This window comes from Chelon labrosus (assembly GCF_963514085.1).
Source record: "Chelon labrosus genome assembly, chromosome: 14".
Lineage (NCBI taxonomy): Eukaryota > Metazoa > Chordata > Actinopteri > Mugiliformes > Mugilidae > Chelon > Chelon labrosus.
In genome coordinates this window covers 14,785,395-14,856,820 of record NC_140347.1, presented here as the reverse complement: position 1 = coordinate 14,856,820, position 71,426 = coordinate 14,785,395, and the positions used below count along the sequence as shown (strand labels likewise).

Here is a 71,426-nt window from a genome sequence, read left to right as displayed (position 1 = left end):
AATCTAAGAAGCATATAAGGAAGGAAGGATGGATGTTAGTAATCTATTATTAACTATACTTGCCTATGCTATTGCCTGTGAAGGTTCTCAGTCAAAACGTCTTCTCAAAAAACCCTACAAGTCCAGTTTCCGTTTTTAAACCTTTTTTGGATATCTGCAGATATTAATACAGATTAGTGTAAAAATACTGTATACACCGATCAGGCATAACATTATGACCACCTTCCTAATATTGTCTAGGTTTCTCTTGTGCCTCCAGAACCATTCTGACTCATCAGAGAATGGACATGGGCCTTCTGAGGGTGTCCTGTGGTGTCTGGTAACAGAATGTTGTTAGTGGGGGCCTTTGGGTCCTATGGGTTGAGGGGAGGGGTCTCTGTGGATCATCGCACAGATACTTGATCAGTTTGGGATCTAGTGAATTTGGGGGTCAGGTCAACACCTTGTGCTGGTCTTCATGTTTTTTGAGTTGTTCCTAAACTGTTTTCTTTGGCTGCATCCTGCTGCCATCAAGGAGTGTCATTGCTATGGGGTGGGGGTGCCTGGTTTGGTCTAGGTGGGTGCTACATGTCTAAGTAACATCCACATGCATGCCAGGTCCAAAGGTTTCCCAAAGAACATTGAATAGTCACAAGATGGTCAATGTTATTTACGTCTTCTGTCAGTGGTTTTAATGTTGAGGCTGATCGGTGTATGTCAGTGCATACAGAACTACAAAATGAACAGATGTTTGAAGAATATTTCCATACCATGGTTTAAAAATCTTTAAAGCATCGGTAAATCATTTACAAGCAATTAATAAAACAACCAGATACACACCTTAAAAGGTGACTCCGAACAATCAAACACATATTTTAACATCTAACGAATCTGCTCTGTCTAATAGTTATATGTAGCAATTTAATGGGTGTAAATATTAAGGCCGCGAGGAGGAAGACGGAAAACTCAAGATGGAGTTTACACAAATTTTTCAAGGGTTGAACAAAAACGCAAAAGAAATTCAAATCACAGACAGCCTTGCTGCCGAAGAACCAAATAGTAATGACAACAACCAAGTTCCTTTTAGCAACAATCTTAAACTCTGAGTCCCGAAGTATACTTAAGGAGCAGGACCATTTACACACATTTTCATTTTTGCAAACCTAGCCTCTCAGACTTGCAAACTTTCCATTTCCTGAATACGATTTACGATTTACGAATGAACTTTTATTAGTTCATTGTCGTAGTTAAACTCAGCTTCCACTGTAAAATTAATAATCTATTAAAAATGAGATGGTCAATTTGATCTGTGTTACTGTATAGTAATCGGCAGTCTAGGCTTCTGCGTTAATTTGACGCCGCTTCGGTGACAGCGCAGACCCTACACAGACCATCGCGCCGTAGCTGATGTGCACAAGAGCTGTGATTGGTCCGCTTGGTAGTAGCGTGTTTCCGCTTTAGTATTTCCAGCTACTTCTCCATCTCAGCAGTTTTCAAATAGATTGTTTTGGATCAATAAACATGGAACACGTCGAGGAAAGTTTAACTGAGGAGGTTTGGAGATAAAAACATCTTTATGACTCATCTTCGGCGAAAGTTTCAGTCGCAGTTGTTGAAAGTGAAGCAGGAAGTGGAAACAAATATTAACCCAACTGGCGAAGGCTAGGCTACGTAGGTTACGCAGTCTATGTCTCGCAGTACCTTAAAATAGCCTTATGTGTATCTTTTTATATTCTATTTGTAAGATTTTTTATATATTAGGCATTTGGGTGGACGGCAAAAGAAGAATTTCATTGTACAGTGAAACATGTTTCTAAACTGTGCATCTTAACAATGATGAAACCCTAAGTTGCATATTTTTAATGGCTTCTTCAGAAAGCAGGAATTCTACTGCGTATGTTAGATACTATCATATTTATACTAACATTTTGGTTTAAACGCTTTAAGTACTTTGTGGCTGTAACTGTAATATATTACTGGGTGACTAGATTACCCCGAGCCTTTCTCAGTTCATCACACTTGTACCCTGCTTATGCAAATCATCCGTTCTTGTCAGCATTTGACTTTCATGAAGCTGTTGTTGCTCTTGTCCGTGGGTGCATTTTCCTCATCTGCCTTAGTGTTTACACACAGCTTTAGCCAGGAAAAGCTATTTATGGCTAGCGAGAGCACACACACATTTGTTTTTCGTCTTTACCAGTAAAACTAAAACACAAATCAGTTTATTTTGTGTCTGACAACAGCAATAAAGACGTCGTTAAGCAATAAGCAACATATTTCTACAACAGTAATCCAAATGGATAGGGGTTTAGTTGACGGACCTGATGAGTATTTAATGGTTTAAGAGAAAGAAATAAAAATTCTTTCATCACTACAAAGCTCAGGCTGGGGTTTTTATGATTCCCGGTTTTTGTTTGTTTGACTCTGGATTTAACTGGATCTATTACAGCTTATCTCAGGTTTATCATAATGGGTATGAGCTGAAGGGAGCACACCGTTCCTTTTCAACTCAAAGAAATAACACCTGAAAGCGATGACCAGTAGTAAATGACTCATAACTGTTTTTTTGAATAAAGCTACTTAAGCTGTAACCGCACTGTGTAAACATACAGATGTCAAAACAGAAAAAAATACATATATATATATGTATATATATATATATATATATAGATATATATATATATATATAGAGAGAGAGAGAGAGAGAGAGAGAGAGAGCAGATTTTATGTAGTAACATCAAATCAATTGATTTTTATTATTATTTATTTATTTTAAAGGCCAAAGGAGCATTTTAGTAACATTATGTCCTTAATGATTTGCAAAAGAGGAAGGAAAAGGGAAAAGGCAGAAAAAAGGCTGTAAATCAGCTGAGATGTCCTTCCTGCACTTATTTTTCTGCCCTACCTCTCCTAGGAAGCTCGTTGCTTTTTAGAAACACCATAGAAGGCAGCTCGGTCAGCGTAGATTGAGGCAGGCCTCTATTTAGCTGTTTGGTATCTGTCATTTTCACTAATCACATGTAGCTCATCAATTAGTTAGATAAATGGATCCTCCGTTCCTGTCTGCTGTTTCACTGATTCACGTCCAGAGGCTGTCACCATAGAGACCAAACAATGGAAATTCTTTTGACAACAATCCCACGAAGGAACCGTTCCTTTAATATCTTCGACCCAGATGAAGCGTATTTGTGGCTGTTTTCTCTTTGCTTTATTAACGCACTTGTCCTCCGCGTGGACAGTCAGGTCGGGGGTTTAATTGAATACGTGAAACAGGATAGCAGAAATTCGTGTTTGCTCTGCTGTGATGCAAAGTCTCATCCCTTTATGAGCCTCGCATGACCTTCTTAACATGACGGGAGTGATAGACCACAGAGCCAACCTTATTTCATGTGCAAATCAGGTTGTATCCCAGAATTACAGCACCGCTGTCCCTGCTGCCAGTAGCTACCAAACCCAGATGAAGTGTATTTGTGGCTGTTTTCTCTTTGCCTTATTGACGCACTTGTCCTCCGTGTGGACAGTCTGGTCGGGGGTTTAATTGAATACGTAAAACAGGATAGCATAAATTCCTGTTTGCTCTGCTGTGATGCAAAGTCTCATCCCTTTATGAGCCTTGTATGACCTGCTTAACATGATGGGAGTGACAGACCACAGAGCCAACCTTATTTCATGTGCAAATCAGGTTGTATCCCAGAATTACAGCACCGCTGTCCCTGCCACCAGTGGCTACCAAACTCAGAGTGTCCTCAGAGAGTGTCTGATCTAACTAACCGCATATCTAGGACAAACCACACTCTCCTCTCCTCTCTGTTTAACCTTTCAGAAGGACACCTGATGCCACATGATGGCACCTGTTTGCTGGGAATAGCTTCCACCCACTGTGTGTGTCGAGAAGAGAGCTACATGAGAAGCCCCAGCCAGGCCCCTATGTACATGAACTAATCCCGAACACAATGACTGTTGAATACACTGATGCATGTGAGACAGACTGGGTCTCAGTACCATCTGGTCTGCGAGGCAAAAGAGAGTCAACGCTGTTTCTTCAGTCTGCACTCATTTGTCAGAAACATCTGACAAATTGAAAGCTTGCCGCTGAAATTTTGCACACTTAAAATTGGCCAAGAGTCCCGGACAGGTTTATCTTTTCAGCATCTTCAACTTCAGGATATTATGTCTGCAAAAAGCCTTTGTATTAGTAAATCTAAACATGATCTCCGTGCAGCTACCTTCAGACTCAAAGGCAAATAATGCAAATGTTTAGTCTGTGTCACAGAGACAGAAATTAGCACTGATACTGGTCGTTTTGTCATCGAACTTTCCTTAACCTTACTGAGGTGCTGTGGCACTGTGTGATATCCAGAGCTAGTGACGTCCCTCAAAGAGGAAGCAGAATAAATTCCATAATGACAATTTGGAAAGCAGAGGCCAGCTGGAAATTTTGCTGGCAGAAGAGCTGCTGATTTTGCTGTTGCTGGAGAACCTGATGATGTATGGCTCCCACAAGCCTGTCTTATCTAATATTTGAGCACCAATAAACATATTTTACAGGGATAACCACTTCACCTCTAGCATGTGAGGACACCTGGGTATTTCTATTTGCTGTTAAAAACCTTTTCAAAACCGATCAAGTTGAGTGCAAAATAAATAATCCATCCACGTTAGCTGAATACATTTGATATAACTTGATACGTACTTAAAATAGGTTTTGTGGCTTTAAATAGTTCTTCATGACCTTGTGTTTGTATAAAACTGCAAGTACACGAAGTTCTGTTCAAGCTGAAGCATCAGCCAAACGTCATGAGGACGACACTGCAGGTGGGTCGCTGCCTCTGTTTAGAAGCAACCGAGGCTAACGGCTTAGCAAGAAAAAAGCAGGTGACTTAATGTAGGATATGCAAAAATAAATAAATAAATAATTTCGCACCCACCTCTGCCATTTCTGAAAATGTCAGCAAAAACGTCACTAACTCATAATCTCGGACCTTTCATGATATTTCTTCACACATGGTTGTGAATATCGCAAGAAGGGGCTACTCGAGTGGACGTTTCCTGGGAAATCAATAAATACGACCCCAAAATGAAGGCGTGGCGTTAGATAAATAGATTAATAAATTTGCAAGCCCGTGTGGCTAGCTTAACGGTTAGCTTAGCTTAGCCTAGGTGTTACCAGGCGTTATGCTAGCAAAAGCTAACAAACTGATGCACCCTAAAAAGTTTATTTAATTAAAAGTTTCACACGAATACTAGTTTGAATCATAATAATTAACACAATCACAGCATGCCATGTATGTGTGCTTGGTGGTTTCCCAGTGTTGACCATGTGCCTCATTTCGTATTGTCCGCATTTTCTTTCACACGCGCAGCTTTTGTGTGAATGTTTTTCTACCCAGTTCACATTTCAGTTTTGAATCACAGGTCATATTTACATCAAGATATGTCCACCATTGTGGTTTTTATTGGCGTAAATACTGTCGTGCAGAAAATAGTTCTCCTTTTACTTTACAGTCACCACTGGATATCAGATCGGGCCCTTACAACAATATCTCCCACCCAGTGCAAACAGGAAATACGATAAGTGAAATTAAGCAGAAAGGATAGAAAACTATTTAAACCTCGTTTAAATGTTTGTGTGTTTTTTTAAACGAAGCGTGGAGGCTGAACCTATTCAATGGGAAAATCTGCTGAGGACATGTTTATGCTTCTATAAACCTACAAAATAACACACCAGTGTGTCTCATTATATCATACACCCAACTACTGTGTTAAACTGTGCCTCTCAGATGGACCGAGGAGCCTTTTTCCTTGATGATATCTCATTAGCAGGCTGTCAGCTCGGCTCACAAGCCCCTCCACACCTCCTCCGAGCCCTCTCTTCTTCCTACACTCCACCAGCAGGCACTGACATTTGTATAATGAATGTGGTTCATTTGCAGACGGCTGCCCAATTAGGTGTGAGACACTGAGAGCCGTGGAGAAAGTTCACTCAAATTTGTGTCAAGTGCAGTGTTCTCGGGCGAAAGCTGTGCCGATTACATTTAATCTCTGCAAAAGTAAAGTATGTATTAAAGATAACCAGTTAATCTGTAAACCAGGGTACTTAAATGTGCGTGCAACATGGCGCCGATCAGAGCATCCAGCATGTAGTGATCAAAGCTGTCTGCTTCTATTTTTAAACTGTGGCTTTGGATATTGATATATAACATATTAATGAGCATTTCTTACATTCAAGCACTCATAGAACCCTTAGAAGCACCAGGTGAATCTCTTTTACTGTAGTTTAAAACTGTACAAAACTTCTAAATTTAGTGTCTAAAGCGATATGTCGGCACTTGGGGAGCGATACGAATGAGTAGCTTACAGCAACTAGCAGAGCGGAAGACAAACCTTGGCGCTGAAGAATGGTCTCAGGTGGCAGTGGTCTGCTTGGTATCCTTTGCTGAGTCATGCTGATCTACAGGTTATTCATTCTAGGCGATCATGTTGTTAAATTATTTGTGTTTTGACGTTCAGATGAAATGAAGATGTAAAACAACTTTGTGTAATAGTAGTTGAAGGATGTTATGATGAGACGGCGCTTGTCACTTTAAAAAAAAAAAAAAGAAAAGAATTACTGTATTGATCCCACAAGGGGAAATTATCTCTCTGCTTTTTGACCCATCCAGTCGTTCACAGTGGTGAACAGTCGGGGCAGTGGGCTGCAGCCTCTCAGGGCCGCGCCCGGGGAGCAATTTGGGGGTTAGATGCTTGCTCAGGGCACCTCAGCCATGGACATGGCGGGAGTTGAGCCTCCCAAGCTGCACCTCTAACCCTCCCCCCCCCCCCCCCCCCCCCCCCCTTGTTAGCCTGGAAGCACACCTGAACTTCCAGATTTTTTTGTGGGGGAAAGTTAGTCTGGAGTTGGTCCGTTGGGAAATGATTATGTTCCAGCAAAGATCTGCCAATCCAAGCAAATCATTTGGGCAGGGATAGAAGAGTAATAGTGACAGTCATACACGTCATCTGAGCGCGATGGAGTTGAGTTTGATAACAACAAAATGGCTCAGGTTGGTCGTATGACTATCTAGTTGCGTGCAAAGGTATTTTTTTCCCAGTATCATTTGAAACACGCCCCATAATAAAATCCATTCTTAGAAGAATTAAGTGTGGCTACGCCGGGTCATCATATTAATGTAGTTTTTGTATCCATAACATGACACACACTTGTACTCTAAACTTAGGTTGTAAACACCAAAGAAATGCTCTCTCTGTTTGTGAGCAAACAAAGATTAGTTGTGTTTAGCGTCAGTCGACTAGGTAACGGCCTTGAATTAGAGATGGGGGATGTGCAGGCGGCAGGAATTTAATGAGAAAGACTCGGACGCTGCCAAGGAGAAGTTATTGGCATTTGCCAAGTTTGTGCTGCATTGTGCATCCTAAAAGGGAACAATAGCAGAATGTTGCAGATGCAGATGCAGATGTTTTAGTAATCATTCATGATCTAAATGTAAAACAACTCACTGTGAGACATGTGTTAGGACCATTTTAAGGATCAGACAGTGAGATTTAAAAATTTGACTTTTTGGTAAGAATTAAAATCATCTTAGTTGATGAATTACATGTTGGTTATTGTTAATGTTTAGCATTCGGGGGTCTAATTCGTAAAAACTGACACAAAATGAGACTGAAACTATAATTTTAATAAATTTATGATTTACATTTTGTGCTTTTTATGAACTTTCTCAACAAGAGAACCCGACTTAATGTCATTCTAATTCAGAGTGGGATTAATACTGTCAAAAAAGTTGAAGAACTTGCTCAAAGTATAACATTTTTCCTTTGAATATTTAAATATATTTAAAGATTTTTATGTATCTTGAGCGCTCGAAATTGAATTTGACACATGTAAATATAAAAGAAAGAACAAAGAACCGTCTTGTAATACACACACACACGAAGGCCATTCTGTACTTTTTCTATCAACACCTTCAGTCAGTCGGCAGCTGTAAACGTCGTAGTATGTGGGTGTGCCGGCCAGAGCGTTGAATTGACAGCAATAACTCTGACTTCAGCGTGTATAGTAAAATTCGCTCTAATCCCCAGAATAAACAGGCTCAACGGGGCATTATACTTCCACTGGCATCCTGTCCTGTCCAGTGCGGAGGAAGCTTGCAGATAAGATGCTATCTGTGAGATGAACAGCAGACACTGTGTTTCCTGTGTGACTGCTTTAGACTGGCCATAATGTGAGCGTGTCCAACAACACAAGAATATGTCAATAGAGAATGTCATATCATGTTGTTTCACCTGAAAGTGACGTAGCCATAATTTAACTCCAAAGTGTCCAAAACTGTTTTTGTTTATCAAAAAAAATCTCATTCATTTTAAAAAGCCCACCTTTTTACTATTATCCAAATTCTACATTTGCCTGCCATGCTCCATGCCTCTCTTCAGGAAGAGTATCTCAATACGTGTTTATTTCCTAAGCATAAATAATTTATCCACTTACATCCCGGTAGCTATGAAGAAAACAGCTATGTCAAACTGATTCTGAATGGGACAGCTACGTGCCTCTGCAAGAAATAAACACAGCTCACACTTTTATTAATAGCCTAAGGCTGCACACGTTGGCTGGTTAAAAAGCTGGGATAAATTACACGCTTGAGCCATGCCTCCTCTTTCCAGTTCAGAAAGAAATAAAGCATATTCCCACTGTATTTTCAGTATTCTCTATCAAATATGTGTATCGGTACCAACGTAAGGAACTAACAAAACTGTCTAAAAATCTTAAACTCTTGTCACAGGCATTGAATGTATGAGCTAAATGTGACAGATAAAGGCTCATTTAAGGTACTGCGGGACATAGATGCCGAAACTTACGCACGTAGACTACGCCGGTGCGAGCCAGTTATACTTAAGCCTCGTCAGTCTGGCTCGCTCTGTAAAAACGCCACCCAAACGCTAGTCGGCGCCGCGTCTATTTTGAGAGTCGGGTTGATTTTTGTTTCTACTTCCTACTTCACTTTGAACAATGTCGACTGAAACTTTTGCTGAAATTTCACCGAAATTTACAAATGTTTGTGTCTCCGAGCCTCCTCAGTTACCCTTTTGATGCAAAGCAATCAATTCGAAAATTGCGTAGTTGGAGAAGCAGCCGGAAGAACTAAAGCGGAAACATGCTACTACCAAGCGGAACCAATCACAGCTCTTGTGGTCTGACTTGTCGCTACACGTAGTTACATTTCTGGGGAGGTGCACGTCAACTACCGCGCTAGGGTCTGCGTAGGGTCTGTGCTGTCGCCATAGCTTCTGCATCAGTTTCACGCAGACCTCTAAATTGCCGATCACTCTGCAAACAGACTACCTTTATCTGTAGTTGCACCATAGGAGCCAGAAAACACTGCTAGCACAGCTAACATTCCTTAAATAATGAGGTTGAGTTAAGGGTAAAGTATACATCAACGTGCCTTTTTGACTGATTCAATATTGAACTCTTTTGTATTCATTACTAGTGTATGTTCATGCTGATGCAAATCTTGTAGCTACTATCTCTGTACTATGAGTATGGTGTCGTAAAACCATATTATAAATTCATCCCACAGGCCTACGAGTGAACTACAAACGCATATTCTTCCGTGTCCTCAACAGTATGATTCAGATGTGTTGCTCCTGCCTGTTGTCCATCCCCTGCTATGAACACATGTTCCCTCAAATGCCTCTGAGGGCTACACAAACAAGAAATCCCAGTCCCATGGCACATAATTTGGTCCCCGTAGTGACCACAAAAAAAAAAATCCCCTGTGTCACCTTGTGGTCAAGCTCATTAAACGCATATACTTCTTTAAACAGGCAATAAAATTTTTTTATTTTTTTTTATTCCAGGCGTGGTATAGAATTAATTTCACTTAGATTTAATGTGAAATTAAAATGGATGGTAAAGAAGGATAATGAAATCTTACCTTTTGGGAAGGAATTTTCTTTCCTGGAAGACTGTTTTCACTGTTCTCACACGGGTCATGGGTAATAATCCAGTCACCTGAGTTGTTGTCTCTTCAACTCAGCCTGGTGATGATAGCGTGTGCCAGATCTTTAGGTAAGGACAGCCCTGTAACATACATAATGTCATGTCTTTAGAGAGTTTTATGGAGAGACTGTGAAATGCTCATGTATGTATATATATATATATATATATATATATACATACTCCCTGAAATAAGGAGAGTTATACTGGCATTCAAGGTTGGCCCCCTGTCTTTGGTCCTGTCTATTGATATTATAAACAGGATCTCAAGTCATAGCCAGGGTGAGGAGGTTGTGTAGTATGGGATCCTCAGAAGTTCCTGTCCTGTCTATTGATATTATAAACAGGATCTCAAGTCATAGCCAGGGTGAGGAGGTTGTGTAGTATGGGATCCTCAGAAGTTCCTGTCCTGTCTATTGATGTTATAAACAGGATCTCAAGTCATAGCCAGGGTGAGGAGGTTGTGTAGTATGGGATCCTCAGAATTACGTCTATGCTTTTTATGCATGATGTGGTCTTGTTGACTTCATCAGACCTTAAACCTGAAGCACGCACTGGGACGGTTTGCTCCCAAGTGTGATGCAGCACCTCTGATCTGAGGCCATGGCGCTCAGCCATAAAATGGTGGACTGCTCTTTCCAAGTTTTCCAAGATTCAAATGCTACCCCCAAGCAAAGCAGTTTAAGCATGCTATGGTGTTGTTGAACTGAACTGTACCATCATAATTAAGTGTGAGTTTACGTGTAAAGTAAAGCTTTCAATTGACAGTTGATCCACGTTGCAACCCTCAACTGGTCGTGAACTTCTGGTAGGGGCCGATAGAATGGAATACAAGGATCTGAAATTAATTTCCCCCCTAGGGTGGCTGGTCTCAGCCTCAGAGGGTGAGGAGCTCGGACATCCAAAGGGAGATTGGAGTAGAGCTGCTGCTCCTTCTAGTTGAGGTGGTATCTGGTGAGGATCCCTCCTGGGCGCCTCCCCTTAGTACCTCTACCTAGACCCAGAATCCAAGGGAGTAATTATAATGTATATCTTTTCTAGCCTGGGAACACCTTGGGATTACTCATGAAGAACCAGAATGCGTTGCTAGAGAGAGGGACGGATGCAGGAAGGTTTGCACTAACATGTTTCATTTATCTCTTTGCATGTAGATTGTCCCAAAGGTTTCTATCATACCTTTACCTTCCCATCCATCACAGTTAATATCTGCTATAGTGTCTGACCTATTCAAGAATCCCAGACCCCAGCTAGCAAAAGGTTGTTGTGCAAGGTCCTCTTTTCCTTCTCGGCTCAGAAGAAATTGTTCTGTCACATAATAAACAAGTAGTCTGTGATCATTATCCAAGCAGTGAGTGGCCATTTATGCCCAATCTCACTGCGGGTACACCCTTTAGCCATGATGTGCCAAGCAGCTGGAGATTTGCCTGGTAGCTGGTGCGTTTGACAAGAACTCAAAAGGAGAAGGATGATTGGTGGAAGAAAAAAAAATAAGTGAACGCATGAGAGAACAGGCCAATAAAAACGTCAGATAGGTGGACCGGAGAGAGGATCAGAGTCTCCTTAGTCAAAAAGTGGCAGCCCTGTCTGCATCGTCACTACAAGAAATTAGACCAAAGACATCATTTTTAGAGCCACCGTGTGATTTGGGCCACGGGTCCCAGGATAGATTAAAGGCCTAGAAAAGCTATACGCATGGACTTTCTGTGTAAGAATGACCCTCGTGAAAACACCAATTTAAGGTCGATGGCTGCTCTCAAAGTCTCAGCTCACAGTAGGTAACTGATCATCAGTTTCAATGGTGGCTATTTTTGTCAGGATGCAGCATGGAAGATGACACCCTCAGCACACAAAATTGAAGGTTTTTTTTTTTTTTTTGAGCAGCAGTCAGGGGTATAATTCATTAGACAGACCCTTTGTAATGAGCCAGCATAGACAAAGCACCCAATTTCTAGCGTGTCCTCTTTCCCCTGGGAGCTGCGATCATAATGACAGTGCTGTTTGTTGCCTGGTTTCATACTGAATCATGATGGCACAGCCACAGGCCCTCGTTCCTTCTCTTCTCACCTCTCTCCCTCGCTTCCTGCAAAAAGAAAACATCAGTTCCTCTCGCAGCTTATGTCACCGGCATGAGACGCCAGCGTGATTTGTTTTATTTATGTATTTCACCGGCCGATAATGGGAACAACATGAGGTGACTAAAATACTTTGTTGTCTCATTTTTCTGAGCCCTCCGGATGGGAAGCCATGTGCGTCGCTTGCAGCAGCAGAAACAGTGATATATATGGATAAACGAGAAACAAGACAGCTGGTTTGCTTTAAGCCCTCTTGCCGTTTAAATGGCAACCAGTGGAGTGACTCCTGGTTAAGAATTAAAAGGCATACACTGATGGGCTGTGGTTCATACATCGGTTTTTCTACTTTATGCCCACATTTCCCAAATGAATCTTTAAGACGTATAGACACTAATGCCATAATTATAAGGCCTCATATAAACATTAAAAGGAACCAGCTCATGTCTACTGCTCAAGCATAAACAGTTTACACCATCTGGGCATTGTCCATTAGCCTTAACTACACTGGTGTATATTCCACCCATTTGTCTGCAGCTGAAGAAGCACTCAGGGGTAATTTTAGTGTTGGGGGAAGCTTTTAAGCATATTGGGTTATAATTCTTTCATGTACACTTGCATTTTCATGATAATAGACTATTATTGTTTCATGATGTCATGATGGGTTTTTGTGATTGAGCCTTTATGGAGCCACTGCAAATGACTTCTATCACAAAACAAAAAAACAAACAAACAAACACACCACAACAAAAACAAATGAACCATTTATTGTAACTGGACTGTGGTCATTGCTAATACTATTGTATATTTTTTACACAGCATATATATGTATATTTATATATATAATGGACACCAAATTTCCCACGGTGATAGATCTATCTATCTATCTATCTATCTATCTATCTATCTATCTATCTTATTCTCATTCATATGTATAGACAGAATGAAATACATTATTTGGGCTGTACCAACTGATTACATGGGGTTCAAATGTAAGAAAAACTTTTCAAATTATTCAAACATGTATAAATTAATACAGCTTTAAGAAAATATCTACTTGTAAATAGTGAATTGTAAAACCAATATTAAATTACTCATTATTGCCTTGGCATTAAATAATATACCAAGAATAACGGTGTTACCTTTAAAATTTAAATTAAGATCCCCCCCTCCCAACTGTACAATAAACTGAAAAACGTTATTATTTCGTCAGAGCCTATTCTCTTCCACTATTGGCTAGAATACGTTGCTACTACATTCTGATTGGCTACCGCTGTGAGTTCAGGGGTTAGCTTGTTTGGTAACTTATGTGTAGTTATATACAGAAGAGAGGCGTGATATCTGTTAATTTTCTTTTAACAGTCGTTGCTTTTTCAGCTTAACGAATCACGATAACAGCGCACAGATATTCCGTCGCTTATTTATTCAACCGGTTTCGTGCACCTCCGTGTTTTGAGCGGTGACACAAGCTGGACATGCTAATGTTTGCTAAGTAGCCGCCTAGCTTGGCAGCAAGCTAGCTACTAGCTTGGTGAGAACTGTTTTAAATGTCATACTGTATCGTAAACTGACCTTGCAGGCATTGCCAGCCGGAGCCATGGCATCAATCAGGCTCCTGTGCTCGTTCAACACTAAAACAGCAGCAGCAGCAGCAGCAGCAGGCTCGATAAAAGCTTTAGCAGGGTGCACAGTGTGCTCCAGGAGAAATGTCTGCAGTTCACCTTCAAGGCTGCAGAGCTGCATGTCAGCCTGGGTCATTGATCAGTATGGCACTAATGGGGTTTTAAGGTACACAGAAGAAAGCGCCGTCCCCGTTATTCATTCTGCCAGTGAGGTGATGATTAAAGTCAATGCAGTTAGTCTTAATCCACTTGATGTTTCTATGAGGGGTAAGTGTCAACCATGATTGAATCAAGCAAAGAGGTCATATTAAACATATATATGAAATACATTTGTTTTGGGGGGGGGTTTTACAACATACCTGCTCCCTTTCTCCATTTCAGCCGGCTATGGTGCAAAGTTGCTGAAGTTGAGAAGAGATCCATTATCTGTGATGGACAGCGACAGTGAGTTTCCTCTCATTCTGGGTCGTGATGTGTCTGGTGTAGTGGTGGACTGTGGATCACAGGTTACCCATTTTGCTCCGGGAGATGAGGTAGGTGCTGCACTTCACACCGATCTTTAAGAAGATCTCAGGATAAAACGGTGCTGCTTTGTTATTGCTGCTTTATTAAAATACAGCCTTAACACCAGTGTTTTTAAACCTTTCTTGAGCCAAGGTACATTTTTTTTCATTGAAAAACACCACCAACCGAAAATGTTAAAAAAAAATTAAACTCTGTAGCCTATATTAACAATATAAAGTCATTCTTGTCAAAGTGTCTTGAATAGGAATCAAATAAACACACTTGACAATGGCATATTATTTGCAGATAATAATTAATTCGTTTTCAAAAGATGTTTTTTAGACCAATTAGGTGAAATTGGATAATTTCCCACGGCACACCTGACGATCTCTCACGGCACGCTAGTGTGCCGCGGCACAGTGGTTGAAAAACACTGCTTAACACAGTTCAGAATAGAATAGAATCAGAATCAGAGTACTTTATAAATCCTTCAAGGAAATTGTTTTGTTGCTGTTGCTCCTGTAAGGTGACAGTTGCTAGTTAACAGAGCAGATACAATTGAATAAAAGTAGTGCAAAAATATATAAAAAAATAAAGTCAGAATCAGAATCAGCTTTAATGACCAAGTATGTGCACATACAGGGAATTTGACTCCGGTAACTTTACTCTCTTGTACATAAAATCGTTATGTATATCTTGCTCATTAACCTGTATATATGGCCTCACCTGTACATAGGTTCTGATCTGTAAATATTGTCCATACGCTGTAAAAACAACCTGTACCATACTTATTTACCATAATATTTATGCCACGTGCACTTACTGCCTATTGCACTTCTGGTTAGATGCTAAACTGCATTTTGTTGCTCTGTACATGTACATGTGTAATGACAATAAAGTTGAATCTAATCTAATCTAATAAACACACAAACTTAAATAAGTGAAAGAAAATTAAAAATAAAAATAAAATAAAATAAATCTCAATCTATACACATAAAATATAGAATAAGAGCAGATATATACACCAAACCATTTGTAAGATGCGATTAAAGTAAAAGAAACAACATTGCACAAATATTCACAATATACAGAGGTAAGAGGGTTGCAAATAAATTAACAGCGTCTGAAGTGTTAAGAGTGTTAATAGTGACCAACACTCAGTTATAAAGTTTGATGGCCACAGGCGGGAATGACCTCCTGTGGCGTTCTGTGGTGCATTTGGGTAGAATGAGTCTGTTACTAAAGGTGCTCCTTAGACTGGCCAGTGTGTTGTGGAGTGGGTGAGATGAGTTGTCCAGGATGGTCCCCACTCTTGCCAACATCCTCCTCTCTGACACTGTGTTCAAATAGTCCAGCTCCACCCCTACAACATCAGTGGCCTTGCGGATCAGTTTGATGAGTCTATTCGCGTCTGCCGCTCGCAGCCTGCTGCCCCAGCATGCACTGGCCACCCCATACTCATAGGTCCTCCTCAACATTGTCCGTCAGATGTTGAAGGACCTCAGTCTCCTCAAAAAGTAGAGTCGACTCTGGCCCTTCTTGTAGAGTGCCTCAGTGTTCTTTGACCAGTCCGGTTCATCGTCGATGTGCACTCCCAGATATTTGTAGTCCTCCACAATGTCCACCTGCCCCCCCCCCCCCCCCCCCCCCCCGGATGGTAACAGGGGTCACCGGAGCCTTTTTTCTCCGCATGTCCACAACCAGTTCCTTTGTCTTTGTCACATTCAGCTGAAGGAAGTTGTCCTCGCACCATGTGACAAAGTTTCCCACCGCAGTTCTGTACTCAGCCTCCTCACTATCACTGATACATCAGAAAACGTCTGAAGGTTGCACGACTCTGTCTGGTAGTTGAAGTCTGTGGTGTAGACAGTGAAGAGGATAGAACAGAATGCCTTTATTGTCATTGTTCAAACGAAATTAGGTTGACCAGAGGTCCCCCCCTTAGGTGCAGTAGAAGTATTGGAATAAAAAATAAATAAAAAAAGTAAAGGAAATGTAAAAAACTAGAGTAAAAAATATGTACAAAACTATAAACACTAACCTGACATAACAACCCCATTCACACAAAAGAAGAAGTCCCTGTTATTGCACATCACATGAAATTATTGCACTTGTTTGTGAGAAATTATTGCACGGGTGTATTGCACATTATGAGAATTATTGTATGAATTATTGCACAATTCACATTATTTTTCCTTTAATATGTTCGAGTTCTTCAGTGTGTTTATGGCTCTCGCATAGAAGCCATTCCTCGGTCTGTTAGTACTGGCCTTCACTACCGGATGGTGGGAGTCGTATAGTTCCTCATGAAGATAATAATGTTCATGAAGATGATAATGTTCCAATTTGAACTGAAAGTATCAAGTTTAACTTCGTTATCAGTGGGGTTGTACTGTGCAGGGCATTCAGTTGGCACGTGTTTCTAACATCTTGCCCATTTGCAAGCATGAAAAAGTTGAATTAACAACTTTCTGATGGCAAAAGCAAAACATCATAATCTACATGAATGTGAAATTTGCGGCACATCTGCTTTTATTGTTGTTATTACTTATATAATATTACCACATGCATTGAAAAACTGTAAACCATGTCTATTCACAGACATTCACAGAAAGGTCAAGCTCTCTCTGCTCGGTCGCCTCTTCAGTTTGACTCATAACAGCGCGAGACGTCTACCGTGCCGTCTCCCTCGTATTCACATTACTGTCTTCCCACGGACAGAAATGCAATTATGCAAGGACAGCTTAAAGCGAATGTTATTAAATAAGAGAACAATACACCGGTAAACGTTTCCTTGCGTTATATGTACTATTCTAGTATTTGACCGGTTCAGGAAAAATCTATGGTAACGTCTGATGATGAGAAACGACAAGAACAGTTGTCTGGGGGCTTAATAGCCGATTAACTGGATTCGGAGAGTGCGAGTAGGCGGTTAATTTGAGCTGTGTTCACCGTGTTAAATGTCATTTCTATCTACCAGGTGTGGGCTGCTGTTCCCCCGTGGAAACAAGGCAGTCTGGCAGAATATGTGAAGCTGACAGAGTATGAGGTGAGTTACAGGGTCTGTTTTATCAATGCAGGAAATTGTTATACTAACTTTACAGTATATAACTGAATGCTTGTCTATACTAAAGTCCTGTTCACGTGGGATTAGTATTACCTGGGGACAGCATGTGCTCCTTTGTGCTTCCACTGCACTATATTCCACTTGAAAACCCCAATGACGTGCTGCATACTGCTGTTGACTAGGCCAGGTATCTGATGTCTTCATGTTGGTTGGTAGCGATTATTCTTTGTTTGGTTAGCTGCTGAGCGGGCCATGCAAGCCAGCAGCATTTGATTAGCTTATATTAATGTTTGAATTTATCCTCTGCTGCTGCTCTGTGGGCATACAAGCCAGCAGCATTTACTTAGTTCATTTAGATTGTAGTTTAATCGTCATATCACATGACTGTTGGTTTGGTAGGGTTTCTCAGTTGGACAGGGCCTCTAAATGTGTTTTGCACAAGGCACAAGGGATTGTAACATCTAATCCTGTGTAACTTTTGCACCACAACGCTTTTTGACAGATTTATTCAGTACTCATTAAAATGAGCTGCTATAATTGCCAGGACAGCCTCAGTAACTCTTGAGCAAGAAGATGCAACCTATAGAGCAGTGAAGGAAGCAAAATCCAAACAGAAAACACAGGCACAAAATTACAAAGATTCCTACGGGATTGGGAATCTGTGTTTGGATAAATATGGCGGGTAATGTGCTGTGTAATTTTTGCTTTACCAGTTACAGACATGGCCAATTTGCACGGGATTAAACTTGCAGTCAGTCTCTGTAATTAATACAAATTACCAGAGATCCCCAGGTAACACTAGCCCTATAACTTTTCTGCCAGTACGTTTTCAAACAAATGGGAAACACTTCATAGAGAACCCCTGATTAAACTAAAAAGAATATATTGAACAAATGTGTAGATGAAGTGCACTCTGTCATCCTGCAGTGTAAAAGGTAATTAGGATTAAGTTTGTTTGGTTTCCTGCAGCAGTTAAAGGGACACACACAGGTTGCCTTGTGTTTTTCTTGCTGCGTCGTGCTTCCTTTATTCAGCTAGCTTCCCCTAGCTGTGACTCTGCTAAATTATAGAATACATCTGTAACTACTGACATTATGGTCACTGACATTGTTTGTCTGGCTGTTTTTGGCAGGTTTCCCATAAGCCGAAATCCCTGAGTCACACAGAGGCGGCGTCCATCCCTTACGTAGCCGGCACTGCTCTGTCAGCACTTGCCAACGCCGGTGGGCTCTGCAGAGACAGCTCTTCAAATAAAAGGCAAGCATCAGATTGATCCTGGAAAACATTGTAGTGGAGCTCTTTGACAAGGTTGCCATTAACCCATTTAGGCCTAAAGACTCTTCTGTAAACCCCCTCTCAAAACCTGAGGTTTTTCAAAATATGTCAACGCTTACTAAAACCTTAATTTCTCAGGCTCTGTAGCAGATAAAAACATGAGATAAAAAGCATTTGACAGCTTACTTCTTTGGCTTTCAACTTGACTGACTTGCTAGGGCATAATCTTCAAATGCATTTTTTTTAAAAATCAATAAACACCAAACATTTTTAAAATTTTGAAAATCAGTAAAGATCTATTTTTCCAATTACTTCGTCAATATCACTTCCTTCACTTGAGTCAGCCATGACGGATCGCTAGCACGGTGTTTAAAATTTTCGACCAATTGAGAGCAGACTTTGTGCAGTAAGGACACTGTATGGCAGATTACTGATCCCCTTGGTTCAGGCTACGAATTTGTTAATTGTTGTTCATATGTTTATTATGTTTACCCTCCACCAGGAGTAAAGGGACGATGTAAGAGAGATGTGAAAATAAGGACAGGAGTGAAAAAGTGTTTTTTTTTTTTTTTATTTATTTATTTTTTTTCAAACTTACTATACGGTAACTCTCTTTCAGATTATGTGTTTATCCTTGTATCTGCTCCCTGGTGGAGAAGTATAGGAATGTTTTATACTGTTGAAAAATTGTATATGTAAAATGCTGAATATTGATATGTGGAATCAATAAAAAAAAACGTTAATTAAAAAAAAAAAAATTTTTTCGACCAAAACATACTGCACGTGTAGGCTTATTTCGACCAATCACAAAGCGTTTTATTAGTCACATGAGTTTAAAAAAAATCCCTAAGCATCTCTGTCACTCACCCCAAGAATATTTCAGCCAATCACAGTGCATATAATTGGCCATGTGCCTCGAAAAAGACGACAACGCTCAAAATGACACAGACGCGTCTGCCGGCCTTAATGGTAACTACGCACAGATGCGTGATCCGGTCTGAATGGGTTAATACACAGAGCATGTGAGATGTGAATCAAAGAACTGCTGGGAAAAGTCAGAAGTCCCTGAATATTGTTACACATTTTAGCCCTTGCATTAATTCTTCTTTCAGTGTGGCATTTCCTGTTGAGAAATTAGTTCAGTCCTTTTAAACTACTTCACTCCAGTAGTAGTTGAACTGGAGCACTGTTTCATTCTAATTGGCATCAGAAGGACTTTAAATCTAATGGAACTCCCACTCCTCATCCTCCAGAGTAATTGCCTCCAGTGCTGCAAATCCCCCCCCCTTTTTTTTTTTTTTTTACCCCCTGAGGCTTCTACTTCTTTTTGCAGCTTGGCTCACACAGTAATTGAATGACCTTCTGGGTTGGTGGGCTTTCTTCTCCTAGAGTTTTGATCACCGGAGGATCCGGAGGTGTCGGAACATTCGCCATTCAGGTAAGTGAACGCGTACCCGCGCGGCCGTGCCCGCGTTTGCATTCGGCTCTTTATGAACCCTGTACGAGTGTAAGGCCCCTCGCTGTGTGTATATATATATATATTCCTGTTTTCTTTCTCTGTGTTCCGCCAGCTATTGAAGGCTTGGGGCGCACACGTAACTGTTACCTGCTCCCACAACGCCGAAGGCCTTGTGCGAGGGCTGGGGGCAGACGAGGTGGTGGACTACACGGCGGGAGACGCGGCCGAACAGCTACGACTGATGGAGAAGTGAGTGTTTTTTATTTTTTTAGGAATAGGGAGGCTATGAAATTGTGTGTAGAGTGGTTACCTTATATTGGAGCATAATGTTCTTTACTAGCGTCAGAGTGTAATGACGTATCATTAGAGTCAGTGAAACTCCAGGGAAGGTGCTAATAGAAAGAAATCATCTAGATTCAGCGTGCTCCTATCCCCCTTAAACACCCAAAATGTGGTAAACATCTTCCTGTCAGCGCGGCACACCTGCTCACTGACTCACTTTCCAGTTTCCATGGAAACCGGGGGGTCTGAGTGGATGCTGGTTCACCTATTTCAAAACTGGGAACCCTTTGCTTTAGCACGAAGACGTAACAATTAACATTCCCCTGCGTTTAAATGCTGCACGCACCGCACTCGCGTAATATCACGACAAATTTAAAGCTTTTTCTTTGTCACCTTTTCTCTAGGTTTGACGTCGTTCTGGACAACGTGGGCGGGGAAACGGAGCAGTGGGCGACGGACCTGCTGAAGCCCTGGTCTGGGGCAAAGTATGTCACGCTGGTCACGCCTTTACTCCTCAACACTGACTCCATGGGCGTCTTAGACGGGGCGTTTCAGGCCGGCTTCACCCTGCACAACAAGGCCTTTCAGGTAAAACGGGAGCGGACGGAGCTGATGTGAAAGATGAGTATCTGTCTTCGAAAACAGAACCGGCTCTGCCTGGTTGTTTATTTTTATGAAATGCACAGAGACTTGTATTTCTTATGAAGCCATTAGCGTGGGTGTGGACTCCAGATGCTCCCAAACTGAAAAGGCATACTTGATCCTCTGTGGCATGGGAAAGACAACATTGTGTAATGTGTCTACGCCTGTTCCAGCCAGCAGAGACTTCAGCTGCGATTCATTTCCATTCAGTTGATCAAATGAGGTGAAATTGGGAGGAAGGAATCATGTTATTACATGACTTAGCTTCGTAGCATCATATTCTACCTTCAGCACAGTTCTGCTTGACGCTTCGGGGCGTAATAAATCTGACCATTCGTAGGCGATGAGGGAATTTTAGCGTCATGGGTTCGCGTTCCTGCATTTGAATGAGCTTCATACGGTCGTGTGTACGCGCTGCCCCTTCCAGCTGCTACGTTTCATGGGTACATGTCGTGAGTGTGCGTAGGGGATGAACAGGGGAGGACAGGGTGGAGCTGTTTTTGGGACTGAGTCAAGCTGTCCTGGGCAGCGCAGGCTCTGGTGACAGCACAGCTGGCAGTGTTAGAACTGGGTGTGCGTGGATGAGACGGCGTGTGAGAGTGTGGGCATCAAACCAGATACGGTGTGTGTGTGTGTGTGGGTGTGGGTGTGTGGGTGTGTGTGCGCGCTCACACGAGTTTGCCGCTGAACCAGCAGTATTTCGTGTTTGTACAGATTGAGGTCGACTGTCTCCCCCCCCGGCAAATACCAGTGTTTGTGTGTTTCTTGCCAAACCTCCGCGCCCCTTTGTCCACGGGAGCAGCCAGCTGGTCAGCTTCGGCCGCAGCAGTCACACCCTCAATGCCCAGCTCTGGACGGCATTCATCTGGGACGTGACAGCGCGACTGAGCCCTCTAGTGTTCAACGTCTTATCAGCGTCGGTCACCAAACCAAACCAGCAAGTGTGTAGTTTTACACACACTGATGTCACTGATAGTATCAAATATCATGTAAATATCAAGCAGCTGGCTTTTCAGATTAGTAAGCGGAGGGTTATTCATTCCTTTCTAAATGAGTTTCGGATGTTTGCACCTGCTGCTTCTTTTACCTTCTCTATTGCAGGAAAGGAATAGATGAAGCTACCAGTTCCGGTTCCATTTAGGTGTCCTCGTAAGCCGGTGTGCAGACATGCTTTATGTTTTTGACTGCACCTGTGCTCATCCTGGTATGCTGGATTAAAAATAAAAGCTATGAGAAAGGTTCAATGGGAGTTTTTCCTTTGTAATAATGATTAAGTGGGCGAAACTTTGTACCAGTTTTCAGTAGATGTATAAGATTTTAGGAACCATTAGCTACCATATACGTTTATTCCAGTGAGACACTAAGCTGGTGGTTAGTGGTAACACATGTTTCTGACAGAATAATGAGAAACTTTAAACTTTTGACTAATGTATAGAGATCTACAGAACTTTGAATGCTGGCCTCCATGTATTTTCTTACCCAATAGCCATCTTCTGTGCCCTATTTATGCAATCTACTCTAATTATGCCTCTACTCTGTTTGCCTCTTAGAGCATAATATCAGGTGGAGTCTTCTACAGGTGGGCATTCTACGCTCCAGATGGGCCCGCCCTGGATGAGGTCAGCAAGCTTGTGGATGCGGGGAAGGTACTGCGTCACCTTATTATTCATATCATGCATGCTTGCCATTCAGAGAAGCCTTTATACTGACAGAATGGGGAAGGTGGAAATTATCTCATTTGCACTTCAGTCAGAGTCTGAAATTCGTGCAGGGCTGGAGATCATACGGCACCGGTGACTACGAGCGCACATGCCTCCCGTCAAGGCTCCCCCGTGGCTTTGTTAAGGAGCGTAGCGTCGCATTCTTGCCACGCCGGTCGGTCGTTTAGCCACTGGGCGACCGAGTCGGGCACCAGGAGACGGGTGAATGGATTTTTTCAAACAGTGCTGAGCAGCCATTCGCGAAAGCGCGCGGGACCTCTGCCCCTTTGTCCGGGGGCTTACAGCAAGCGGCACGCTCAGACCAGTGGCGGGAAGCTACAGACACGCCACCTCACAAACACACACACGCACACACACACACGCTCTCTCGACACGTCCCATTCGCGGTCAGGAGTGTGGACGGTTTCCAGTGACGCCACCGCGCTCCCTAATTCATTGTTAGCGGGGAAGAGATGCTGACCAGAATAACAAGCCCCGGGCCGCTTGTGTGGCGGGACTAGCGCAGGATTGTCCAGCCTCATCACATTCTGAACCCCTCCCTCGCGTTGTCACATTTGCAGCTATGAAAGCAGAGATGATGAAGCATTAGGAGCTTATGGGCCTGGAGTGGTTAAACATCTCTATAAATTTTGCATTGAGGGAAAAAAAAAAACTCTTAGACCTGAGTCCAGTGCTCTGGTATAGAGCTCCTAATGCATCGGCACTATTGGCTTCAGCTTTGTAATTATGTTGTCAAATAAAGCAGATTCCAAACACATCTTTAACCTGCGCCTGATAAGCTAATCGTTTAAATTCGTCCTCTTAATTGCTTCCCGTCACACCTCTTAACGTTACGCTAACACTTCTAATTCTGGCTCATCCCAGATCCTGCCCGTCGTGGAGGCGCAGTTCCCGTTCAACCAGGTGCCTCAGGCCTTCCAGAAGCTGGAGCAGGGCCACGCCAGAGGGAAGACGGTAGTCAGGGTGGCTGAGGAGGAGGAGGACGGCAACGGACGGGCCGAGGAGTCGGCGCAAGAGGTGCGAGAAACAGCCGAGCTGAATTAAAGAGGGGTGTCGAGATTCCCTCTCGCGTTTACGAGGTTTGTGCTCGACCGCAGCGGACTGTATTATCTAAAGGGTCGTGCAGCCAACTACAAGCATCGCCTGAACTTGTACTGGGGGCATGCCAAAGGTTGTTGTTCTTGCTTATGCTGCATTCATGCCATGCTGAAGATGTTTTATGAATTACCGACTGCTGATGAATGAATTATCGGCTAGACGGTAACGGCTTCTTTCGGGGGAAACTTGTCGAGTAGTTTGGCAGAATATGTGTTAAGCCTCTTCTACAAAGTGAAACACAAGCAAGTCGGGTAACTTTTAGTTTTCTTTTGTATTTATCCAGTGTCCCTGTTGAGTAAATTTACATGGTGACGACAACGAGGATGTGTCTCAGTTGAACTTCTGGCGAACAGATATACTCCAAATTATTACATTATTTTCCACAACCATGTACAGCTCAGTCTACAGTACTGTGTGATGTATTTAAGACATTCATTGACAAAAATAATTTTATTATTCTGAAAGAAAAAAACAAAAAAGCCTTTTTTTTGTGTTGTATAGTTTGGATTAAACAAAAATAAAAAGACACAAGCGGTGCAGTATTTTTCCTTTTTTTTGGTTTCAGTGTCGCATGCAGCTGCAGTGTAAAGCAGCATCTACTGTATAACATAATAATACTGTTTAAATTAATTAATAATCAGGCAGAAACAAATTTATTCCACGAAAGGACAAAATATAAACCTCAAGGGGGGGGGGGGGGAATATTAGAGGAGGTTCAGAGCACACCGCTCTTATGTTCTGTGGGTATTAATACATTCTCATGAAACCACTCGTCGCTCTGCAGGTTGACCTCTTCATCGGGCATTTTATAAACTCCCCCACGCAGCACAAGGCCGAACATCTCCGATGACGTACCCGTGCAGGAGCACTTGTCATTGAGCGCCCGGTAGAGCCGCGGCTCCGACAATATCGGTGATCCAGTTCAGCAGTTCACGTGTTCATAAAATCTCCACGTTCCACCGTTGTTGGGGCTTATGTGGATCGAGGACGTTCAGAATCACTTGGTTTTTGTCGTAGTGGTGGCCGCCTGGAAGAGACAGATGTTTAATTTGTGTGTTTAATTTGCACGTTTTAGACGATATTCATATGCAGTCACTTGTATACATTTAAAATCCTTTGTACCGTTCCTTATTGGGTCTGAAAACTAATCCAGAAAATTATGCAGCACTGTACTGAAGGGTTCTTGGTGTTTGTGCACTTGCATACTCTGTCCACTAGGTGTCAGTAATTGACAGTGATGCAAAATCTCTATACACAAATACCCAGCTTCTCAATGTTCAGGGATGTCCTCATAGGAGGTTAGATAAAAAGTGGCTACTACGATCCTGTTGGTAATACGGGCTTGTTTTGACCTAAATATACTTATTAACACCGAGGCGTTGCATTCCAAGCAGAAAGTCAACAACTCTAATGCCAGCAGCGTGTGACACCGGCATGACTTCAGCTGCTCAACTGTATTATTGTTGCATAACACTGCGAATGTTTTCATCTACAGTGACAGCTGGCCGGTTTAGTAACAGCACCGTCTTATTACTTAGCAATGCTGTTGTTACGCTTAACAGAATGTGGTTTGGTATGGGGCTCACTGAAATAAGAAGAGACTTCTCTGTAAAACGCGTCACCTGGGTTGCAGAACGTGTTGCTCGGAAAACCAGCGCGCACTGCTCCGCAATGTCAGATGTGCAAGTAACCCGTGCCACCTGAACTAATGCGCTCACATACGCCGTGCGTCTGGGATGATATCTTTTGAACTGGGTGCCAGATGGTTCCTCCAGGAGGACACAACCATGACAGTCCTCTTTTTCATGTTGGAGATTTAGCTAGCTTTTGTGAACCGTGTTCGCCGGCTGTGGTTTACAAAGGTATTCCTGAGCCCAGGCCGTAATCGTGACTGTTGTGCGGTGCCGGCTGAAGGCTCAAAGATCGTAGCCACTCACTACTGGTTTCCAGCTTTGTCCTTTTAGGCACAGAGACAACACAGTCTTTCACAGAGCGGTGCACTTCTGAAACACTCGCCGATCAGGCTGCATCCCGCTGGGGATGGCTGCTGCCATCAAGGAGTGTCATTGCTATGGGGTTGGGGGTGTCTGGTCTGGTCTAGGTGGGTGCTACATGTCTAAGTAACATCCACAGGAATGAATGCCAGGTCCAAAGTTTTTCCCAGCAGAACATTGTATTGTCACAAGATCGCCAAAGTTGTTTACTTCTCCTGTCAGTGGTTGTAATGTTGTGGCTGATCGGTGCGGATTTTCTAATGATTGGCAGATTTTTGCATTGAATTTTTAATTTACGAACTTTCTGGGGATGGGGTCGTAGAGGCTAAATAATGCCTGTTAAGTGAGGAACATGGAAACATAGAATATTTGGCTGACCCTGAAGTATTATATATACATGACTTATTGCAGCATGCGTTACTGATGCTAAATATCCAGGTTGCAAATCATAATTATCATGTGTATTTTGATATTGAAGAGAAATAGTTTTATGTAAACATCACTCCAGATACGGACGCTCACCTTTGACTTCCAGGACGAGATCAGAGTTGAGCGTGTACCGAATAAAGCCCTCAGGCGTGATACTCCACAGGACCTCGTCGTTGGGCTCTGGGCTGACACCCACTCGGCTCCCCGCTATCGTGACGCTGCCACTGGGACTCAGGCGGCATTCCTCCAACAGCTGGAAACGGGGAGAGATGTACAAAGATCAAAAACAAGTTGAGAAGAGGAAGAAAGACTAAACCCAGTCCGTCTCCACTCTTAGCCTTGACCTGGGTTAACCCCTCCGTAACTCAGTGTTGATTCTGGTCTAATATTGCAGGAGATGAAGTATAATAATGGTACCTTGCAGTGCAGGTGTCCATTCTGGTAGAACCAAATCTGCTCAAAACCGTCCGTCTCCTCCGTCTCTTGTATCCGCATCAGCTTGATGTCGTCCAAATCCCCGGTCACTGACATCATGAGCCCCGTCTGTCTGTTCCTCAAACGGAAGTGCACTTGCTTCTGCTCGGAAAACACATGCAAAGAACTGATGTTTCTGTTTTTCTAAAGCACGGATCAAGTTGGTTTCAAACACTTGAGCCACTGCGGCGCAGAGCTGCCGTATTCCTAGTGGAGCATCAGCGTATACCTGTATCAGGGGGCGGAGGGATCCGATTTTCTGCCAGCTGCTGAACTTGCGCCAGTCTGGCACCTCACCAGGTTTCAGCAAAATCTGAGCTCCCCGGTAGTTGATTCCCTCATAAAGCACCCACCTGATGTGAAGGGAAAAACACAGTCAAGTCTCATGTGTGTTAAACAACAACAATAAAACCAGAGACACTTCCTTATCAGCTGTTCTGTTTGCACTTTGGGCCGAGTTTATAAAAAGATAAACAGTCTTTCTCTTTTGTTTTCATGTGATATTTCCGCATCTCACATCTGTCTGCGTGGACACGGAAGTTAACCTCTTGACAACAAGCTTGGCATAAAAATATATTATCATATTTTTCACCTCATTTAAAAATAAGAAAGTGAAATTTAGTTATTAGATTATGAGATGCTCAAAAGAGACCAATAAGAGAGCTGAGATAAACAAAAATGAACCCATTACCCCTGGATACGCCATATGGGTGTACACCGATCAGGCATAACATTATAACCACCTTCCTAACTTTGTGTAGGTCTGCATTGTGCCTCCAACACATTTGTGACCCATCAGAGAAAGGACATGGGTCTTCTGAGGGTGTCCTGTGGTGTGTGGTAACACAGTGTTGTTAGTGGGGGGCCTTTGGGTCCTATGGGTTGAGGCGAGGGGCCTCTCACAGATACTTTGGTATCTAGTGAATGTTGAGCCCAGGTCAACACTTGCTGTTCTTTATGTTTCTTGAGTTGTTCCTAAAGCGGTTTTTGTGTGTGTTCCCATGTCAGGCTGCATCCTGCCATCCTTCCATTGCTATGGGGTGGGGGTCCCTGGTCTGGTCTGGTCTAGGTGGGTGCTACATGTCTAAGTAACATCCACATGAATGAATGCCAGGTGCAAACGTTTCCCAGCAGAACATTGTATTGTCAAGATGGTCAATGCTATTCACTTAAGTGGTTTTAATGTTGTGGCTGATCGGTGTATATCGCTCTAAGAAGGGAGAAGAATTTTGTTGTTTTAAAAATTCTGTAATGATTTTTTTAGAGGGCCCATCTTTCTGTGATTTCTAAAACATATTTAAATCTAAATATTGATTGTTCCGGTGGATAAACTAAAACTACCAGGCCGCTGATGCTCGTCGATAAAAAGTTATTCTTTGCAAAACAGTTGTAGTTCTAAATCTTCCCTACAGCACCTGCCATCCTCTAAAAAGTGCTGAGCTTCACTCCTGTCCATTTTTTTTCCCCCCTTGGTGCTAGATGCTGCTTCTTAACTCTGGTCTCAAAGGCCTGTCTCTCCGGCTGCAGGAATGTGTCACTCCCGAGGCAGCTCTGCCTCACTGTGAGCCCTTTATTTCCTCAACACGGACTCGCACCTACGGTCTGAATCTCGCACATCAGCAGCAGGTTTCCATCGCCGGCTCGTCCGTCACTTCTGCCGCGCTGTAGCGTAAGACGTGCTGACCGTGCGGTATTTCCGAATCTACAAAACATCGTGCCCGAGCGTAGGGGCCAAAACTGCTTCGCCTCGCGAAAATAATCACATTACACTCACCACTTCCTCGTCACGTGCTGATTTGTCACGTTAAAATCCACACACAGACAGTTTATCAGACAGCCACTTATTTTGTCAGACATCCTTATTGTTGCCTTCTTTTGTCACCTCCAAGTCTCACATCTTTGATTTTACGCACCTTGCTTTGTCTATTGACATTTATCTGCTTTGTTGTTACAGCAGCGAGACACCAAGAGGGTGTGGCAAGCCACACGCAATGGCAAGGGTGCCAGAAAAAATGCCTCAGAAAATATTCAGCACAACAGAGGATAATGTCTGAGTGTGAATTTGGAAGTGACTCAAAAATAGATCAAAAACTACAGGGATTTGGGGCGAGGAGCAGCTGAGAATCGACTGAAGGACGTGACAGAGCATAATAGAGAATATGCTTCTGTGTTGGCTTTCAGAAAAGAAAGAAAAACAGCACAGTGGGTCCAGGCCGTCACACAGAGACTGTCACGCATGAACCCGTCACGCAGACACTTTCGAGGAGAGCGCGTTGACGGCCGGCTGGCTGTGCGCCGCAAGATGTAAAATGTACTCACATCCCCCCTTCCACCAGCAGGGACTGGACCCGTCCGCAGCCTCCAGCCAGCTGAAGGTTGACGCATCCATCCGTCAGAACCACCCTCTTCCCCCGCAGACCGCTCCGCTCAAAAAGAGTGATGGACGGCAGCGAGAACTCCTGCCAAGGGGGGGGGGGGGGGGAGAGAAAGGACAAGTACATTAGCAAACGCCGAGAGCTGCAGGTCACGCAGGTGGAAATGAGGGCTATTTTGAAGTTGCCCTGGAAACGGAGCACACTCACACCTTTCTGATTCATGCCATTTCTGCTGTCTGTTGAGTGTCTGTGTTGAGTCTGAACCGACATGTCGCAGGTCCGCCGTGGACAGCGGTGATAATAATGGATTTTATGTAGAAGGGCGAGGGAGGGAGGACTTTCCCTAGCAGATGGTGTACTGTGGTTTGGGATGAGGCGACTCAGATCCACGAAATAAGTTCTGTCTCGCTGCTTCTATAATTAAACCTGTTAATGTGACTTTCATTCAGAACGCAGCGTCAACATCTGTTTTCAAAAGGTTACAAGCCCTTTCACACCCCGAGACTGGAGTCTGACTGGCTAATAACGGCTCGTACCATTTATTGAAGGAAGGGAACATGATCAAAACAGATTCCTCCGACTGCAGGTGAGCATCCGGTCATTACAGGCCCAGACATGCGAGTTTCAGGTGAGCACCGACTCTAGATGTTCCTAAGAAGAAGCCTTAACTCTCCACCAGTCATTTGATGAGCGGTGAGTCCGACTGCCTTTTTGTTTTTTGGCTATGTAATTGAGTTTTACTTTACGACTTTATTTAGTTGCTGGTGCTTGATCATAAGCATAACATTATGACCACCTTCCTAATATTGTGAAGGTCTCCCTTGTGCCTCCAAAACAGTTGTGACTCATCAGAGAACGGACATGGGTCTTCTGAGGGTGTCCTGTGGTGTCTGGCAACAAAATGTTGTTAGTGGGGGCCTTAAGGTCCTATGGGTTGAGGGGAGGGGCCTCTGTGGATCATCCCACAGATACTTGATCAGTTTGGGATCTAGTGAATTTGGAGGCCAGTTCAACACCTTGTGCTGTTCTTCATGTTTGTTTGAGTTGTTCCTAAAGCGTTTTTGTGTGTGTGCCCGTGTCAGGCTGCATCCTGCCATCCTCCCATTGCTATGGGGTGGGGGTGTCTGGTCTGGTCTAGGTGGGTGGCACATGTCTGAGTAACATCTACATGAATGCCAGGTCCAAAGGTTTCCCAGCAGAACATAGTATTGTCACAAGATGTTATTCACTTCTCCTTTCAGTGGTTTTAATGTTGTGGCTGACATTTATGGACATGGCAGAAGCGTTTACCACAAGTGATCTATAAATCTGACACAATACAAGCCACAGTAGATTACACTGTTCTTACTGAGAGCTTTGAGAAGCACCTCACAAAAGATACTACAAATCTCTGTAGGATCAAGGATCAAGCCGCACAGACTGACTGTTAATCTCTTCAAGACAAATGACGGCTTTCACAATGAAAACACATTTTGTCCCTTCCTCCTTAAACAGTCGTCTCTTCCAGCTGCGTATGAAATCTCTGAATACAGTCTGGATCAAAAAATAAACCTCTTTTAGCAAAAGCGGGGCGTGGGTGTGTTTAGGTGCCGGGGGAATTAAAAATGAAGACTCACAAAGCCGGCGGTCTGCAGCGACAGGATGGAGGGGCTCGCGCTGGCACAGCCCATCGCTCTCAGGTCCGGGTAGCTCCCCACTTCCAACACGTACATCTTGCCAGAGAAGTCCCGGCCCTCGAATGCCATCCAGCTGAAGGCAATTTGCATAAATAAACAGACACAAGGAGCACACAATGAAGCCGACGTTCTGGATTGATTGAAAACCGTCCACATGATCTGGGCTTTAGATCTTAGTATGCGCATCACATTACGTGCTAGCAAACAGAAAGCTATAACATGCATGATAGGCTAGATTATACATGCTTGAGGATGATAGCCTGCAGTTCTTACCTATTGAAAGGGCTCAAATTGAATATGGAGGCTTCATTATAACAATATAATACGTGTAGTATATCACTACTGCTGCCACATGGGTTTTAGAAAGTGGAGCAGTGACAGCCTGTAGCAGAGTCTGAGTCATAGATATATTTTAGTAACGTGAGCAGCATGCAGCTACGACTGTAGCAGATCACCTTGGGAAAATCTACTCCTAAAGGTTGCTGCAAAGTGTTTCCAAACCAGCGGCGATTCAGCTTAACGCACATTAATAACCCGCCGTGTGACATTTTCCCCCTCACCTGCCAGCCAGGACCTTGCAGGAAGCCACGGAGAATCCGTCCTGCAGGGAGGCCACGCCGTCCTCCAGAGCGACGGAAGAACCCTGAAAGCCTGGATCAGAGAAAAGCTGCACCTGAGGCACACGCGGAAAGGACAATATGAATGAGTCACCCCTTCGTCCAGGTAAGACGGTGCGGTCTCACAGCAAGGTTATTGTTTTTTCATCTTTTTTTCATACCTTGAACTTGGCGGCGTTCTCAAAATCATCCTGAAATGACACAAAGGGATTAATCAGACTTATCTGCATGCACTTAATCACAAGAGGGTCGTTTAAAATGTGCCTAATTATACATTATATAACTCCACAGCCAGCGTGGGGCACCGGTGTGACAAACTTTGCTTTATAATGGAAGCCAAATTACTACCTGTAAAAACGTCTAATAAAAATACTTAATGACTTCTGAGCGCAGCTGCGACAGAGGACTTCCACTGAAACGTCTCTTTTTCCTCATGTTTGTTTGAAACCAAAACAACTCGGTGATGAGTCACCTCCGTGATCTAAGATGCTTTCACTTCCAGTCTTGTGACAAGTATTTTCCCCCTCTCTCTCTCTCTCTCTCTCTCTCTCTTGCACTGGGCAGATTGAATTATTCTCGTTACGCCTGTGCCTCATGCTCCCAAAGATAATCTGCCGCGTGGAGGGTGCGCCTGTCACCCTGGAGATTCCTCCGCTCCGGCTGAAGTTTGGGACGCAGTCACGAGTGCGAGCGTTCACGTGCCGGGGGAAGTGAAAATCTGGTTTCCAAATGCGCGTCTATTAATCACTGATCAAGCTAAACATGAGACTACCTGAAAGTAATTGCTCGAGCAAACCCGCAGACCGCTGTGGTGATTGAAAGTTAAATATCAGTGGAACATACTGCATATTAACCGGGCAATTGTCTCGCCCAGGCAAAACCGCGGGATGCCTTTCTCTGAGTCACTGCTCGCTCTTACCATCACGACAGGCATTACTGAGCCAATGGAGGGCTGCAGGGCGCCCCAGTCCTCCGGGCTTCCGTACAGGCCTTTCTCCAGGAGGTAGGACTCGCCACAGAAGCCTGGTTCTTCAAACACAACCCAGCTGAGAGAATGAGGAAAAAGAAAAAAACACAGGAACACAATCCCCCTTTTAGTTATGCAATGACATTTCATAATTGAATGTTTTTTTTGCATTCTATTTTAATTGGTAAGGAAACACGGCCTTTGACGCGCCGCACTCGCTAACAAAGACAACAACAGAATTGCTTTGAAGAGGCCTCTCGTTCAACCGTGTGTGCCAGCTATTTCCTGGTCCCGGTCCAAGTTGATAATGGCCTCCCACGTGGTAGCATCTCAAACAGTTTCCCTCTCGGCAAATGCGGCATTCACTGTCTTGCGCGGCTCAGCTTAGGGAGCCTTTGTGGACCCGTGTTGCGTCCTAACACGGAAGTCGACTAACAAGCCTCTCTCAGAGGTTCAAAATCAAAACGGCGAGACAGCCAGGAGGCTCGGAGGGGCAGCAGCGTAACATGGGCGAGGCCGCGCTGACTAATAACAGGATAGCGCCGCGGCAAGAATAACCTTGCAGTGTTGTGAGGATCCGGTTTCATAAGAAAAACATTAAATTAAAACAAAAAAAAAAAGAGGACCTAATGTTCCACTCTACATTATTCACCACTGTTAACCTCTCCCTTGGGTGGCAGTAATCACCATTGCATGTCCTGCATTTTGTTATTCTCATTTGCTCCTGGTTTGTTTACTCCTGCATTTCTTTCTGCTGATCACAGCACAGCAAAACGCAGCATAAACAGACCCAAATCTTTTACTTTTTCCTGCTCTGTGTAGTAATACAGGCTAATGAGGCGAGACATATGCAAATCTAAACTGCATTCTTGGCTAACGATGCTCAGGCGTCTGGTTTCCAGCCTCCTCCACGCATGAGTTCACGGCGCACTGTGCTCTAAAGTCAACTTGGAGTGACAGGAAAAAAGAGGTGTGGCAGACTAAACATTAGCGCAAAGAGCAATCTGTCTCGGCCTGTCAGAGTGGGCGTGGCTGCCTTTCCGCTACGCACCTGAGCAACTCAGAACGGCAACAGACCACAAGAATTTGCAGGGACCGTGGCCTCAGCTAATGATCTGGTTCAGAGGCAAGCATCTGAACGCACCGAGGCGAGCGTTACCCTGCGTCAAAAGCGTTATTCATTAGAAACACAGCGCATGCATTTTATCCGAACAACCCCAGGAGAATAATAATGATGTATTCTGCTGGATTTTGGATTTACAGATGACTAGATAATGAAGGTCGTATGTCACTTACACGCCGCCGGTGACGTCCACAGACTGCGTCTTCATGCCGTAGCCCGTGTCCATGTCCATGTTGCTAACGGGCACCGTGAGGTCAATGTTGGGTCCCAGGTTGCCAAAATCTCTGTCGCTGAACAATTTCAGGTGTGGCGTCATGAAATCCTGGAGCAGTAAAATAAAAAATAAAAAGAAAAAAAGAAACATACTAGTGAAGTGAAAGCCATGTTGTTGTTCTTTGAAATCATAATCACCGTTACATAAGTGGTTGTCGGTAAACACTGACATCTTTTTTTACTCCTACGGACGGTTATGCCAGATGCAGCTTGTTAAATCATCAGCACTGTATTGTGCCACCTGCATGTGGCTGGCATCCAACGGGCGCGCTGAACAATGGCTCGCCTCAGAAGCGTCTCTGCAGCGAATAGTAATCCTCCGCCTAAGTCACGGCGTTGCAGACTTTCAGCGCAAGTCAGCAAAGCCAGCTGCTCATATTGTTCGTTCCTTTCATAAAAACAAAACCTTGATCCTTTAAGACTCAGGTTTAGTCTCCCTGCTTGCTAACACTGTCTCTGTTTTTGGTCTCTCGTGGTTTAAATGACATTCGAACTTGACAAGAACGCACTTTTTTTTGGTTTTTAGACTGAGGCACTGCCTTGGTGGTAAAAGCTACGATTTAAAACGTCACTCCGCCCGTACTGCCGTTAAGCACCAAGCTGTTTTTGTTCACACAGTGGCGTAAGGCGTGTTTGTGCAGTGCGGCACTCACAGAAAGCACTGGCCTCAGCGATAGGAGCTCTGAGCCTCCCCACTCAGCGCAGTCCAGATACTCTCCTTCCTCCAGGATGTGCTGCTGACCCTCAAACCCGGGCTGGTTGTAGCCCACCCATCTGGAAGAAAATGAAAAGTGCTGCACATTAGAGTAGAATTTTTGACCTTCAGAAATCCCTCTGTGGCGGTAGGGTTAGTCCTGAGCAAATTTTGCTTCGGGCCAAGATTACCACAGCACTTGATTCTGTTTAAGCAGCGGGAATAAACCGCACGAGGAGGAGAAGAGGAAGACTCACAGGCCTCCGATGATCCTCAAAGAACCAGCGGAATTCAGTTTATTATCGCCGAGGTGTCCTTCATCCGCGACGACGTATCCCTCGTCGTCGCAGAAGCTGTACACGTCACTGTCGATTTCCAGACAGGAGCCCTCAAATCCAGGTTTCTCATACACCACCGCCTGTAACAGAAGAAAGAAGAGGGCCTGTAGCGACTCGTCGACACTCGATCCAAGACAGTTGATTGCTGCATTTACAATCAAGTGTAAGTTCTAATACTACGTTTCAATGTAATGAATATCTTACTTTGTGCGAGCCAAGCAATGAACTGAAATACAACCATTTGCGAGGACAGCAGCAGGAATGTGCGCACGTGATTTTTACGATTGCTGAATGACTGTGTTTATCTCACAGCCTTAGCTAAGGAAAAGCCTGCTCGCAAAACACGCTGCGGTCACGCTGGAAAATCCTTGACACTGCGTCTATTTTTGGCTCGAAATAAGATAAACACGACTAAAAAAAAATAAAACTGGCCAAAGAATGTAACGCGCAGTGCCAGGAGGCCTTTTATAGAACATGTTTACCCCACATAAGGGGCTCTTTTTAATTTTAATTTTTAACTTACATTGCTTCGTTTTCTCAGACACGACTTAAAAATACACAAGTGGGGTAAAACCACATTCTTCAGTGTGGAAAGAACTGCGCATACCTTGACTTCACTGGGATTCTCCACTTTGAAACCACCCTGGAACACAGACATCATCATCATCAACAACAACAACGAATGTACATCGTAAAAGGACTGCGAGCAATTAGTTCCATTTACTCAGAAATTATAGCTCTTCTGAGCAGTTACAGGAGGAAAAAAAGAAAAAGAAAAGAAAGAACAGAATAATACACAGAACATTTTGACCTGAACTTCTGTCCCTACCGGTATTTAATTACTGTTAATTCTCACTCTGTTGTGCAGAGTCCACGGGAATGTTAATCTATAGAGGTTAATTTAAACTGCAGACACGCTAACCGCACAATCACAACGTTGCCATGCCGATGATTAGCGGGAAATGTTCACCGTGTTAGCCATATTAGCCTAGTGTGTGAACATGGCAGCGTTGAACAATTACCACTAAATAAAGTGTACAGGGGGAAGGGGATGCCATTAGACGGACCAATTAAAGAATGTGAACTTTTGCCGAAATGTCAGGGTCATTACTTCATCCTGGAGGGAGCGTTCGAGCATTCAAACAAGGTCGTGTGTACCATGTTCATGAGAAGAGCCTTGTGACTGAACATTTGCAATACGTACACGGGCCGTGGCGTGTTTGCGGACGTTTCCAGAAATGCCAGAGGTAGATGGTTGTTAATCCATGTAGAGTTTTATTTGTAATCTTATTACATGCCTGAGGAAAATGGTAATATTCCCAACAGACTCATCCTCTTAGTCTTATTACACTTTCGCATTTCCTAACTGTTAGCCTCTGTGACAATGGTGTCGCTTGTTGTTTACCTGGATACTTCTGGTATAATGTCTATCCTCCCAATAGATGTTTGCACGGTTCAAACGGAGCACAAACGTCAACCTCATGGTGACACCACAGACACAGTCATTACGATTCATCCTCTTAGAATTATATACACCAATCAGCCACAACATTAAAACCACTGACAGGAGAAGTAAATAACATTCACCATCTTGTGACAATTCAATGTTCTGCTGGGAAACTTTTAGACCTGGCATTCGTGTGGATGTTACTTAGATACATGTAGCATCCACCTAGACCAGACCAGGCACCCCCACCCCATAGCAATGACACTCCTTGATGGCAGCAGCCATCCCCAGCAGGATGCAGTCTGACACAGGTACACACACACGAAAACGCTTTAGGAACAACTCAAAAAACATGAAAAGCAGTTGAAAAGGAGTTGACCTGGCCTCCAAATTCACTAGATCCCAAACTGATCAAGTATCTGTGGGATGATCCACAGAGACCCCTCCCCCCACCCCACATGACCCAAAGGCCCATTCTGTTGCCAGACACCACAGGATACCCTCAGGATACCCTCATGTTATGCCTCATCGGCGTATTATCCAGTTCACTAAATATCTGCAGAAATATCTGAAATATTTTACTAAAAACATTTTGGTTTCAAATGGAAATGGAAGTCAGTAGGTTTCACCAAATACCAAATTAAAATACCTTCTGCAAGTGCAGCACATACTCACCATTTTAAGCGGTCGGAGAGAGCCCACGAAGGGTGATGGAAATCCCCAGGTCTCGGGGAAGGGATACACTCCTGTTTCCAACACAGCTATCATGCCCTGGTATCCAGGGTCACTGAATACCAGCCACCTGAATGAAGGAGGAACACCCGCGCTGCATGTTAATTAATCATTATGTCGAAAGCTCCCGCCACATAAAGCCGACAATGCTTCTAATATAACTGTGACACATGACCTTGTTTTCTTGTGTGTGTTTTCTTTTATAACACAGAGGCCGGAAGTCATTGTCATCGTTATAAGGAACAATCCTACTGTACTTGTTTCCCACATAACAAATCAGCAGCGTCTGTTTGGATGATTTCATAGCGTTACGTTAAGTATTAAGTGAACGCAGTGCTTTATTTGAGTTTAATTCTACGTCTACCGCCGATGTGAGTCATGCAAATGGAGCCGAGAAGAAGAGTAATTTGCTGGAGAATAAAATATCTTGGAAATGCCACGCTTCGGCTCAGAGCATTTTTAGTGTGGGCGGCCGTCGTTGGAACTGTGCCCCCTACGCTGGCATTTTGAGCCATTGTCTAGCGTCTAGCACAATGCCTCGTCACCACATGTGGGCCTCTGGCAGGAAAAATAAACCTTTCAGTCGGTGCTGAGATACCAAGATGAAGGATGCCAAGCCTTATTGTGCAAAAAAAAGATATGTCGAAACAGGAGCCAATGAGTCGTGGCAAGATGGGCGTTAAAAGTAAATTTACAGGAACCAGCATCTGCTCTACAGGTGTCTCCTTTTGGCGCAGAGTAAACACCGAAAGCTGTCGAGGCAAAATTATTTATCTGTTCAGCAGAGATGAGCAGGCATCTGGCGGTAATTAGTTTAGTCGTTGAGAAATCCTGCAACAATCTCTGACGCGTAAGGTTTCCAGCAAAGGTGCCAAAGGTAAAACGGCTAAAGAGAGCTGTGAGGAAACTGGTCTAATGTCATTCACTTCCTTCAGGGCACAAAATGTCCTGAATGCCTGCGCTTCTCATGTGGAAAAACATCCTCCCTGTTGCCAAATCCTTCTCCACACCTTTTGTCAGGTCCTCACTCTCCGCCGGCTTCCCAAATGCCCCCACACCCACTCTGCCTCGGCTCCCAACATGCAACAGCAAGACAGACATTCCTCAGAAGTGAAATGAGCGAGAGTCCGACCGAAGAGAAAGATAAACACAGCGGCACGAAGTAATGATTATTATCCCTCAGCTATTTGTCAAAGCCAAACACAGAGCACATCCCATTAAAAAAAAAAAAAAAAAAAAAAAGGCAGCTCTGCGCTCGGCACAGCGGGTGAGATTTCCCCTGTTCATTACACCTCTGATGGATCTGCCAGTCAGTAGCGGGAAAAATAAAATCACTGAGGAGAACTTGGATCGTCTCATTACCTACAAGGCGCAGCTTCTTCGTTCATTAGCGCCTAATATCGCAAATACAATCTAATTCTGCAGAAACAATCATACTTACACCCCAGAGTGCACTTGGATGGAAGCGGTGCTCAGCGGGATGCCGAACGAGCCTGTCTCTATTGTATCATCGTGGTACGGCGTTACCCTGCCGTGGCCCTCCGGTTCAGTAAACAGATCAATACGGGGGATGCTGTAATCCTACAGAGAGGGTGAAACAAGCACAGCAATTATCAGCAGTGGCAGCCCAAACTGGTGCTTCAATAACTCCTCCGAGCAAAATCAAGTAAGGGCTTAACTTCCCGATTATTTTCTGTCCTGGAGCCCGGGCTGAATATCAATAAAGCAATGTGGGGCTGCTGGATATGTTTCAAAGCCAAACTGGAATCGAAGCGGCTCCGATGAAGGCAGTTAACCAGAGCACTCACCATGACAGCGAGTCGAATGGAGCCGATCAGCACCGGCGGGCTGCTGTGCGGCTCTGCCCCCGGCTCGGCATCAGCCCACACGTTCACCAGTTCGGTGACCCCTTCCTCCAAGGCGATGGTGCGCCCCTGAAAGTCGGGCTTCTCGTAGAGCACCCAGCTGTAGTGTGAACACAACCACGCATGATCAGGCGGCAGAAGCATACGAGTAGATGAAGGATTGGGATAAATATAAAAAGGCAATCTAAAAAGTCTTTCATCCAGACTGACATTTGTGGAAATATAGCAGATTGGTATCACTCTCTTATCTGTGGAAAGTAATATAAGGCTGCAGCCGGTCAGCTTAGCTTGGCTGGCTGCACCTGCACCTCTACAGCTCATAATCTGTCATCCTAATAAAACGCACTGCAGTTAATCTTTTGCTAAGCGGACGTGTAAAGATAACTCGGTGCGTCTTTAAAGCACTGCAGCGGCCCACTTACCCCAGCTGCAATGCATATCAGAGAATAAACAAGACGGAGTATAATTGAACTAAATGAACTAAAAATAGACCATAAATGTCAACCGCAGATAACGCATTTACAGTGCATTAATGAATGGCGGGCAGGCACAAAAGCAACAAAGGAATTAAAAGCGCATTAGGGAAAACCAATTAGTCAAGGCCACGGGAGAAGAGCGGGGGGTTTTTCATTTAAATCTGAAAGTGGGTTAGAGTCGGGAGCACATCTGAGATAATCAGGAAGTTGTTTTTTCATTTGTGTGCAGCGTAAATGTAGTTAAACGCAGCTTCACCCTGTTTGGATAGTAGTACAAGGTGCTGTCGGTTAGCTGGTTTTCTCAAGGCCCTACTGGGTCTGTTTTCATCTGTCTGGCAGCCGCGTTGCGAATCACATGAAGGCATCTGACGTTGTTTTTGAGAAGACGGCACAACAACTGCATAACAACCCGTCCAGCTCGCACTGAGGCCAGGAATTGAGTTTCTGTACGTCTTAACTGGCCACGTGACCCCTTCTGTTTCTCTGAGATGCTAAAATAACTGAGTCCGCCTCGATGATGATTGAAGGTCTGATCCGAGCTGAGTAGTAACTTCCATTTTTTCCCATTCTTTCTCGCTGCCGATGGCTTTTGCCTTGACGGACATGTAATTGCACGCACCAATTTATTTGTTCTGCGTCGCCGCAAGAATGAATTTGGCAATCAATTCAGCTACCTGGGGGGAGAGAGAGCTATTTCTTAAGAGCGCATCCTGGTTTGTCTTGCGTTTGTGCGGAAGACACACAAGGCGGGGAAGAAGGGGATTGATGGCGAGGAAAACACAAAAGCCTCTTCAAATCTTGCAAAGTGAGCGATACATTAAATAAATGAATTATCCTGATTGTGAGCAGAATCTTATTTTTGATTGGAAGTAAAGTGCAAAGTATGGGACTCTCAATGCTCAATCAACCTCTAAAAAACTAATTCCAACTACACTTCACGTCATGTTTTTCTTCTATCGCTCAAAAACTCCTGCTTTGAAAGCCCTGCTACTTACCATCCCCTAACAACCTTCACAGATGAGAGCGGCGAGAGCTGTAGAGACGTAGCATCTGCCACATCTCTGTGAATCTCGTACGCTTGGCCGCCGAACTGAGCCTTTTCAAACAACACCATCTGCATGGAGAGACACGGAGGGCAGCTTCAAAAGTATATCAACACATTATTAACATATTAACACATAAAGAGGAATAATGGCAAAATGCATTACTGGCTCGGTCTATCACCTCAAATCAAGATTCAATGAGCGCTGAGAACAGCCTAACAGCACAACACCTATTCTCCCTTTCATTCCGTAATAAGCGCGTATTCATGTTTCATTTACACCTAAATGCACACACAGGCACACAATGACTTGAACTGCCATGGCGTGCTGTTAATGCAGCGCATTGCTTTAATATAAAAGTTGTATTTTTAGTTCAGAATATTGAAATTTGTGCATAATGAGGCAAAGAAACTCTGGATGCTGCAGAGACTGTGAAGTAGGTTCTCATTAAAAACTATAAATTTCAATGGTTTTCTTTTGTTAATGCCAGTCGTGACGGTGGATCCCCCAGCACGGCTTAGGCGGGACTTAATGAAAAGCTAATGTGTGGGCAAGAGGCTGAAAATACTGAGCGCCATGGGGGAACATCTCGCTTTTGTTGCAACAACTACTAATGAAGTTCTACAATAATTAAGAACCACTGCATTGCGTTAGCGGCGTTTGAGTTCCACGATTGTAATCGCACACAGCTGAGCATCTGCACCATTTTTTTTTTTTAATACTCTGTTTACCCCCAAGAACACCATATGAAAAGCAGATGTTTTCACAGAACAGAGAGGTGCCTGTGTGCCCAGATTCCTCTCGTTTCACATCTCGTTTCTCTCTTTGTGTGCTGTGCGGGGCGATGCTGAGCGTGTACTGTACCTTTCCAGGGCGTCTGTGAAATCCCTTGACGGTTCTTATCTGGAATGCGAACACACACATAATTAGGATTGCGACAAACACCGCGGAGAGTGGCATAAAACGAAAAAAAGAAGTCGATCCGCGACTCGCTTGTGCAGCCGCTCTGAGCCTGCCGAATATCCTGACCTTTCAGTTTACTTCCAGGGAGTACACTGAGAAGCAACCCAGCAAAAAAAAAACAAACAAACAAAAAAAACCTTTCTTAACCCTCTTACAAGTCTGGCAGCTCCAAATGGCAGAGAAGTAGAACTGAGGCACGGTTTAAGGGCAGACACTGCATCCAAATAGAGTCAAATTTGACCTAACTCAAAACATATGATGACAGTCAGCAGTGTTATGTTTAAACACAGAAAGGAGGTATTATCTGGTTATCTGGATATTAGGTAGTATGAGCACATTTGTGTTCCCAGAGCAGAAATCCTGACACTATATAAAATTCTTGTGTCATTTTGTTGACATGTCGCGTCAAAGGTTTTTACAGATGGCATTTTTTGATATATCACTCCGCCAATCAAAAGGAAACTGTCAAATTATATCCATTTACGCTCTGTTTTTAGCAATAAAATGCTAGAAAACATTGGGCTACAAATGATACGTCAACATACCCATCTGCAAAAACCTTCAAAATAATGAAAGGAATACAAAAGAAGCATTACCGTTCTTGAGAAAATCATACTTTTAAGAACGTATCCTATGAAAAAATGTGCCGTAAAACTGGTTTTAACTGGAAAGCACTATTTGTCGTAAAGAGCAACAATTTATAGATATCACCGTGAAACGTCTGTAGTTAACCACTTAGGCCAGGGGTGTCAAACTCATTTCAGTTCAGGGGCCACACACAGCCTCAATCTGATCTCAAGGGGGTCGGACCAGTTACACAATAGTGTATTAACCTATACATAACGACAAATGTTTCCCTTTGTTTAAGTGCAATGAAGTACATTATGAAAGTGTTTACATTTATTGACCTGCACTATTGTGTTTCTTTTTTTGGAAAAATTACACTTAATGTCTTCAATGTATTTTTTGCACTTTGAAAAATTCATCCCATGGGCCAGATTTGACCCTCTGGCGGGCCATTTTTGGCCCGCGGGCCATATGTTTGACACCAGTGACTTAGGCAGTCCTTCTTTGTCTTAAAAGTTTTTAGAAACTTTGAGGCTTTATATCTTAAACCAAGCTATTTTCTCATCGTAAAATGTGAAGCTTTGATTCGACGGTTGAACGAAACCATCAGTTTAAACATTCCAGCTGGGGCTTCAAGAAACGGCAAAGACCATTTCTGACTCACTTCTGACATGGAGTTAGGCAGTAAACGTCCGCTTAAGTTGCTCAAACCACCAGCTTGCGTTTGGAACATGCAAATATGCGAACTTAGTCTTGACATGAACAAGAATTCCCCGTCGTGAGCAACTACCGACCGCACATCTGCACGGGCTCCAGTGGTGGTATTGTTTTCCTTCCAACAATTAGTATCTAACTACATAACTATTTGCAGGAGGTCGTCCAAGGAAATCATTTGCAAATGCTCGTAACTATATGCTCTAAAACAACCACGGTCCCTTTTACGCACTGCAATGTCAACAAAGGGAGAGGAGAGACAAAAAGTACAGTGTTAGTTTGGATAAGCGAGCCTCCGTACCAATGGCAACCATTTTTTTTCTTCTTCCACGTAATGTGGTGCAGCTCTAAGGCGAATTAAGTACATAAATAGTCTCCCACTCACTTTCCAGCTCACAGGCAGCAGCCATGTTTGCCAGGAAGTCTAAGCTGATCCAGCGTCTGTACAGCACTAAGCTGTGCTACTAAACTATTAAGAATGCATTTGTGGTGTTTACAGCACACTTACATAATTCCTGAGTATCTCCTTTGGCTCTGCTGGAGGCTGTTTAGTCTGAGGGGGGGAGGGGTGTAGAACAGCTGGAGGAATCCCAGGGAAACATGGAGCTGCAGTGTCAGGAAGCACCACACCTGGTTTCACAGCTACGTCTGCTTCACCTCCAGCAAGAGTGCTCATTTTCCCGGCAAACTGATGCATTGACACAAAACGATCACATGAAGCATTAAAAGTTGTTTGAGGTGCATAAAACACGCTGCAGTTACTTTTTATACTCTTCAACAGCTCTATTTCAAAACGCCACATGTAATTTACACAGTGAAACTAACCTCTGGTCTGACTTGCTCTTGTCCTTGCACGCTCTGGACTGGTTTTGCCTGATCCGGTGGGAGGTACTTCTCTAAATAGTCAGGCAGCTTGATGTCGTTAAAAGAAGGAAGTGGAGGGCCTGAGTCACTGACCACAGACTCTGCAGCCCGGGTTTCCTCTTCATCCTGCTTGTCCTTTGTGTCTTTGATTGGAGCTGAGGCTGTTGGGCTCGGCGGGGGTGGATGGGTAGACGGCGGCGGGCTGGTCTGGGGGGCTTCGGAGGGCGACACGTTCCCAGAGGCTGTGTCCTCCGCCTGTGTTTGAAGTCCGTTCCTCTTCGCTCTGAAGCTGGAGGACGTGAGACTGTTGAGGATGCAGCTCCCCTCCAAGCGAGACTTCACCTTGATCTGATCGTCCTTCTCCTCCTTGACATCCTCCTCATCCTTGACAGGGTTCTTGTCCTTGAGACGAGAGTGAGTGTCCAGGGTACTGAGCAGCATGCTCCTGTCTGTCAGACTGGCCCTGGCAGGCTTCAGGCCTGATTTTACCTCCGTGTTCTGGCGCTTGCCGAAAAGGCTCGGGGTGCTTTCAAAGCTGAACTGAGTGTTTTTCCTCAAGCCAAACGTAAACTCCTCAGGGTCGAACACCTTCTCGAAGCGGTCCTCTCTGATGGCCGGCAGCGCAAAGGGTGGCTGAGGTGGCCGAATGTGGTTGTGTTTACGTGGAGGGAGTGAAAATGGTGCACAAAGGTTCTTGATTTTCTGAATAAAATCATCATCATCCAGCTCACCGGAAGTATCCAAAAGATTGCTCTCGCTTCCCGAAGAAGTCAGTTTTTGCTCTTGGACTTTAAGTTTCCTTTTGGGGAAGTCCACATCCAGCCAGCTCGAGGGCGCGTCTTGCCGTTTTGAAGTATCGTCTTTGCTCAGTCCTCGCGGCAAATGGAGCTTCTTCATGGACGAGAGCGGGGTCGAGGCTGAGGTTGGTTTATTAGCCTCGGGGGAAGCTGGTGCTATTTGACTCTGCTTCTCATGGACTGGCTCCTTTTTGAGAGCGTGGAGCTGTGAATGTTTGGAAACATCACCGTTAGCAACGGGTGAAGGTTCACTCTCAGAAGGCGGAGTGAAGTTCTTCTCAGCTGACTTTCCTATGGCATTAACCGTGGAGCTGAGAGCTGACAGGCCCTGTGTTATTCTCTCTGCGTCCTTGAGTGAAGTGGTATCACTCTCTTTACTCTTTGAGTCCTCAGACCGTGGCTGGGTAGCAGCTGGTTTCATTACACTGCCTGAGTTTTTGACTTCTGAGGGCACTGATTCGACAGTGGAACTATTTCCCCCATCATCCTGCCCTGCTTCCTCTCTGCTGCTTTCAGATTTGCAGACAGAAACAGGAGAAGCCTCTTTAGCAGCTGATTCTTTCTTTGCCTCATGTGTCATGTCAGCCTGGGCCGTTACAGATAGCGCTGGAGTGTCATTAGCGACTTCCTTGACTTCTGTTGTTGCTTTTGTAATAGGTTTTGAGCTGGAGAACTTGGCATCATTAGATCCATGTGCGCATGAGTCATCAAGCGAATTCTCCAGTTTTTCCGTGGATACTGAATTAGGCTGTGGTTCTGCTGCAATCACCACTGGCCCCGTTTCCGTCGCAGGGCTTTCTGTGCGCTGCGCCTGAGGCACATTTGCAGCCGGCTCTACGTTTGCAGGCTCTTTCTCGCCCTTGGTGCCACTCGCGGCCTCATTAGTCTGGGTGATGGTACAAACAACGGCTTTTTCAGGGTGTGTAGTCACGGTCTGACTGACGTGTTGTGTTTGAACAGGGACGTCTGGTGATCCGCTGGTCTCGTGTGATGAGCTTGAAGCTGGTTCTGCTCGGCTGCCCTCTGTGTTTTTTGTGCCTTTAACCGACTCCTCATTTGTTTCAGTTCTTCTCCTTTCATCTTCTCTTGCAACACTCCCCCCTTTCCCCGAGACCCCCTGTTCACTCTGTGCAACTTTGCCCTTTGCGGCACTTCTATCCACGGGCTGCTGTGTTTTTGTTTCTCTGTCTTTCCCCTCAGCCTGATTTGTTTTTTCACTCTCCGCCTTTTCTGATTTCTCCACATCTTTGGCTCCAGCCTGATTTAACAGCTCTGCGTCCTTGTTTCGAGATTGCTGCGTTTGCCCTGGTTCTGTTTCACCAGGCTGCTGTGCTTTCCCTTTGCTTTTTGATTCGGGCTGCACAGATAATTCTTTATCTAAACTGGGACGTGCAACAGGTGGCTCCCGCTCCGCCGCAGGAGACTCCTCAAAGGGTCGTTCAGTTTGAGGCGAGCCAGAGGAGGCTGAAGTTTCTCTGCTGTCCTCAGAGGCTTTTTCACCTTCCAGTGTGAATGCAAGGCTGTGTCCATCTGTTTTTTCCTCCTTTTGGGGTAAAATAGCGGGCTCCTTGTCAATGGGCTGCTTTGTTCCGTCGCTGCTACAAGCGGCGGTATCAGGTTCATCTGGGCTGACAGATGGTTCAGGTAATTCCTCCTGTTTGGTGACCAGTTTCTCGACAGTCTTCTCTTTAGATGGAGCATCCAACGGCTTCTCCTGTTTCTCTGATTCTTCCACTTCCTTTTTAAATGCTTTCTGTTTGCTTTCACTCACTGGCTGTTCATTTGATGTCTTTCCTTGGACTTTGTCAGGCACTTTCTCTGCAGGTTGTTTAGAGGAAGAAGCCGTCTCTTTTATATCATCCACCTGCTCTGGTTTTATAACAGTGTCATTTGACGTACTTGTAGAGCACTCTGGTTTGTTTTGACTATTTGAGCTGATAGGACTTGTTGGTTCTCTGCTTTTCTTTTTTTTAGAGTGGGTGCCTGTTCTGCTCGGGTCCTTGGAGTGTGGGCTAACGCTACTCGCCATTTCTGCAGAATCGCCTTGCTCTTGCTCTGGAGGATCTGCTTTAACATTGTTAGGTTTCGTACCCTGATCTGAGGTCTTAGAGACCACTGCTTCCTCTGTTACTTGTACCTTATCCAGTTCTTCTGGTTTTAATGCTTTGTCTGACGGAGTTTTCGTCTGTATCTTATCTCTAGTATCCAGTTTACCCTGACCATCCAGTTTTAGCGTCTTTGAGGCAGCAGCTGCAGAAGATGAGGAGGATTTCTGAGACATTCCTTTCGTGGCTGGCGATTGACGCTTAGCCTTGGACGCTTCTGCGAATATCTTCGCTCGCTCCCTGATCGACATGGGCTTCTCCCTTACAGGTGACGCAGAGCTGGACCTAACTCTAGCCCTAACCCTCCGTTCAGACGAAGTAAAGTCCTCATTCTGCAACTCGGTGACTTTTCTGACCGGGGAGACGTCAGCACTCCTCGGGGTCCGGATCATCTGCCGCTCAAAGAGGCTGATTCTGTCTGCGATCCGGCCGACAACCGGCTTGGGCTCCTCGTCAGACTTCTTTTGGTCATGTGCTCTGCGTACAACGGGAGGTAAATTAGAGGTTGGAAACAAAAGTTAACAGTGATTAACTCATTAGCCTGTCAGCACCACATTGTCTGTATAACTGTTAGTCTAATCTGGCTAATTTCTTAATGACCCAGAGTTAAACCCAATCTAACCTGGATTTTGATCTGATAAGACCAATCCTAAGCACAGGCCTGAACTTTGTGTTATGACTCACGCCATTGCTACACTGTGCATACACCTGTATTTATTCCACCCATAGCAGTTAAAACACATTCCCCGTTTTGACAGCAGACAAAAGCAACAGGTAGGTTCAATGTTCACAAGTCCATTCAAATATTTAACCCTAACCTGGAACGTGTTTTAGATCTATGGCATTCCTGGAAGACAGAAATGTGATAAGTTATTATTTTGTTAATTTCTTAAACGAAACACTTTCCTGTTTCTAACTTTAACTCACCTTGAGTCAGTCTCTGTCTCGGCAAGATTCTCCGCTTCATCTTTGATGCTGTTTAAAGCTGCATTAAGATCCTGCTTGTCTCCCTCTGAGCTTTGCTTCAAAGGCACATGCTTCGTGAAAAGTTTCACCTCGCTCCGAGAAACCTTAATACTCCTGCGTTTGGACTCCGGTGTCTCTGTCTTTCTTTCTACTTGGTAAAAGCTGTCATCGTCCTCCATGTCCGCACCTCCATCCACCACACATGCCTGTGTGGCTGCACTGACTGGGGCCCGGAAGTTCACTGAGTGCTTGGCCGAGACAGGGCCGGAAGTCTTACTTTTCCCTCCTTCAGGTGAGGTGGGCGCGTGCTTGGAGGAGGAGCCTGCAGACGCCTTAGTCTTGTGAGTCTTTGGACTTTTGCCCTGGGGACTGGTCAATGAGTTATCTGATGCAGGGACACCTTGCGGGACAGGTTGGGCCTTTGTTGGCATTTTGTCCTGAGGGCTGCTCCCTCCATCTCCCTGAGAGTTCTTCCTAACTTTCTTCCTTGCTGAGTTTTTACGCCCCATGCTGTCTGCCTCTGTTCCCTCTTTGTCAAGCTTCGGCTCTGACTGTGAGTCTTTGTGTGATTTTAGTGACACTCCCACTTGAGCTCTGTAATAGTTCTGTGCCTCACCACCAGGCCTCACATTTGTCCTTTTGCTCTCTGCACTTGTTGAGCTGTTCGATAAATCAAAGCTCGGTGATGACTTTGCCTTTGGGAGAACCTGTAGGCTTTTTGTGACTTTGACGACTTGCTTCCCAACACCAGAATCTCGGCCACACTGAATCACACTGGTCTCCTCCAGGTACACATGGAGCCTCTTACCTGCCTGGGCCTGTGCCTGTCTGCGGGGCAGAGGTTGGGTGTGGCCCTGGTCAGAGTCACGTGCCACTCCCTCTTTAGAAGAGTTGGAGAGATGTGTCAGATGAGTGGCATTCCCACTCACTGCAGCGCCGAAGCCGCTCTCCTCCCTCTTCTTCTTGCCCTGCCCTGCTCTCTCCTTCCTGAACTCTGCAGACTCCTCCTCTTTTGGAACTCCCTCTCCTGCCTCAGTGCTGCTCACACCAGAGCCGTGTCTGCGGGCAGACTGCGTGGCGTCCTCCTCTTCACAAGGGAAAATGTCTCTTAGGAGACGCACTGGATTGGGGCTCTCCTCCTCCTCCCACCGTTGTTCCCCCGCCTGGGGTCTCACAAACTCCTCACTCTCCTCCTCTCCCTCTGACTTGTGATCACTAGTTGGGGAGGCATTTTCAGTCTCACTCTTTGGAGCTTTTCCCCTCCACGGAGAGAACCAGTTGCCAATACGACCCAAGACTCCAGTACTCGGCTGCTCTTCTGGGCTCTCAGACTAAAGTAAAGCAGAGAAATAACTCACATAAATGTCTGCTTGGACATGAAGCCGCGCTTTAATAAACATGCATATTTAAGAGAGTAGTTACACCTGGTAGTGCAAATATCATAAACCGTCTATGAACAAAGAAGGGAGTGCAGGCTTGGGATCTAAATGTAAATGTAATGTAATAAGTAAGGGTTGTTTGTTCATAGACATTTGTTTTTTTTAGTACGGCCATGCATCTCTGAGCATAGCAAGGACATGCAGAGGTGCTTATAACCTGTCCGCTTACCGTAGTAAATACCATATCATTCAGACTCTTTATGTAGGCTGTGAACATGATTTTGGTTTAGAACAAAAACTCCTACAGAGCATAGAACAAACAGAAAATCATTCCACCAGGATAAACAATAGCAGTGTGAAAGAGCAGAAAAATATCATTTAAGAAAAAAAAAAAAGAAAAGATACTCTGCCTCCGAAAAGTGACACATCCAAATATAACTTAGAGATCAACTCACCCCTTAGTTACACACAGAAGAAAACTTTTCTCTCCCCTCCAACATGTGAACCGCGGTCAGTTTGTGTTTTTCCTCTAAGTTGCATGTCTGACTGATGGACACGCTGGGTTTTAGTCCTTCACGCCTCCAGTAAAGCATCCACAACTGCAGGAGTGCGGGAGACTGTGGGATCTTGAACTATGCCTGATGTTGAAGTTCAGCCCCTCCAGCGGAGCGCGCTTTGCCCAGTGGTAGAACGATGCCTTCAAGTGCCGCTCGTAAAGTTCTCACACGAGCGTGAAGCCGGTTCGTCAACAATTTGTTATTATTATTTTTTCTCCTCACGTCAAACGCCCAACCGCAGTTTCATTTTCGTGGATGTTTGCTGTGGCTGATTGCCAGCTTTTGCTTTTAGATATACGGCAGGTCTGCTTGTGTGACTGGCTGCTATCAGCATTTTTAAAATGGTTTAAATACTCGTGTGAAATGGGAATCTAGTTTGTACTGTATTGAATTGAACTTAAAATTCAAATGAGATGTTTGTATGCATGATAATTGTCTGCCTTGTAATTATTATGATTGATTTTGGGTGTACCTGTTCTATTATGGTAAACATTTAAGGTGGAGATTGACAGTCACATTTTCCTTTCTGTCGCATCAGGTGTCGCCTTTGTCATTTCAGTTAGAAGATTATAGCTTAGTCCGGATTGCTTGTCCATTCACCGCCATATCATGACTTGTATTTTTACATTTTTGTCACATTACTGTACATGCTTAAAGGAGAACTACAGTTTTTTACAACCTGGACCTTATTTCTGGCGTAAAATATGATCATTTACTCACCCATATAACTTTTGTGTCATTTATAGTCGTTCTGGAGATATTTCAATCTGCGTATATCCATATAGTGGGAGTGACTGGGGCACCGAAACGCAGCCTCTAAATAACACATTATCTGCCGCGAAACTCGTTCATTTCACCAATATTTTGTCATGATACGCTAGTGCTATTCCCCATTGAGTCCGGAGTTACCTGTTATCATCATGTTTTCTGACCTGGATGATATCTCCTCTGAGCGCCACGCGCACCCGCAATGGTTGGCTTGTTTACCTATAATTTTTCTACTGCTAGTATTTTGCAACATGGCTGAATATTTTTTCCGATTCTGAGGTTGTGGACGAACCATAGCACGTATGATAACAAAATATTGCGGAAATGAACAAGTTTCGCGGCAGATAATGTCTTATTTAGAGGCTGCGTCCCGGTGCCCCATTCACTCCCTTTATATGGATATACACAGATCTAAATATCTCCCAAATGACTACAAATGAAAAAACAGTAGTTCCCTTTTAAAGGAGCTATTTGAATTTATACACTGGCAACGTAATGAAGCCATTCTCACGACTTTTCAAACCCACCAGTTCACTGTTTGTAATTGCCTCAGATGTCGCACATGTACATGCAGTATACAGATAGATACATATACAAACTCCATCCTGGGTACATGTACTGTATATACACACAAATTTCAATTTTTCTGCAGTTCTTTCCACAAATATTGCAAACAATTGCATTTATTTTGTGTACAATGCCACATATGCTGCACATGCACACGTTTTTATATATGTATAAATATTTGTAGATGTACAAACTGCATCCCGCCCCATGCACATGTTCCAGTGTCCCTAACGCCTTTTGACACCTTTAAATTTCCCCAGTGGTGGAATCAATAGAGGTGCATCTTATCTTACCTTACCTGGTGGTTCATGTGAAATCCTCATATTGTAAGTTTTTATCCATCCATGGAGTCCAAATTGTATTTATGTGAACAGTTGCACGGTTTGGTTTTTCAGGCTTTGTGCTTCTTTCAGTTTCAAATCAAATAATAAAGTTCCAAGTCTCAGCTTTAATCACATCGACGTAGGGAGTTGCAGCGTGGGAGTTCATATTGAAAACTCAATACAGCAGCTTCAGTGGCTGCGTGTCCATTTTTACCTGCGCTGCATAATTAATTTAACACAACGGCACTGAGGTAAGATGACTAAACACACTAAATATGGGAAGTGAATAGCAAACACTGACGTGCATGCGAGGTGTGTAGCCTAAGTGTTGGCACGACATCTTTTCACAGGGAGTAGCAAAGTAGTGTTTGATAGTCAAATATGAGACGTGTGCTAGAGGTTAAGATGGGTTTGCTTGTGTAAATTAAATCATAACACTGACCGACTTTAAAGTGAAGTAAAAGGATAAGATAAGAAGTTAAGAAAGAATCTGATTAATCTCGAAGGACATTCTTGTGCCAGAGGATGCATAAAGAGATAAATACATGGCACAGCCAGTTCAGGACAAAGCCTCCTTCTAAGGTTTTCACAACTGGACCTAAAATAGAGCTATAATGATAAAATTATATATGTGAAGTGCAAAATTCCGACACTTATTTTAACAAGTGAAGGCAGCAAAGAGGCCGTGCCCAAACAAAGTTTTCCAGGGGAAATGACGCACACATGAATTCAGTTAGGTTTTTTTTTTTTTTTTACTGGTTGGGTTTCCAAGTCTGCCTGCCCTGGTTTCATTTGGCGAGCGGCTCCACTCAGTGTTTCCATGCGGCTTTAGTCGAGGAACTTAACTCTTAAACTACCCCTTGCCGGGGAAACGCTTCTCTTTTATTTGATTCAAATTAAAATAAACGGACTTTAAACCACGCAACTGCACGACAAGTTTTAACTAAAGCCTTTAATTTTTACTTTTCAGTGCGTTACACAACCCACTCTGCCTGCAGGTGTGGGAGTGGCCGTGGTGAGCATCGGTTAAACGTAGCGCTGCACAAATTGTTGTGGGTTTTCTTAAATTAACGGTCCTATTTAGACAGTTATATCAAGGTTAATATTTTTCCTTTTCATATTGCCAACTGCTATTTACCATCCTGTTTGGGAAGTATATCCTGAAGTGTTTACACTCGGAATAAAACGGTATGGATCATAAAAAAAAACAAAAAAAAAAACACTGTTATGTCTTGAAAAACAGTTTTGACAGCTCTCCATGAAGGTCAAGCTGTCTCTCCGTGACAAACAGTGGCCCTGAAGCTGAAGCAGTGTTGCGCAGGCAGCTCAGTCCTCAACAAACAGCCAGGTCTATCGACCGAAAAAGCCCTCAGCCAGACCCATTTCTTTCCAAGCACAGACAGAGAGTGAGATCTTACCATGATTACCGCGTTTCTCTCAGCTGTCTAGGGAATCAGCCGGTGACTTGCAGCCCACTGCAACAAAAAGCCCGCCTTTCAGCGCGCCACCGCTCCTCTGAGGTAACCTGCTCCTCCACGGTGCAGAAAAAAGGGACGCCTTATTAATATTTAGTGCAGTTTACGAATGAGAGGGAAAAAAATATTAAATCCAACCCTTGTGCAAGGCTGTCCAAGCTACATGCTGCTGAATGCTTCCTTGGATGTGTTATTTTGTCCAATATTGTGAAGAGTGCAGAGATACAGGTGGAATCTGCCCCGGCCAGGTAGCACACCCCGGGGCTGTGTGAACCATGACACAGCAAACAGCTATGTCGGTGCGTTGTGCAATTGTGTCAGGACGCTCACACAGGACAGGTACAGACTATGACTTTTGGCTCATGCATGCACCTAAGTTCAAAGACTCAAAAAGAATCAGCCTATACGTGCCTTTGTTTTCGACTGTTATAGTTAATTAGGAATAAATCCGTTGGTTTAGAGTAATGGAAGATAACAATATAATGTATTTAGCAGCTGGTGTTGCTCTAGTTTAACTCTTCTTTATGGGAACACCTCTGCAGGAGCATTGTCTGACCATAGACATTAAAATCAGGTCTAAAGGCTACATGGCAGCGCCCTTTTATTTAAGCTAAAGCAACAGGGTGCACACAAAACCCACTAATGGCACACACCACACTCACAAGCACATGCAAATGCATTCCTCCCCTCTGTCTTTGTCTGTTTCCCATGACTTATTGATGAGGCACAGAAGCTGAAACCCGTCTCGTTCTCCGCCCTATGAAAAATGTATACCTTGCCTCTGACAGGTCTCTCTAACGCTGAAAGCGAAACAAGCGGGGAGCCAAACACGGCTGGCATTTAGCAGAGGTTCCCGTTCCCAGAGGAGCCTGCTCAGACGTTTACCTTCCACTCTAAGACTGGGTTTCTTCGATCTCAACACGTTTCCGGTTTAACAAGTGGCCGGGCTATTTTGGTCTGCTGCTCAGTCGTGTCAGTGTTTGAAGCAAAAGTATGAAAATGATTATCGCCATTCACATCACAGGGAGTGGAAGCCCAGTTGTACTGGAATGGAACTAAGTAAACACATAGCACATGAAAAGACGGCAGCCTTCTCAAAACACTGAAACGAAAAAAAATAAAATAAAAATGCTGCATTCAACATCACACTGGACTGAAAGGATTACCTCAAGGGCTTGTTCTACACTGACAATGCAAACACTTTCTGTTTACTGAGCAATTTGTCCACTTCTAAGACGTGGTGCAGAAAGAAGTTAAGTATTGTTTTTCAGGGACTGCTTCATCCAGGGAACAGATTCACAGCTTGTGTCTTTTTCAGCACACCCCCCTGCGTCATGTTCGTACAGTTACAGACATGTGTACCTGGCAGCTGCTCACTAAGTGGCCTCATTTTGTTTTCGGCAAGCAGCTCTACAGGAGGTGGTGCACGACGGCTTCTCATTGTGTTCACCCAGACTTGTCAGGTTCCTGGAGTCAGACTGACGGTCACAGTTAGAATCAGATCACAGTTGGGGTTATTAGTGGAACCGTGGAAAGGCTCCAAAGAGAAGGAGACTTGTACAGTGGCTTTTATGTTAGACTTGATTGAATTGCTTGGGATGGCTATAAAAATTAAATTCGGCTTCAACTCAATTTTGTTCAATAACAATCAAAAATGTCGCTTCACAAAACCCAGAGCCTGAAAAGACCAGAGAAAGCACCGAGGCGATGGTGGTGGTGAGGAAAAGCTCCTTTTTAACAGGAAGAAACCTTGAACAGAATGCAGCTTAAATTGGGAGACACATCTGCTTGAGGAACCTGGTAGGGAGACAGAAAAAGAAGGGAGGTGGGGCACGAAAAAGAAGAAGAGAGAAGCAGCATACATTATACACCCATCGGGCATAACATTATGACCACTGACAGGAGAAGTAAATAACACTGACCATCTTGTGACAAGACAATGTTCTGCTGGGAAATTTTTGGACCTGGCATTCATGTGGATGTTACTTAGACATGTACCACCCACCTAGACCAGACCAGACACCCCCACCCCATAGCAATGACACTCATTGATGGCAGCAGCCATCCCCAGCAGGATGCAGCCACAAAAACGCTTTAGGAACAACTCAAAAAACCAAAACAATCAATTTGAAAATTGCAGAGATGGAGAAGCAGCCGGAAATGATAAAGTGGAAACACGCTACTACCAAGCGGACCAATCACAGCTCTTGCGGTCTGCATGTCAGACTACGGCGCTAGGGTCTGCACATGCTAATGGGTCGTTGCTGTAGCTTCCGCATCAACTTCAGTAGCCTAAACTGCCTATTAGGCTCAGAAAAGGCTTTGCGAACATCGGTGGATTGTTTACAGGTTAGACATGGATAGATAAATGTTTACCAAAGACCAACAACTCAACTGCAACACACAGAGAGGGAGACCTTGGCGTCTATGTATAATGCAGGGATTAGTGCAGTGAGTCACCGGCAGTCCCAATCAGAGCATATTTACATTACATGTCAGACATTTTTCACCACCACATATGTAGAGGAGAAGAAGTGTGCTCCTATCCCCACACAACAGACAATACAGCACCGACAGTATGTCCATTGTTCACATACAGTCTTTTAAAGAATGTCTTGACTTCAATTAAATACATCTGAGTCACATACTTGGCATTTTGGTACGCAATAAACAGCTAATGCAAGATCAGAGTTCAGCCACGGAGGCCGAGGGACTGTTTAAGAGCCGAGTGGGCTTAGAGTCAGCTGGCAGATGCCCTTGCTCATATCATCTTCATGGATGCCATAAAACACGACTTGTTTTGTCGCGCGCAAACATATAATTTCCGTTTGACTGGCATTTCCTTTTAACGCCAAGAAATACCAGGGAATTTTCGGTGTCAACAAAATCGGTTTCTATTTTTCGGCCCCCGCTTCCCCCTCCCCGTCACTCCTCCGAAGCCGCTTCATTTTTTGAATAGTCGCCGAAGCCCAGAAAGCTGTCAACCACAACATCCAAAGAGGAGGACGCCATGAGTGTTTTTTAAGCCGCGTCGGAACTGACATAACTCCATTGCCCCACCAACTGGTTGCTGATGCTCACTGCGCGGAGCTGAACTGCTAAAGCATAGGAGATCCTGGAGTTGAAAGCAAGACATACCGTGAATACATAATTATACGAGGCCACAATGAATGAGAGCAAGGACTGCTGACGAGAGACAAAAGGGGAAAACTGAACCCTTGACCCCTGTTTGATGGGATTCTGTGCCTCTGTATTGCTGGCATCCACTTAGGTCCCATTAAAGGGGAGAGTCACGTCAAATCAATATAAAGTTGAGAGTTCTCTTTCATCCTACGACGAAGCATCTTTTTCTTGTTGGACGTTTTCCAGGATGACCGTGCCCTCATCCAAAGGGCATGAGGGATCATTTGAAACTTTTCAGGCAACATAACTCAACAAAACGGACTGCACTCTCCACTGTCGTAGTCAAAACACCAAATGAGGGAACATTTTTCGGGGGAAATAATGGTCTTTCACTCCAGTAGAGTTCTGGACACCTGTAGAATCAATGCCAACGCCTCACTAAGAAACTTACTGTTTTTTCTTTTTTTCATTTCCCTGAATTCGTCACCCGTCTGTAAACGCAAAATGAGCAAATTCTCACAGATTTGCTTTCCCATTAAAATAGCCCGCCAGCCTTTTTGCCTTTGGGATCACACAGTTTGACTGAACACCCCCTCAGGGAGAAGAGAAATAAAAAAAATGTGATTCGCTGCTGCTCTCTATCTCTCTTTCTCTCTCTTTTACTGCCAAGCTATTTAGCCTTAAATCTCCACAGCGACCGCCGCCAGTGATGGGTAGATGATGTCCGTTTGAAGTTTGTCCCTTCAAAAACAATTGGGAGCGTTACACATTTAATGTGATTCCAAAACAGCAATTAGTGCACGAATTGCGACAGGTTTCTTTGTCGTTTGAGGTGAACAACAACAAAACCTGCTTCAGGATCGACCATAGCATTTGCTCGTGTTTCCTTTACTTAACCTAAAGCGCTGGCCTCCTTTAAATCCATGCGATGCCGAACACACTGAACTCTTCTGCCCCTTGATTCAGTGCAAACAGCAACCTGAAGCTTTAAGATCGTCTCTAATGACTTTATTTTTAAATCCTCCGCCGTTGTCAAGGGTCAAAGTGAACGCAGCAGTTCTGGGAACGGCTTGATTGTCCCACTGTGCACAGTTAATCATTGACCATCATTGTATCCACTTTCCTCTGCTCAGACACAGAGGCATGAATTCATGGATGTTGCTGCAGTGCTGTGCTGTGCATGGTATTCTTGACTAAGAGGAAAGAAAGAAAATTTGTGCTGATCTGTATTCCCCATGAAATCTGTATTTAATTAGAGGGTAAACAGTGGGTTGCAACTTACGTAATAATGTAATTATGGAGCAAAATAATCAAAGAATACCATGTTCCTTCTGGAGAGCTCGGCGCAGAAAAAACAGCACATTGATTGAAGCCTTCTTCACAAATTGTTCTAGGCAAGAGATTTGTTCAGCACGGTCCAAACCGCCTTACCGTCAGCAGAGGTCAGAGATCGTTCTTTTAATATTTATTTTCCTTGGCGCGTCCCAAAAAGGATTAATGGGCCGCCTGCCAAAATCTGAAAGGCTGATTTGGTGGAGTCAGTGTCGCCGTCATGTTGATAGACTCTCTGGCATTCCTAGCACATCCTCCCATCAGACAAACGTAGCGTGAAACTCATGCATTTCCCATTTCCTGATAAGGGGCAACGATAACCCGCCTTCGCATAATCACAACCCGACGTTGCTCTAAACAGTGTTAATTTGTTGTGAATGCAAAAGATGTTTCTAATTAAAATGAAGACAGGCAGGAGTGCGTCTTCTGTTTCTTGGGGGTGAGGTTAATTGTCAAATCTCCCAAACACTTAAAAAGAAGGATAACTTTAACCTGCATTCCCTTTTTTGACAAAATGTTTGAGTCAAAGTTTGCAAATTTACATATTCACTTTACTGTTAGCTCAGTTTTGGTCTCCACCAACTCCTCTGGGAAGAATCTGACTCCCTAGGTAGCTAAGGGCTAACGTTGTCGGTTTGCTGTGTGTGACAACCTGTGAAAACGAATAGCTTTAATCCAAAATGTGCATAGGGAAAAATCAAAATACACTTTTTTCGCAGAAATATCCGCGTTTCCAAATTGCGAGGGTGTGCGCAACACAGATCTATTAACAAGTTGAATCTTCTCGTGATTTGTGTGTTTGAAAAATGCCACGTAGGCTAAGCAGCAGAGTGTTTTCAAACTAATCTTTAAATCTGGAGTCAGTGTTTGCACATTCAATATTCATTTTACTTTTAGCTCAGTTTTGGTCTCCACCAATTCTTCCGGAAGTATCCGGGTCTTTAGTTAGCTAAGAGCTGATGTTGTCGGTCTGCTGTGTGGTCCTAGCAGGCAGTGTATGATGAGTTTTACAGTGGGTTAGTGAAGGTTGTGAAAGTGGTGAAAACAATTAAACTGATGGCTACAAAATGAAAAAAGGAAAACTAGATGATCGCAAGTGATCATAAAGCGGTCCATGCCGTGGCGAAGTCATCCCCGAGCGGGACGCAGAGGCATGAGTCACCAGTAGCGCCCCCTATAGACCGTATTGCACAAAACTTGGTGGGCTTGTAAGGAGTCATCCACAGATTATTATTGTCAAATTTCAAGCAGTTTACTGTGGTGGTTTGTGAGATATAAACATGTAGTCGTTGTAGCGCCCCCTACAGCCCAAATTTCACGAAACTTGGCATGAGTGTACGCAAGCATATTATAATGGAGGATTGGGTGAATACTTCAAAAGTTATATGCCTTGAAGTCATATTAAATGTTTCCGTGTCACCTGTAGCGCCCCCTGTACACATAATGTCACGCAACTTCATGGACGTCTACACAATATGTTACAGATTGTGTATGCCAAATTTCATGAAGTTAGCTATTGCAGTTTTTTTTAGATATATGTTGCTTTTGTAGCGCCCCCTAGAGACTAAGGGTCACACAAGTTGGGGTGCTTGTACAGAATCATATTATTATCAATGATATGAGATATGAGGCAAAACGTAAATTGGCTTATTATAGCGCCACCTAGCTGTAGGCATGTGTATTGACACCTTGGCAAAGTGACATGCTAGGACTTCTACCAAGTTACCAGGTCTGATGCCTTTCACCCTTGCAGTTTGTCCTGGACACTTTAGCTACGCAGAAAAAGATAAAATCATTATTATAAGAATAAAAATCGCAACTAAATCAACAGGGATCCTGCAACGTCGTTTGCATGGACCCCTAATGATCTTAAAAACACTAAAATGCTCCTTTTAGTTGAGGGGAGCTGCAGAGTTTGAGAATAATTTCTCAACTAGCGAAAGCTTTCACGTCTCAAGCACTCATTTGATTTACTGAAATATGTAAAAATAACAAGCGCAGCTCAGTTCTTCGTTGCTATGGCCTCTGAAGCAGCTCGAATGAATTGTTTGGAATCGTGATCTTATTTGTTTAGAACAAAATGTTAAAAAAAAATGCTTCACACCAATGTCAAGTTGATTTCAAAATAACATTTAGGCTTTATTTGTGCAATCCACATTCAGCACTTGTAAGATTAACAGGAGTAAGATAATGATCCCTGGTCTCTTCTTCTCAGAGCTCTTGTTAAAGAACAATGATGTGTTTTGAGTTTGTGCTACTAATTACACAGCTAACGTACACTTTGCCTTTTCTACCAGAGAGCGTTGAGAAACAAACATCATTAAACCCGATGCTTTTAATCTCGCCGAGCCATCCGGCGGTTGTGTGTTGTTGGAGCAATAACGGCGGAATGAATTCAACAAACGATCTCCCCCTGCTGACCTCGCTGCTCTTTTATTTTTCTCTGTTCCTGCACAGACAGCCGTCTATTTCAGGTGCGACACAGCAGCATCCAATTCTCCTCCAAGAATCCAAGTGCAGGGGCTTTATAGGAAAAATGTTAGGTGGATAGCAGGTGAGTATACAGTATTTCCCCATAAATGTCAGTCTGAATACATGGAACGCCTTAGTGCATGTAACAGTTAGCATCGTGAGACTGACGCTCCAGTACGACAGATGGCTCATACACCAGATCATCCTCTCCAAGGGTGGAGTTGTGATCCAAGTTCACAAAGTTGGGGATGTTGAAGTGAGACAAGAAGGCGCACTCTCTGTCAGTCTTGCTGTCCTCTATTAATCCAGCGAGAGCTTGGTGTCCCACAGCTTCCTCGGCGTCCTCTTCCATCACGTCCATGCCAGAGGTGCCGTTGCCCGTGGACCGGCTGCAGGTCCCGTGCTGGGGTCGGAGCCCGCTCTGCTTCCCCGCCCGGCCGTCGTCGTCCGTCTTCTGCTTCCCCTGGTCCTCCTCGTTGATGTAAAAATTAAAGTATGAACGGGACCCCGCCAGCAAGGGGCGGGAGAAGGCTTTGTCGCTTTCGTCCTGGTGACCGTTGATGTCTACCAGGCAGCTCCCTGGGCGATGATGCTTTTCAGCAGTGTCTGGGTTTCTGTTGAGAGTCGAAAAAAAAAAAAATGGCAGCAAGTGAGAATGCAGCAGCAAGAAAGGGAAAACATGAGAGGCTTTTAATGTCATCGTTACTGGGCTGGAGACTTAAAATGCTCATCTCAGAAGTCTTTTCTAAAAAAAAAAAATAATAATAACACTAAAAATGGACTGTACTTTTAGAGCAGTGACAGTAAACTCCCTCTCTCAAGGCTGCTGTCTGACCTTATTCAAGTGATTTCTCACCTATTTCCACTGCTGGGCTTTGCTCGAGAGGTAAATGTGCCAATAGGTAACAAGCTCACCACCAACCAATACAGACATGAGCAATATAAAGCCACACAGAGGCATCCAGTCACATCCTAGATCCAAATTACAACGGTTTGCAATATAATATCCTGTCACAATAGCTAAATTACCCCTGACACTCATCACATCCCTGTCTCCCTCTGCCTTTGCGCACACCAGGAGTTAACACACACACAGCTCTGAGACGAGCACGGGCTCTCCCCCTGCGCTGAAACGGTCCCGGTGCAGGGCCAGACGTGAAGGTGAGAGCAAAAATGATCCTACTCACTCTTGATGGGGCGCTCCTGTCTTGGTGAGCAGCGTGAGAACAAAGAACATGAAAATGACGAACACGGCGAGTCCGACCCAGAAACCGATGACGATAGAATCTGAATGACCAGAGAAAGGAGACAAAAGAAAATAATCTTATTAGTGCACTGGCTTTATGATTAAACTAATCTCTCAATTAAAGTGAACATTCTTCTAAAATACGATTAGAGCAGTTTGGTGGGCGCCTCATTAGATGGTTTGGTCGGTGGCACTGGAGAATAAATAATATGCTGCGTTAAAGACTGCTACCTGATAATGTTATTGGAAAGACAGACAGCGCACGCCACCCCTTCAGCCAAACCACTACGGGCAATGCAAGGAGTGATTGGGTGATTAATCTTTCTCAATTAAAAGTGCACCGGGAGGTAGACGCGCGCACACAGGACAGTGAAAACAACACAGCAGTAATGTAATTCAGCTTACATCTGTGCGCTTTGAGTCCCTCGAAAGACACGGGCTCTTCGTCGTCATAGTATTCATACTGCCACACGTAGTCACTGCGTCGTGCGCTGGTTTGGCTCCCGTTGTGGAAGTCGGACATTTCAACGTTTTTATACGTTACCTTATATCAGCAGAAGACAAGCGCAATCAATCCAAAAAGAGCACCATGCAAATAAGACGTCGCCGTATCCATAAAGTTTGCAAAACCCAAATCTCCGCGTAATGTTAACCCCTTTTCTGTTGCTGTTGGGGGGGGGAAAAAATAATATCCCCAGACTGTAAATTTAGGGATTCCGTTTATAATTTAATAACAGAAGCGTGACAGACAGCAGGGAAATCCATCGCTTTACCGTTGCGCAAAAACTCCAAATCCATTCCCGTGCAAGTGCAGTGAGCGAAGCAGCAGGCTTTTTGGTGAGCTGCTCAGTGCGCAGCGCCCTTATCCATCAGCTTCTGTACTGGTGGGCTCACTCACTCCCAGGGATAGTGAGATTACGCTGCAGAAATGCGCATCTTAAGTAAGAATGGAAGCGAGCACGCTGGGGTTCTTCCCAGAACGGCTGATTTATCTTGAGATCTGTTTGTGCTCAAACCGCATAGAACAGCCTTCTTATTTTCTTTGCCAGAATTTCTAAAATCTAAATCTGCATGAAGAGACATGCTAATATTTATGTTTTTTACATATTTATCCATCACACAGTCAAAAGCATGTCAGAAAAAGACAGTCTGGAGACATGTTTTGACATAAAACATATTTCACTTTGTTTTCTACAAACAAACATCATCACATTGAAACTTGACACTCCAGGAACATTTAAATAATGTTGGCATGCAGGAAATAAGACAAGAACTAGACGCTTGAAAGCTTTTCCAAACCCAACCACTTAATCACAGCTAAACAATAGTGTGACTCGCTGCTTTATTTGAGCAGACAAAAGCTAATTAAGGACACAAAAGCACACAATTCGTCTGGAATGATTCATTTGTGGCCAGTGTGTGGACGCTCAAACTCCAGGAACTGAAATGACCACGTACCACACAAAAATTCACTCTTTTGTCTTGCTGAATATCATATCTTATCGACAAAGAAAATAAGGCAGTTCCATCATGCAAAGAAAATAATGTCCATCAACTCAAACATCTGACACTGGTTTCTGAACAGACTTAACTAGCACTTAGCAGAAATGTCCTGTATCTTTATCACGTGGAGTTTTGCTTTGGGCACGTTAGTCCAATAGGACATGTGACCATGAACACAGATTTTTAATGAACATTTTAACTGGACAGCTATTTGTATTCAAATCACAGGCCATAGCAATGAAGACCTCTGCTGCACTTATTATTTCTACATATTTGAGTAAATCAAATGAGTGCTCGAGATGTGAAAGCTTTCGCTGCTAATGAAAAAAAAACTAAACAGGAGAACTATTATATAACTCTGCAGTTCCTCTTAACTAAAAGGAACGTTTTAGTGTCTTTAAGATCATTTTCCACTTAATTTTATTGCCCACCGTTTAATTGTTTTAGCAGACAGACACAATGTTGACCCTTAGCTAACTAGAGACCCAGATGCTAACCTGGAGTGACTGGTGGAGACCAAAACTGAGTTTGCAAACGTTGGCTCCAAATTCAAAAATTAGTTTGAAAACACAACAGATTACGTGGTATTTTTCAAACACATATATCAGGAGAAGATTTAATATGTTAAGAGTTGTCTGTGTTTCAGACTCTGTCCCGATTTGGCAGCACGGATATTTCCGCAAAGCTAAATAATACGATGCTGCTGCTAACACTACATTGCAAACGTGCTTCCATTTTTCTCTATTTTGTATTAAAGCTACTTGTTTTCGCAGGTTGTCTTGTTCAAAACTAGTTACTACTAATCTAGCATAAACGTGAGCCAAAATCTGTTAAAATGTTAAGCTAACATCATGTAGCAGCTAATCGCTAATACTAAATGCTGTTCTAATGTAAGGAAAAGAAAATATGTTTTATCCATCAACAGCATTTATGAAAATGGCCAATTAGGAGGTTTCTACCATTTTAAATGCCATTCAATTTGAAGTGCCATTCAGGGACAACCCATATCTACAGTACTGATGTTAGCATCTGTCATGCCTTTGAACGTGATAAGAAGTTCAGTGAAGCCCCTTCAAAGAAGTTTACTAATTTGCCACCCACTTAATCATTCTGGGAAGAGCATATTTAAGTAGCCTGACCTTTGGACACATTAGTGGAGCGCGGGGTTGTTGACAGCGTGTAAGCAAAATAACCATGACTAATGACATCCAAATTACTTTACTGAGGAGAATTTAAAAATTGGGTGACAGAGGCAGGGGATGCTTTTTAAAACTCTTTAACACCTTATCATTAAATGTGTCCTTTTCATCTTTTTCTAAATATCTTTTCAGGCGGACAGCCTTCATTAGAAATCCAGTGGTTGATTTCTGAGCCGCCAAAATCACTGTCCACATCATGAGAATTACAATCATCCAAATAATCAGAACTGCAAGTAATGCATTAAAACCTTCATGCTTCATTAGTGCTCTTTGATTACATTACTGTGCTGGAATCATTTAAGACCTAGACAGATCGAATAATTAATTTGCTCTTTTGTGGATTTGCTGGAGATGTTAGTACCCTGGCCAAAACAAATGTGTAACACTCGCGTGGTAGTTTGTTTTTGGCACAGGTGGCTCTGTTTTTATTTTCTGTTCAGATTGATGGTTGAGTCAGACTTGGCACCAGCTGCATAGTTTTAAATGTGGTCCCCAGTCCAGGGTTGTTTCAACTGAAGCTACTCCGTGGAAGATGTGAAAAGTCTGGCACCATCTGGTGGTAGTATCAGTAATGTGATTCCCCTTGCTCCCCTGCATCCTTTTCCAGTGATGGGTGAACTGTTTGAAAGGGGTAATGTTGATTGTGTGGGGGCCCTTGCCCAAAACTAAGACTGGAAATCAGTTTCTGTTGACAATTATGTGTGCTTCCACTAGGTTCTATTCAGGAGCCATTCCTCTACGAAAAACCCCAGCTCTGGTTATCACCAAGGCTCTGGTAAAGTTCTTTTCTACATTTGGTCTACCAAAAGTAGTTCTAACCGATCAAGGCATAGTCAAAGTATTTGCCTAGGTACTTGAAACCTTAGGAATCACAACTGTGACATCTAGTCCTTACCATCCTGAAAGCCAAGGGACACTAGAATGGTTTCACCACACCATGAAATCCATGTTGCGCAAACACTGTCATGACTCTTGAAGGGGTTTGGGATGACAGTGTCCCCCTGGTTCCGTTTGTTGCACGGGAAGTTGTGCAGGAGTCACTAGGTTTCAGTTCTGCTGAGTTAAGTGGAGTTTATGCCTCTGCGGGACTAGATTCCGTAACCTACGCATGTAGCCTATGCACGTAGCCTACGCCGGTGCGCACCATTTACACTTGTGTGCTTGTCAATCTGGCTCGTTCTGTAAAAACACCACCCAAGCGCTAGTTGGCGCTGTTGTCTTTTCTGCCAGTCAGGTTCATTTTTGTTTCTACTTCCTGTTTCACTTTCAACAATGGTGGCAGAAATTTCGCCGAAGTATACATATGTTTGTATCTCTTGTATTTGTATGTTTCTATCTAACCTTTCCTAGATGTGGTGCATTTTCATTGATCCAAAACATTCAATTCAAAAATTGCGGAGATGGAGAAGCAACCGGAAATGGACCAATCACAGCTCTTGCGGTCTGCGTCACCGCGACGTGTAGTTACATTTCTGGGGAGGTGCATGTCAGGCTACGGCGTTAGGGTCTGCGTATGGTCTGGGCTGTCACCGTAGCTAAGATGTCAAATTGACGCAGAAGCCTAAACCGCCTATTAGTGTTTGGACATGAGGTTAGAGGTCCTACAAAGCTTTTCAAAGAGCAAGACTGTTATATAAGGGTAATTCCTAAAATAACTAGGCATGGCAACAAGTACACGACTAAGGTTAGGGAATAACATACATAGGTTGAAGCTGCAATATGTAACTTTGCACTTACAATTACGGATAAAATTACCCTAAGTTCTTACCCACTAGGCAAGAGGATATGCATCTTGACTATTATTTTGTTGGTGGTACACTGAAGAATAGAGTTACTTAAGTAAAATTAGTAATGTATTCAGCTTTCTAAAGGTGGTAGGTAAACAATTGACCTTTGGCTAAGCCCCGCCCTAGAATGTAGATTGACCAATCACAGCCAAGAGAGCTCCCACAGGGGTCCGACACTTTTTCCACAGCGCTCCATTGACTTTAACGCAGGCGTCTCATATTTTCGGTCTCGGCAGGCTATACTGTCGGTATATATCCAGCATCCAGGGTATGGATAAGCCCAATGATGTGCGCGCAAAACCCTGTGGAGCTAACCAAAACATCACCGTTACAGCTTAAGTCGCATAGTTGTTGATACGCTAGCACACGCTGAAGAAATACAACGTTATACGTGCGTAACGTTAGTCCGTTTGCTTCGTAATAACGATTATAGAAGTGAATAGAGACGTACCCAGCTTTGCATGAACAGTGTTGCTCCTTGATATTGATCCCAGAGCCTTATAGATAACCAGAAAACCACAGCCCAGAAGAGAATGTCGGACGTAGCAACAGTAACTAAGGGGGGCGGGGCTTAGCCAAAGGTCAATTAGGGCTGTAGCCTGTTGGCTGTACACCATACCACTGTGTGCACCTCGCCAGAAATACAATGTAATGTAAATGTCACATAATTGCAGACTGCATCAACTTCCATGTCAACGTCTCTCGGGAGCCAGGCAAGCAAACAATTCCCTCTCCCACTTCACTCAGGTAACAGTAAAAATTACTTTTCAGCAATAGACCTGAATCTAACACGAGCCGCTCAGTTCCAATCACCACAGTTTGAAGCACACAGAGAAGCTCAACACAGCCGGCTACCCGCTGACCAGCTTTTTACAGATTGCTGCCAACACAGCAGCGCACAAGTGTACATGCTCACAATAGCGTACGCACCCTGCGTGGGCTACAGAGTAGGCTCCGCTTAGATCTGAAAGGTGCTACTTTTTAGATCTGCCAAGTAACTCGCATGCACTACCATGCACGTGTGGACTGCAAGGCATAGAAGGGCACCATTACCACACTACACTATACCTTCACATATCAAGAAAAAGGAAAAGCTGTCAGTTCAATTTTATGTACATATATATATATATATATATATATATATATATATATATATATATATATATGTATATGTATAGCATCAAAACTATATTTATTTATGGATTGTGACAGATCACATTTGTTCTCATGAAAGCTAAGTGCGCAGAATGCCTACCCACCACCTGGATCTCAACACTCATGTTTTCCACTTAGCTACATTAATGGATGTAATTATGGCGTTCCAAATTGTTGTAGGCATAGTTCATACTGTCCCGGGCAGATGGCCCCTTGACTCAGCTCCGGCTATAAATAAACTGCAAGAATAATCCTAAAGACTGCACTGGTTTTGACATCAATCATTTTCAAAACATCCGTCATCAGAACAGATTCAGAGACGCTAATCAAAACACAAATAAATTTAAGCGCAGGAGGCTGCTTTCCTTTGAGAACTGAGATATTGTCTTGTAACCCATCGTTCTGTGACAATATTTGTTGAGTTGCCACATCCACAGTGTTTGTTTAGAATATATTACTCTCAGCTGTGAGCTATGAGACAAACACATACCACAGTTAAAATTAATCACCACAAGTCATGCTCCACAGCTGATGCTACCACTGAAGCCAAGTGTTTCAGAAAGATGAGCTAAAATTCATCCAACGGATCGCAAATGTCACACAGCAATCTTATGAAACATCGAATGTTATTAAAAGATTATTTAGATTTACTCGGTTTGTTTACTTCATTTGAATGAAGCTCGAATGGGTGAAAAGGATTCGTCAAAGCCTGCTGTCTAAAACATTTTGCCTCACATTCATCAGCGGATCAATAATGCACATTTCTCAAAGCTGTCCCGCGGGGGTTTGCTTTGGTCCCGTTACTCTCTGCGCCGTCGCTTTGTTCTTCTTTGGCCGCAGTGGTCATGGTAAGATGTGATGCTGTGATGTTTTCAGGGAGGGGGGAATGTTAGGAGGGCTTTGATCAAAAGGAGTGAGTCCGATGGTTGCTGGCAGCGACGTAGTTTGAGTGCTTGTCAGTGGGAAGTGAAAGCTCTTTGTATACCCAACACAAGTAAATGTGCCAAATACAATGTGAAATGTATCTGTGCTGCTTCTTTTCACCTCTGCGCCTGCTGTATTTATCCTTTAGCAGGCAGCCGAAGAGATAGTAGTGTTAGATGTGGGAGCGAGTAATCCTGACAGCACATTAAATGTTGCTTTCTGAACAGTGGTGTGCAATGGTGTAGATTTGTGAAATGCAAAAGTACACTAAACAGGACTTTCGCAATTATAATCCCCCATGTGTCATGCATCACCTAGTATGCTGTTTGTGTGCTTTATACAGATGCATGTATGATTTTTTTCTACTTGCTTATAAGTCTTTCTTCTCCTCCTCTCCTCTCTTCCCTTCTCTTCAGTCCCACCACCCAACTGGCTTCAAGCAGAATACAGTATTAAAACATTTATATTTTCTTTTATTGTGTAGATCTAATTCTAAATTAACACTCTTTTATTATCAAGATCTGGCCCTGGGTTTGCTGCAGGCGTAGAGCATATATCCCAGCCAAGACTTTGCGTTACGTTCATTGGACACTGTCCACAGAACAACCAACATGAGAGACGAGGCAAGAGTTGGAGCTGAGAGACGACATCTCAGTTGACACTCGTTAACATTTTAACACCACTACAACAGCTTTGTAGCATTTTTCTTGATAAACATAATGCCTATTAATTTGCTCTTCACAGATCGAGTTTTGGCTCTCTTGCACTTCACAAGTACGGTTTTCCTGCATGCAAAGCAACCAAAGTGTGCTCAAATGTGATTGATCAATGCTACAAATGAAAACCAGAAAGCAGATGCTGCATATGTGTATATTTAGCACGTACACTAACACATGCACATGTACATATAGACCTATATGAATACACCAGGTAAACACATACTTTCATTTAATCAATGCTGTTAGTCACTCTCACTTAAGACTCCAACAACTGCTCCTCCACTCTTTTTTCAATAACATTTTAATTAAGCTGTGGTTCAATTCTGCTGATTTAGTTCAACGGTTTTGTGCTGCAAATTAGTTATTTTTTTCACAGAGCAACAGCAAACAATGTTAAATAATAATTATAATAATTAAACAACAACTATCAAAATGTTTGGAAGTCACAATCAAGCCAGACTGGCATCTTCAAGTTAATTTTGCATATTGCCCTGGATGAATTAATGAATTAATTAATGTTACTCAATAATAACAAAAACCATGATCCACCTGTGGTTACAGATTATTTTCTATTTTTTATTTTATTGTCTGTATTTTTTTTTTTACAAGAAACCAATGTCATTCACCTTTAGAGGACATATTGGAATAAGTTGGCTGATATTAAAAACATAAATAACTCAACACTGAACGCGGCTCGTTAGTTCCTCAAGGATACCTTGTCGTTTGCTAGCCATTGTAGCTAGCTAGCAAACGATGCGTAATCACGCAGTACGTAATTGAAAGGTTGCCAAATCACGTGGTCGCCGTCACACACTGTAAAGCGGCTACAATTTTTGCAGAAATTTCCACAAACCTGGCAACTCACACACCTGCTTAAAAACTAGATTAGGAGGTTAGCAGTAGCAGTTAGCTCGCTAGCATTAGCTTGTGAGCGCTAGTCTGAGAAGCAAGCTGTTTGTATATGCTCAAACCTGGTGTAGCTGGCCTTTTAGCGGAAAGTGACCACAATATTTTCATATTTTCCATCTTTTATGCGGTAAGATTGTTGCCTGTTTTAAGTTATGAAACAATACTGGTCTTAATTTAGACTTGTTCTGCCATTGCTACTTGCCTATATGACTTTGTTTGTTTACCTTACTTGTGCTGTGTTTACTAAGTGCTGTAATCCCTTTTCCCCCCCTTCTCATGTAAAGATTGCTTTTCATTTGCACACAGTGTCATGTTTGTTTTACTCGATGCAAATAATGATCTACAGTTTGTGAATGTTATGTCAGTGTGAGTTTTGGTTAAAAAAATTTTTTTAAAAAATGCATCTGCACACATGGAGATCATTTAAATTACATTCTCAGTCTTAGATGTCCCATCCAGTGTCAGAATTACTATCATTATATGATGGTTTTAACTATAACCCTTTTTTCTTGTTGCAGAGTCCGTAGTGAGGTGAGGTGAGACTCGAGCCTTCCTCCAAACATCCTGCAGACCTCTGGTGCATGTAAATGACCCTGACCACTGGGTGCAGTGCTCTCTGACTCACCACTGCATGAGCTGTAAGTAGGAGACTTGTTCTGATTCTGATTCGGCTCCACTAGGCACCAGCTAAACCTAGAAAATAGTTCACCACAGTTGAAGACTTTTAAAACCAACAGTGAATGTTGCATATGTTTTGCCTCGCGGAGACGCTATCTGCGGTCTACTTTCTGCATTTTATAAACACTCCAGTTCACACTGCTTCCTTCGCTGCCCCTCTTACGTCGAATAACTTTCTGATTACAATTCCGCACCAGCTTTTAAACTGCTGCCACCCGTGGGTTCTGATTGCCCCGAAGCTGTCCATTTGTGAACGGAGGATAGAAACACTGAAGACTCCTAAATAGATATTGTAAAATATTCATGGGTTCTGCATCGGCATTGCCGCTACGTGCACTGCATAATTCTGCTGATGCTGCCCGGATTAATTCATACCTTTCATTCATAACCTGCGAAGTCCCATCCAGACTACTCAGCATCAGGCTCTGCAAATGAGCACTCTTTGTCTCTTTGTCTATCTTTTCTTTTACTGTTTTTTTTGTCTCGCTCCCGAAGAAAAACACTCACTCAACAATTGCATCATATTGTATATCCTTTAAGTGTCTGGTACTGGGTTAATTTTCACTTTTAGACTCTGCGGAGCGACTTAAATTCCCTAAGCACAGGATACTGAGGCTTCCTTATTTCCCATGCACAGTACTCATGCTCTCTAGCACACACTTTCAAGCTCGCATTTATTATCCATCATTCTTTAGCACAGTAAAATCAGCCATGAAGTGTCTCTCTTCCGCCTTTGTCATCACAATTGACCGCCACAAGTGGTATCTTTGCATGCATCGCCTCTGATGGATGAGCCTTCGAAATAGTTTTTTTTTTTTGTCAGCAGAAAGACAAGGCAGCGCTGCATACTGAGCAGCTTCGCAAATTTATCCCAGTTCACAGCCGAAGAAAAACAAGAGGGCACCGCCACCTCAACCCTTGCTCGTGGATGCGTGTCTTTTCTCTCTGCGGTAGAGGAGATGGTCGGAGACTGAAATGAAGATGGAAAGGGACAGAATGAGTGGAACAAAATGAGCACAGTAAATCATTGGATTACTGGAAGACGGAGGTGGCAACGAGAATACGAGAGGAGAGAACAATTTAAATAACCTGACAAATATAGTGACGGATATCCTCCATTGAACTGCAAAGGTTGTAATGTTGATGTAGAACTAGTATCCTAAAAGTAGCTCCTGATGCACTCATTTGTTGTTTCATGCTTTAGTGTTTGTGAATGAATTCATAGTATTTTCCTGTTGTGCTCATGTGTTCCTCTGAGCGCTGCCTGGTTCTACTTACAGTACATTTGTACCTCGCCAGATGGTTTCCAAGGGAACACTCCGGACTTCAATTAAACTGGGATCTGGATCAATCTGACCTTCTGCATTCTTAGAACATAACTCAGAGCTCAGAGAAACCAATATAAACCCACATAAACATGTGTCTGTGATACTCATTGAGGCCCATCTAACATCGAGCGCAAGTCACGAGGCAAACCTTACATGATTACGTTGCATAAGATTATTGAAATGTACTTCCAGGAGGATGAGGAATTGAATACTAAGTAGGTTTGATTAAAGTGCCACTGACTGTTATTAACTTCCTTTAAGCCCTGTGCCTCGGTAGCCATTGATTATTTGATATTCTGTGATGATAACGCATGCAAGAAATAATAAATTAAACCTAGGCAGTATTTGTAAGATAAAAAAAAAAAAGACTGTACAGCATGTATTAGCAATGTTCTTCTTATCTGTAGAATATGTAGATGCGACTACCTCTGGTCAAGAGCATTAAATGGACTCAGGAAATGAAAATTTACATCGCTGTATGGATCACATACAGTAAAGTGGATTTTCAAATGAGGAGCAGGTAGTCCTTAATTTTCAACCAGCTCTTCACTGATTACATGCACCTCTTAAAAAGCTTTGCCCCGTAGGGAAGAAAAATAAAAGCCGAGCTCCAAATGGCAGCTCGAAGCAGGAAGGTGGTATCAGAAGGAGCATCTCCTCTTTATCAGGAGTCACCCCTACTCCCCATCTGTTCTCACGTGGAGGAATGTTTTCCTTGTTAAGATAGGATTACAGCAGCAAGGAGAGCAAAGGTCAGCGCTGCTGTGT

The 71,426-nt window shown here is 43.6% G+C and overlaps 3 protein-coding genes across 5 annotated transcripts; 1 reads left to right on the top strand and 2 right to left on the bottom strand.

The window, feature by feature from the left end:
- Positions 1–13,316: 13,316 nt before the first annotated feature.
- On the top strand, positions 13,317–23,661 carry LOC311499489 (reticulon-4-interacting protein 1 homolog, mitochondrial-like; the record flags this gene model as incomplete). The annotated part of the gene is made up of 9 exons (XM_084560479.1): positions 13,317–13,934; positions 14,049–14,200; positions 17,152–17,220; positions 18,371–18,495; positions 19,903–19,951; positions 20,085–20,221; positions 20,659–20,842; positions 22,447–22,542; positions 23,482–23,661. The coding sequence occupies exons 1-9, from the start codon at positions 13,643–13,645 to the stop codon at positions 23,659–23,661; spliced, it is 1,284 nt and encodes a 427-aa protein (XP_084416605.1). The 5' UTR covers positions 13,317–13,642.
- A 942-nt stretch (positions 23,662–24,603) lies between these two features.
- On the bottom strand, positions 24,604–52,724 carry LOC311499488 (uncharacterized protein). 2 transcript variants are annotated; one of them, XM_084560477.1, is made up of 23 exons: positions 49,049–49,291; positions 48,823–48,894; positions 47,176–48,545; positions 43,308–46,725; positions 42,991–43,170; positions 41,103–41,141; positions 40,191–40,309; positions 38,663–38,819; positions 38,296–38,435; positions 36,798–36,924; positions 35,283–35,318; positions 34,595–34,755; positions 34,297–34,417; positions 33,544–33,692; positions 32,200–32,326; positions 31,442–31,471; positions 31,224–31,336; positions 30,604–30,736; positions 28,932–29,071; positions 26,842–26,965; positions 26,556–26,714; positions 26,232–26,391; positions 24,604–24,742 (listed from the first exon to the last, which is right to left on the bottom strand). In XM_084560477.1, exons 2-23 carry the CDS (start codon positions 48,868–48,870, stop codon positions 24,654–24,656), a joined length of 7,140 nt encoding a protein of 2,379 aa, XP_084416603.1. In that variant the 5' UTR covers positions 48,871–48,894; positions 49,049–49,291; the 3' UTR covers positions 24,604–24,653. The 2 variants fall into 2 exon arrangements, with proteins under 2 accessions (XP_084416603.1, XP_084416604.1); XM_084560478.1 differs by lacking the exons at positions 48,823–48,894; positions 49,049–49,291 and adding an exon at positions 52,227–52,724.
- Positions 52,725–58,884: 6,160 nt separating this feature from the next.
- Positions 58,885–61,343, bottom strand: LOC311498954 (melanocortin-2 receptor accessory protein 2A-like). Of its 2 annotated transcripts, none has more exons than XM_084559751.1 (3): positions 61,230–61,343; positions 60,398–60,497; positions 58,885–59,824 (listed from the first exon to the last, which is right to left on the bottom strand). In XM_084559751.1, exons 1-3 carry the CDS (start codon positions 61,252–61,254, stop codon positions 59,344–59,346), a joined length of 606 nt encoding a protein of 201 aa, XP_084415877.1. In that variant the 5' UTR covers positions 61,255–61,343; the 3' UTR covers positions 58,885–59,343. The 2 variants fall into 2 exon arrangements, with proteins under 2 accessions (XP_084415877.1, XP_084415876.1); XM_084559750.1 differs by having other exon boundaries at positions 60,862–61,281.
- Positions 61,344–71,426: the final 10,083 nt, after the last annotated feature.

What these genes read in the sequence shown, in the direction of transcription:
- LOC311498954 (XM_084559750.1), bottom strand. Translation starts at nt 60,979, where the DNA reads ATGTCCGACTTCCACAACGGGAGCCAAACCAGCGCACGACGCAGTGAC. An exon ending in GGGACTCAAAGCGCACAGAT is followed by an intron (nt 60,498 to 60,861) that starts GTAAGCTGAATT and finishes CTGGTCATTCAG; the next exon opens with ATTCTATCGTCATCGGTTTC. An exon ending in ACAGGAGCGCCCCATCAAGA is followed by an intron (nt 59,825 to 60,397) that starts GTGAGTAGGATC and finishes GACTCTCAACAG; the next exon opens with AAACCCAGACACTGCTGAAA.
- LOC311499488 (XM_084560477.1), bottom strand. Translation starts at nt 48,870, where the DNA reads ATGTTCACAGCCTACATAAAGAGTCTGAATGATATGGTATTTACTACG. An exon ending in CGCTGAGGCCAGTGCTTTCT is followed by an intron (nt 33,693 to 34,296) that starts GTGAGTGCCGCA and finishes TTACTGCTCCAG; the next exon opens with GATTTCATGACGCCACACCT. An exon ending in TGCAAGGTCCTGGCTGGCAG is followed by an intron (nt 30,737 to 31,223) that starts GTGAGGGGGAAA and finishes AATTGCCTTCAG; the next exon opens with CTGGATGGCATTCGAGGGCC.